The following is a 72,089-nucleotide window of genomic DNA, read 5'->3' on the forward strand; positions in this document are numbered from 1 at the left end:
AAATGATCAGACATATGATGAGATCTTTTCCCCGCCAGATGTTGTCTAAAATCTTAAAATTTTACTTCTGAATTGAGATTCAGAGATGCACCAAGGTCAAAGCCATTTTAAGAGTGTAATTGATGACACATGGATTTATTTTTCTCTTAAATAAAGTAATAAATTAGGGGGCAGTGAATGAATATAACAACTAATGGTTTCTGTGTTACATCATTATACAATCTCTAGCATAATCAAAAAATTTAAATGTGCATCTTAAATTTACACAAAATACTGCTTTAATGTCATTTCCAACAACCTGAAAAAAAATTCCAAAGTATGTATGATCCATTTAATTATTATTACTTGAACATCTCCTACGCTAGTCTCCATGAATGGTACAGAGATAAATAAGACACAATCCTTCCCTGATTCTTGAGAATGTCAAGAATTTTCCATTCTAGCAATTGACCAGAGACCTGCTGAACTTTTCCACTTATAGACAACAACCCACTTATAACTAATAATCTTTAACAGCATGGCTAAAATAACTACCTGGAATCAGACAAAGGTTGGTGTGAATCAAAGCTCAGCCACTCCCTAGGTACATGATGGTGGGAAGATTACTTCAATCTTTCTACTCATAAGTTTTGCAACCCGTAAAATGAAGCTAATTATATTTGCCATGCAGGGTCTTGTGAAGAGTGGACGTAGTACATTTAAAACACGAAAAGCAGGGACCAGCACTTAGATCTCCCATCCCTGCTTCTTCCTAGTTGCTTATCTACTAGCTTGAGTTTGTGAGCTGGTCTGACACAGAGCCTGGGGGACCTGTGAATAGAGCTGCCTTGGTCTAGCCTCAGATCACGGTTCTGGGAGCTAAAAGCAAGCAGATCACAAATTATATTTCTCAGTTAGCCTTCCATCTTGTTCCTCGGTATATAAAATCATTCCTTCCTCCTTCTCTCTCCTATGCACTTGCCTGGACGGACATCTGACTGTTTGACTCAGATGCAATTCCTGTTCTAAGATCTCTTTAATAAAAGATATGGGATTTGTTGTTCTATGAACCTGATTATACTATGCGGGATATAAACAAACTGTTTATCATTAATAAATGTGAAATCTATGGCCCCTCCCTTTTTCCTAAAAAAGTTTGTCATCAAGGTCTTGTTGGGAATATAACATTAAATAATCCTTATGAAAAAATCATTTGATTTACAGAATTTTTTCTCTAAGAACATAATTTACCAATCTACTTTCTTTTAAATGGAAGTATAATTGATTTACAATGTTGTGCCAATCTCTGCTGTACAGCACAGTCTACCAGTCTACTTTTAGTTAAGAATTGCCTGTGTTAGCTGCTAATGAATGCATTTCTGTTATTTACAATCAAATAATATTCGAATGTAGACCTAAAAAAAAAAAACTGTAAATTTTTTTCATGACAATCTGAAATCTGTAGGCAAAGTACTAAAGCTGGTTATTTACAAATAAAGAGAAATTCCTTGCCAAATTTACAGTTTTTCATGCAAGAAATTAATATACATACTCCAAAGTGGGTCTTCATATTGATTCTGGCATAAAATTTGCTGGCATAGAATTGGAACTTAAATGTGAATATACATCAGTAATAGATCATTAACTAAATGTCCATCAAAAGATGAATGGATAAAGAAGATGGGATATATATATACATGTGTGTACACACACACACACACACACACACACACACACACACAATGGAATATTACTCAGCCATAAAAAAGAATGAAATAATTCCATTTGCAGCAACATGGATGGCCCTAGAGATTATCATATTAAGTGAAGTAAGTCAGAAAGAGAAAGATAAATATCATATGATATCACTTATTTGTGGAATCTAAAAAAATGATAGAAATGAACAAATTTACAAAACAGAAATTAGAAAACAAACTTATCGTTACCAAAGAGGATTGGGGGGGCCGGGGGTGGAGAAATAAATTAGGATTCTGGGATTAACAGATACACACCACTATATATAAAATAGATAAACAACAAGGACCTACTGTATAGCACAGGAAACTATACTCGATATCTTATAATAACCTAAAATGGAAAAGAATCTGAAAAAGAACTGAATCACTTTGCTGTACACTTGAAACTAGCCTAACATTGTAAATTAACTGTACCTCAATAAAAATTAGAAAAAAATCGTTACACATGTAATAAATATTTCTCCATTTTGTCATTTACCTTTCACTTTGTGGTGGGATTTTTGTTTTGTGTTGTGTTTTGCCAATCAGGAAAACAATTAAATTTTATATGATCAAATATTAAAAAAAAGACTGTTAAAATCTAAGTTAAAAACAAAACCCGAGAACACTCTTTCTATAAGTGAACATTGCTTCGTCCTTTCCTTTTTTAGCAAGATAAGTGTTTTTGACAAGTTTTCTAGAAGCAGCATGTTGTTCACATTGGACAAAAAAAAGGAAGCTGCTCTGGTCTGGGGTGGTACTGTTAGATTTTTGTCAAATGTAAAACTCACTCAATCCTCCCCAAAATGAAGTACCAGTGTAGCTGGTTCTTTGGTCTTTCTTATGCAGGAAAAAAAAAAAAAAAAAGAAAGAGTGAACACTCACATAAAAACAAGTGCGTAAAAGCAAATAAATAGCTTGTCATGAATTTCATGATAAGGAATGACTAAATCCCAGAAGCTAGTTCTAAGATTTAAATATAGGGCCCACACAAATACTAGTGATCAAAGTTTTTCAAGTAGAATACTTATTCTGAATTACTGATGCCCGCTCAAATTTAGTTTAAAATGCTCCCATACCATCAGAAAAAGAAGTGTTTACACAAAGATGGAAATTCCTATTTTTTTTTTCCACACGGAACTGAAATTGTTCATAGGTCACAGCTAAAAGAGAGGGGAATGTCCAGACTGACTGTCCTTTTTTATTTTCTCAGCTGGGCATTGTGCATGTCAATGGAATGTATCTGTACAAACAGCATACTTTACATTCGGGAAGTGATATTTCAGAACAAGCTTTTATAAAACAATACTCCATTTTCTGTGGTTTGGGGGTAAAGCCAAGGCGAAATTTAGATTCCTTCTATTTCATAAATGAACTCCATAATAAACAAAACAAAGTCTATAAAGTAGGTTTATAATATGGTCATTGTGTGCGACTCAACACGACTGCAAAATATCACATTTGACAAAATTAATGCTGCTGAAAATACCTGCTGCCAGCAGCTCTTATAATTACAAGGAAAGGCAACTGGTAATGAATTCTTTTAACTCGGGATTTCAAATCTCGGGACTGAATGTTGCCCATTATCGGAGTTCAAAGGCAACTATCTCTAGAATTGTTCTTTTAATGCTTGTTGGATGGCTTTAGTTGTTCTTTTCTTGTAGGCACACAATTGTCGTCTTGATCTTTGTGATAAAAAGAGCTTCGCTGGATCTTTGTAGTGAACTCAGTTGGCTTGGTAACAGGCCTGTAGTCAGAATTCCAAAGTGGGGAAACAAAGGCTTAGAAATTAGAGGCTGAGAACTGTTTGTTCAGGACTGTGGGAATCTTACCCCAGCTTGGGGAACCAATGGACTCTCTTCATTAGATCCACATTCATCCATAAACTCCCCAATTCCTTGCCCTTTGTCTTTTCCCAAACTAGAGCTTTAACCACAATAAAAACAAATGTGGCAACTTATTTTGTAAATCAATTCATACCAACATTCCCAGCATGCTCTAATTCTTCCCCACCATGTCATAATTCCAAAAGAATGACATTAACTTATTCAACGTTACATTTATTTCCATAATAAGGATGTGTCAAGGGGCAAGACTTTACTTAAAGGCAAAAAAGAAATAAAATAAAAATAAAGGCTGTGTCTAGGCCTATTTGAATGGTGATGAATTGCCTTTCTCCCTGTCCAGATATGGTCCTTTTTCCCAAGTTAATTAAATGACCAAATATAGTCCAATATGAATTTTTAAACTGCTTAGTTTAAAAAATTCAGTCAAATTGAAGTATAATCTGGTAAAATAAATTTCACTGAAAAATACCATATAATAGAAAGAAAACAGCAATTTCACTTCTTTCTTTTTTTTTTTTTTACTGGGCGTAAAGGTATTCTTAAACCAACTGACACTATGTCATCTGATTACACAACTGTGACTTGGAAATGCCAAGATTTTCCTCTGTGTGTCTAAATAATGCAAGTTGAATTCAGCAGTGTTCATATAAATACATTAATTACACTGAAGCTTTATTAGCGGGGAGTCATGGGAAGTATGTGAAACACTGGATAAATGTTTTTAAAAGCAAGAACCATTCAAGGTACACAAAAGACAGGACAGTCATAACAACAGCAGGAACCACAACCACAACAAATGAGGGACACTGGTAGCTCAATAATTTTTAGGAGCCTAGGACTGAATTGTTTCTTTTCCTTTTATTTACCACCATTGTTCTGAGTAAAATACTTAAAAAATGGGAAAGATGAAGCCTGAGACACTGAAAGGACTGATGAATTCTAATAGTGTCCTGTGAGAAAAAATAGAAAGAAGCCTGAACAATAGTGGTTCAGATAAATGGAAACTCAGAGTATTTCGGCTTGGCTATTAGATCTGAAAATTAAGAACCAGGACAAACACAAATTCATCTTAGGAATGCTTTAAAAACTTTGTTCAAATTTGAGAGAATGCCTTACCAATGTGATGTCACATACTCATGGCTGTAGGTCACTTTGTTTCCACATGGTCTTAGGTGACTTCTACATTTCCTTGTGAAATGTGTAGGGCCTTAGCATTATGGAATGAAAGTTGAATGTGGTGTTGGCTCCAGGGCTGTTAGGGAACCATTGACCGAAAGTGACTGCCTTGGCCAGGCACGCTGATAACCGCTTGTATGCCCTGTCTCACAACAGGAGGTCCCGATAAAGAAAACTAACCGGGAGAATTCGGGAGGGGCCGAAAGGAGGAGGAAGGAGGAGACGATATATCCTGCCAACCTCTCAGAAGCCCTCACGATGGAATCCATCTTGGCTGAGAGATGCACACGCCACCAGGGAGGACCCTGAGTCCGACTCAGTATGGGCCAAGCAAGATGACTGGCCAGAGACAACCCGGAAACTAACCCCATTACCATGAAACGTGAGACTGCAAGCCGTGTGGCAGAGCAGTTCTCCTGGGTTCCCTTACCTTACTGCTTTCACCCCTTCCTAATAAAGTCTCTTGCTTTGTCAGCACGTGTGTCTCCTTGGACAATTCATTTCTGAGTGTTAGACAAGAGCCCACTCTTGGGCCCTGGAAGGGGTCCGCCTTCCTGCAACAGTGCTATGACTTATAGCCATTGATGAGTGACTGAGCAATTCATGGCTTCATACAAGGAGGAAAATAAATAATAAGAAAGAAATCATGCTACTTACCTTTTGTGAAGCTTGTAGTTTAGTTTTACTCTTTTTGCCCTGAGTGTGATGGAGTGCAGAAGCCAATCTAAACTTTATCATTGCAAAGTTGATGAATGATCACTGCCATATTTATCTTTTCCTTACCTTGGTCTGCCTTCCTTCCTTCTTTCCTTCCTTTCTTTCTTCTACTTTTTTTTTATTTTACTATTTTGTTGTATATATAATTGTTAAATGCCACTTGGATTACTTCCTGAAAATAGATAGAAATTAAATAAATATAAATACATATTAAGGAAAACACCTTGTGAAAAAAATTTTAAATACACTTTTTAAGCAGTGTCCGGTGCAAGGCAGACGTTTTGCGGTTGCTGGGTACTTTTTAGGCTGTAGTTGCCTCATCTGTTTGTTTTCTGTTTGACAAGATAATCTTTGTGCACCAATGTTCTGTGACTCAATGAAATGAGTAGCTCCCAATAAGCAAACAAACCTTCGTTTTCAGATTCTCTTTTTGAGCAGGTGAATAAAACACATTTTCAGGTGTAGGCTGTGCCTTAACTCATGGGTCCCCATACTGGCTGAGTGTCAAAATCCTTATAAGGTTGTAAAGTATAGATTTCTAGGTATCAGCTCAAATGTATTGAATCAGAACATTTTGCATTGTGCTTTGGAAATTTTTGGGTTTTTTTTAAAAATGTTAATAAAAATTCCCCAGAGAAATCTGATGAATGGCTGAAATGATCCAACTAGATTCCCCCAGAATAATAAAGAGAAAATTCTCTTTTAAACCAGAAGCACAGAGCCCACATTTTCTCTAATTGCATGCTGATCACAATTATTTTTAAAAAATGTATCACTCCTGGCATAAGCATAGTTCTCATCTGATATATAACTGTATATGCATACTTATTTTTATATTCATTTAGTTATTTTTCTTCATTTCTCATGATTTATGTACTAAAAAAAAACACTTATTCTCATGTTTATCTCCCACCAAAAAATCTAGGAACCTTTTTTTTCCCAGTCAGCTTAAAAGACCTGGGTCTAACTCTTCCATTAGCTAATGGTATTCTTTCAATGTTCCCCTTTCCTGCTTCACTCAGTCAAAGTAAATTTCTCTAGTTTGCAAACAAACACCCATTACAGGCTCAGTGACAGAAAGGAACAAACAGCAGGTTGTCTTTCTATACACTTCACAGGACAAGATAAAAATAATTTTCTGGGAATATTTTTGTGTTTTGACAATCTTGTGCCTTTGAATTAGGAAAGGTTTTTCAAGAGTGAAAAACGGACTGTGTGAGTTTTGCAAAGTTATTTCTTATTCTTGCTGGGTTGAGCAGAAATTCTCTGGTGGTCTCACTTGTAAAATATTCAGCAAGAAAGAGCACTCTTCCTGTTTCCACAACTCCTACTCTACTCCAAGCTATCATAATCCTTCAGTAGACTGCCAGAGCTTTCCTGATTGATCTCCAATAAATCCTGGCCCCATCTCACACAGCAGCCAATATCAAATCTATATTGCATCATTCCACTCCTAAGCTCAAAACCTTTGTAAGGGAAGAAAAATCTCTTCCTTTACCCATCTTAGGTTCTCCCGCTGGGGCTCTATAAATCAGACTGGCCAAAGACAGATTAATAAGAGGAAAAACAAACAAGTTTATTAACATGTGCATCACACATGCACACATGGGAGCGCTCAGTGCTGAGTAACTCAAAGGGGTGGTTAGAGCTTGGGCTTTTATACCATCTTAGGCTAAACAAGGAAAAGGGCAAATGGGAGCAGCTGCGAATCAGGGAAGGGAAGGGATGCAGAGACAAGGGAGGAACAGTCAAGAAACAATAGTGCAGCCTTGGGGCAGGTCCTTGTTCCACCTCAAAGAACACACAATATCTTTGAGCTCTTTTACAGAACTAAAACCCCTAACAAATGGAAGGTGTTAGCATTCTTCATTCCAGAGAAGGTCACAGTTTGATAACCATGAGAAGCTCATCAGGAGACGACCTGAGGCCAGATTAAAGGAGTGCAGGCCCTGCACACACCCTGATCCTTATCAGCAGCCCCACCTTTGAACCATTGCTATAAAACTCCTCACCGAAGCCTCCTGGGTTGGGACACACAGTTTTGAGAGGTATGAGCCCGATGTGTCCCCCTTTTCCTGGCAAAGCAATAAAGCTAATCTTTTCTACTTCACCCAAAACTCTGTCTCCGAGATGCCATTTGGCACTGGTGCAAAGAGGCTGAGTTTTCGGCATCAATAGTATGAAACATCATCTGACATATATACTAATAATTTGCTTGTTTACTTACTCATTTTCTTTCTTTCTCCATTAGAATATAAGACAGCAGTGTTTCTTTTTTGTTAACTGCATTATCTTCAGCACCCAAAACATAGAAATATAGGTACGATAGGTATGAAATAATATTTGTTGAATGAATGAGTAATTAATCCTAAGTACCGTGGGAAGTCTAACCAAGTGTATTCATTCATTCATTTGTTGAATCAAGAAGATTCAACAAACCTGTAAAGAACAATGTAAAACTTCAGAATATGCAAAATAAATTACTGGATTTCTTTTCTATGGAATGTTGGAGGTTCCAGGGATTACCTGGTCCTGTACACGTTATGCAACTTTCTACAACTTTGTAAAGTAGAAAATAACTTGTAAAAAACTGACAGTCATGCAAATAATTCTTATCTACAGACAAGTAAATCAATTCTGTTTTGTGGAGTTTCAACTTGGCTCTCCTATTTTAGAAGGAGCCACTTTTGCATACATTTGCAAATTCAATTCAATATTCCTAATTTATATGTGTCTGTTTTTTGGATTCTCCTTTGAACCAGTTGTAACATCTTGCCAGTTTCCTCCTTCAATTTATGAATTAAAACACATCTTTGACATGTGTTCATTTTATATTTATATGAGTCATAATTTTACCTCCTTTTGAAATTTGTCCCTTAACAATTTGGAAATATAACTTATATGATTTTTTTCTTTGTTTGCATATCTTTGATGTAATCATTTTAGAGCTGGCCACTTAATGTCCAGCTCTTTGTTTTGTTTGCTCATCTGTTATGACTAAGTGCACTATTATCTGGGACATAAAATGCATGCTGGTAAAGGAGACATGGAAGAAATAGATTGAAAGGCCAAGATGAGTAAAAATATGGGAGGATACTGGGTGCTAAATGGTAGAAAACTGAAGGAAGATATTGCCTTAGAAGAGAACATTCATTTGTTAATTAAGAACCAGTTACCTTTTTAAGAGTCATTTTAGTTTTCATAGGCAGAGCCCAGTAGGTCTGATGCTGAATCAGGACTCTCAAAGAAAATCTTTATATTTAGGAGCACTTAGATAATTCAGCTACTGGAACAAGTCAAAGAAATATAGAATCGCATCTCATGAAAGTCAAACACAGGCATACCTTGGAGATATTGTGGGTTTGGTTCCAGACCACCACAATAAAACTAATGTAATAAAGCAAGTCACGCAATTTTTCTGGTTTCCCAGTGCATATAATAGTTATGTTTATACTCTATTGTAGTCTATTAAGTGTGCAGTAGCATTGTCTTAAAAAAAAAAAAGTAAATACCTTAATTTAAAAACACTTTATTGCTATAAATGCTAACCATCATTTGAGACTTCAGTGAGTTGTAATCTTTATGTAATAGTAACATCAAAGATCACTGATTGCAAATCACCACAACAAATATAATAATAATGAAAAAGTTTGAAATACTGTGAGAATTACTACATGTCAGAGAGACATGAAGTGAGCAAATGCTGTTGGAAAAAGGGTGCTGGTGGACTTGCTTGACACATGGTTGTCAACAACCTTTAATTTGTAAAAAACACAATAGTTGTGAAGTGCAATAAAGCGAAGTGCAATAAAACAAGACATGCCTGTATAAAAGTAAAACAAAAATGGGCAAAGAAAATATTTTGTAGGGCAGACAATTTTGAACCTGAGTGATGAAAAGCAGATAGATACTGTTTTATGTATTATGCACTAGAGCTAATGGGAGGGGTTGTGGGAGAGCCTATTTGTAAGAATAATGTGGACATCATCCAAGAAGGCCCCCCACTTTTTTAAGGATTTCACTCTCTGAGATCTGACATCACAAATGCCTTAATGTGGCTGGAATTCATGAGAAGGCATGCAACTACTGGGAAAATATTAAGAACCCAGAATATTTAAGAATATTCAAGACAGAGGAGATTAGGCTAAAACTCCTTGACACTGACCAGAGCAGCCACTGGTGCTAAATAGAGTTACCCACCACCAACAACCATGAAGGACAGATATAGCCAATAGTACCAAGGAAAGAGCACAACCCCATGGACTGGTGGCCACTGCAGGGCATTAAACTGACAATAGATCCATAAAGGCCCTTTGCCTTTTTATTCATTTTGGCTGTAGGTATTTTTTGTTCCCCTTTGGTGAGAAGGAACTGGCTAACATGGGACTCTGGAGTGGGAACAGATTCTTTCCTTGTTGCTTTGAAAACGTGCTGCTGGTGCAGCTGTTATTTCTATGAAAACGTCCAGTTAATCAAAGAATCAAGGGGCCAAATAAAATAATTTAAGTATAAGTGGCAACCAGATTCTTATAGCCTGAAAAAAGGGAAAAGTGTTTTGCTAATGAAAAAATAGATGACAGTCTATTGCAGGATCATATGGTCCATTTTCTCAGTATATTTCTTGGCAGGGCCCTTTAGTCTGTAGAACTGTGAGGCTTAAGTTACAAATTCAAGGGTTATATAGACCCAAGCTTGGTGTGAAAAAATATTCTATTTGAATAACAAATCGGTTTCCACATTACCATTAGAAGTTTTACTTGCCTGGTAGAGGCCATACAAACCAAGGACTACCTTAAGTGCTTAGTCCAAGGGCCTGGAGTGGAGAAGATGGGGAGAAGCAGGGGTAGAAGTATGGGGTTTGAATGGATCTGGGTAAATTAGTTATAGCATAGAATTGCTCTTTATCCCATAAATGAGTATTCAGGAATAAACCTTACAGTAGTTAATTGTTTAAGGCCACATCAGTTTGGGTGTCTGAGATTTACTTACATAATATGCATATATGCACATAGCATAGTTTATTACGTAATCTTTCGGACAGAATCTCTTAAATCATGCCAGGGCTTAGGCTTGTGTGGCCTAGTAATTTCCAGTTTAGTCCTAGGTTATAACTCTACCTTCTCCTCTGTTAGATGGTTTACAAAAATGTTAATAGGTATAAGCATGACCAAGATCATGAACCAAGTATCATACTGGGAAAGAGATAAAAAGCAAATAAAAAGGCACCATGCTAAATGCTCTCAAGAGGGTCACCTTTCCAATCCAGCTACCCTTACCAGAAAATACCTACATCAAAGGTTAATTTGTTTATGACTATGGTCCACTGCTTATCTGCACAATTTATTAGTCACATAAAATATTTTGTAATTTTGTACTACAATGGATTTGACAGATTTGTCCACATATCTTACATAATGCTTTGATGGGCTCTATTTAAATTTAAGTCTGCATATATTATTTGCAAAGTTTCTAGGTTGGGTACACACACTGTACATATGCATTGTATGCATAGATAGTTAAACCTAACTTAAACCTAACCATCACATTTCTAGGAAATGTGTTGTTTTTCCTATATTTTCTTTGAGTAATCAGAAAAAATTGCATTGGTACTTATATTTAGGCACCAATCAAGCTCCATCTTTTACTTTCAGTGTAGATGAATCTTTCTTTTATATAAATGCATATATTTCTACACAGAAATCCCTCAGCTAATTCATGACACTTGACATTAATCACACACACAGATCAACAAAGACTTTGCTTTCATATAGAAACTAATTTAGAACATATTTCTAAATTACTGCTTGTTATTGCAGTCAATCTAATTAGATAGCTAATGACAATATCTGTTCATAATCAAAGTAGTCAAAAATACCAAGTTTAGTAATTAGACCATATAATTCCTTAACAACTCAATTTGATAATGGCAAAGTACAATGCTTTTAGTCAATTTTCTTCAAAAACTCCTCTATATTCAAAATTAGGAATTCCACAGTGTATTCTTATGACATTTAAAGCTCAAGATGGAGTGGTTAGGTTAGAAAGCACAGCTCCCTCCCGGATTCCATGTGAAATTGCTTGTAAGTCACATTGCATTCTAAAGCCATTTCCCCTCAAACCATTCTGAGGGTATAACATTTACTCTTTGTCACTAATGTTCTTTTCTGTAAGACACACAATTATGAATTGTAACACAATGAAACAATTAATCTTTGGGGGCAATTTTAATGATTTTATAATTATACAAAACTATAGAAAATCATGTTTTCCTCTTTATCAACCCAGATACTCAGGGACATTCCAATTCTAAGACAAAAGCAAAAGGGGGGAGATTCTCTATATTTCTAAGAATATCGTATTAACAGAAATCTATAAACCAAACATAGATAGTGTCACAAATGCAAACTGACACGTGGCATAACGGGTGGTGATGCAAAAATCCAGCCAGAAAAGCACTAAAATAGGCTAATTTCATTTCTCCCAGCTGCCTGCCTTTCAATGCTTTATCTCGGCTATTGGGTTTGAATAAATTTCATCTCCCACACCACAAGTAATGAGCAGGCAATGACTTATGAAGCACAGAGACTGAGTTAAGACAGAATTAGAATACAATTTTAATGAGACGGAGCTGAGAAAGTGAAAGTGCTCCTCATTTGACAGACTTGGCAAAATATCCAATATTATTTCAAATGTTCTTTCCTTTCTACAAAGAAACTGTCAAATATTAAAATAAAAATGAAAAAAACAATAGGGCTCCGAAGAATTCATTAGGGGTAGATTTTTAATGTGATGAGAAGCTAAAAAATAGAGAAGTCATTTAGGAAGTCAAGCAAATGTGACTTAAAATGTAAACGTGTTAAGTATAAATACTCCTGTGAAAACAAACAGCCCGCTTTGGTTTCTCTGGAAGAAAGAAAAGCACATTACCATTCCGACGACATGCATCTCTTTGAAATGAGGTCCAGAAATTGTTGGGGAAATGGAGAAGAGACAAATAGTTTCTTTGTTACCACTTACTCAGAAGTCTATAAAATAATGTTATTATATGGCCTTGAAATACACTGAAAATAAGCTGATATGGAAACAAGATAAACTCAGGCATGAAGTTCTTTTTCTGAGGCCCAATGGTCAATGTTCAGGACAGGAGAAAAAACCTAATGGAGGTGGTGGGGACAGTCCCCAGAGATGTGTAAAGGGAATGGTCCCTGGATAATAAGAAAGGTTTGCATCAAAATGAAACCATTTCTTTTCATATTAAAAAAATTACAGGGTACTTGTTCTGTGAAACACTTAGATGCCACAAAATAAAGAGAACAACTGAAAAAGTTAAGAACTCCAACCCACCAAAGACAATGCAAAGGAATTTTCAAGTGTGTTTTCCCACTCAGCTTATGTAAAGGATGCCCCATCTTCCTTACAAGGCCTGTACCTTCTCAGCTGGGCTGAGCTGGAGCCTGGGTCAAGCTGAGCCACACAGCAAGGCTACTCACATCCTGCATTTTAAATCTATTCCCCCAAACATCCCCTCAAAGGTAAAGGAGTCTTTTTTCTCCCCCTTCTCCTACCTATTCCACACTGTTTCTTTTTCTTAGTGATTACTTCCTGTCGGTTTTTCTAGTGCATAAAACATCTGTGATTTGTTGCAGGCGTTCAGTATTTATACGGAGAGCCTCACAGCAGGTGCCACTTGCAAAAAAGAAGGCCCCTGCCAACGTGAGCACACCATTGTTATCCCATGACCCCGGGGGTCACGCTGCTGGTACTGCACAATGTTTAGCAAAGGAAGGCTTCTTCCATCAACAACTGATAAAACAGTGTTTCGTCTGGTAGGCTAAACGTTTTATGAAATGATAAACTAGTATCTAGACATCTTTGAAAATGAATATGTGGGCTTTCAAAATTATGGGCAGATATCTGATTCTGATTTGCAACCTGTAGCATAAAAAGGAAGAAAGAAAGAAAGAAAGAGAGAGAGGGAGAGAAAGAAAGAAAGAAAGAAAAAATTTCTAATGCTGACGAACAGTCTCCCTTGGTGTCCCCAGGCTCCCATGCCCCAAATCTACTTCCTTGACTTTGAAGTCTGGGTCCTCTAAAGCTGTGAAATTTCCTGGATAACAAACAATGCTGAGGAAACTGTGTTGTGAGCAAATAAATTTGATAGCCATGGGACCTGTAAATGTCGTTTGTGTTTAACACTCAAAAACAATGACCAAAAAAGGGGTGTGCAACGTTTTCTCATAAAGGTCCCCATTCGTTAAACAGCGTGTTAGAAATTTAGTTAAAGGCATTTAATGGAGCTAATTATAGTTTGTGAATCTCATCAGCTTTCTCCTTGTTGTTGTTTTCCTGCATCCTCCGCTAAAATACCTTATGGAGTTTGCTTTAGCCTAGCTCTCTACAGCGATACTCCACATTCAACATGCCCTCCTTCAGTGTTTCTATTGCAATGGATTGTGAACATCAAATCCAAGAAATCCAAAGAAAGTCCAAGGCAATACCAGGAGTTTAAAAACTGCTTTCCCAAGTATAGACAACAAATCATGTGTTTGGCGTGTTACGGGTAATCCTTTTGGGTGACCTAATTAAATTAGTAGAAAAATTATGTCATATATAAAGGTATAATGTATGATGTTATATATAAAATAATACAGAATTGGAAGATGAATTTCCAATTCATGAAAGAAGATGAAGTTTTAATTGTCTAGCATGCTATGCATTTACAATATGTATGGGGAGAGGTAACACTGCCAGTTTATGCCCACTCAAGATTCTTAAAGAAATTTTGATTTTCACAAATAATAGAGTCTTATTTCACAATCCCCTTCTTACTTTCCCTTTCCCCCACTTCCACACACACACATCTAGTTCCTAATAAAGGACTATAGTTAGTCCTCAATAATAGGATATAAAATATTCTTGGGCTTCCCTGGTGGCGCAGTGGTTGAGAGTCCGCCTGCCGATGCAAGGGATACGGGTTCGTGCCCCGGTCCGGGAAGATCCCACATGCCGCAGAGTGGCTGGGCCCGTGAGCCATGGCTGCTGAGCCTGCGCGTCCGGAGCCTGTGCTCCGCAACGGGAGAGGCCACAACAGTGAGAGGCCCGCGTACCGCAAAAAAAAAGAAAAGAAAAAAGGATATAAAATATTCTTTATCTGTCACTTTGTCACTTGTATTTAATGATAAGGCAAAAATTAATATACTAGGTACTGCTTAACTCTCCTAAAACTTTAGGAATCTTGTACAGAAAAGGCAGAGGTGGACCTTAGGCAGAGCCTCGGGCTTGGGGAATGGAGCACACCCTTCTCATTCTCATTGCCCTGGGTTCTAGATACTATATCCCATCCATTCCTTCCCCACTAACTTCTTCCTCCATTTTGCTTTTTAACTTTTTTCCCACATGGAACCATGTGTATACCTCCACTGTGGCAGGTACTTAGCATACTTATTACCTGTCAGCATTTCCCACTAGTTTCTTGAAGGCAGGGGTGTGATCACGTTCACATCTTTGTGTCTAAGGATTACTGTATTGGTGTTCAGTCATCATAAGGATGGATACTGAAATAGTGGCTAACGCAGGACAGTGAGGGGTCCATGGTCACTCTAGAATGCGGCCTTCGATTCCCAGGAACCAGGGACCATAAACAGACATAGTGTATGGCATCATCCAGAGTATGAGAGCTGAGAGGACACACTAGGTATGCCTCTGTCCCTCAGTTTCACTCCTGACTTTCCAAAATGGTGTCACAGAGAAATGAGGATTGGACTGTATCAGATTCTCTGAATTGGTGCAACCTTTCTACTGATATCAGTACTATCTGAACAAAATAGGGCAAATTCCTTAACCTGTCAGATGCAATTTCTCTCATTAGAAATACAGGATAATAGTACCTACCTCACAGGATCAAATGAAATATCACTTGTAAAGCACTGTGCAAGCTCAACAAATCTTATTTCCCTCTCCTTTACTTTCATCCAAGGAATTTCTTTTCCCTCTTGTATATCTGACATTTAGAAACTTGGCCTTGTGTCAATGTCTAAGCAATGATCATGTCAAGGATCAGTAAGCATTATTTAGGAAGAGTGTTTTTCACAGCTTTCCCAGCCACACTTTTCATGGTGAAAGGTTTATCTGAGAGGTGATTTCAGTTATTCTGCAGGAATTAAGATTATTCAAGGAGACAAAGGCATTGATCATCTTCTCTTTGCTTCTTGCTTTCCTTGACCCCTGTGGTAGCTTTACCAACCTTCTCTATAACTGCGTCATGTAACTTAAAGCTGGCTTTTGGCAAGAAGATAATGAATCCCACCTAGCCCATTTTCCTTGATCCAAAGGAGAATATTTCTCCTGATTATGTTTAAAAAAATTTTAACTGTGGTAAAAAAACCATAAAATTTATCATCGTAACTATTTTAAGTGTATGGTTCAGTAGCATTAAGTATATTCACATTGTTGTATAACAGAAATCCAGAACTTTTTCATCTTGTAAGACTGAAACCTGCTAGTGGGAAGCAGCCGCATAGCACAGGGAGATCAGCTCTGTGCTTTGGGACCACCTAGAGGGGTGGGACGGGGGAGGGAGATGCAAGAGGGAGGAGATATGGGGATATATGTATATGTATAGCTGATTCACTTTGTTATAAAGCAGAAACTAACACACCATTGTAAAGCAATTATACTCCAATAAAGATGTTAAAAAAATATATATATATATACACAGGTAAAAGCTCATTGTGATAAATTCCCCGAGACTTGCAAAAAAAAAAAAAAAACAAAACTGAAACTCTATGTCCATTAAACAATAACTTCCCATTTTCCCCTCCCCTAGCACCTCTGATTACATTTTTAATTGTTGATTTTGGTCTGGTTTCAGATATGGTGATACAGAAACATGTATTTGGTAATAATTAGAATATCTTTAAAAAATAGTCATCTTTCATTTGAAAAACACCTATGTTCACAAAAGTGGTACATAAAATACTCATTCTCTGCTACACATAACATTAATAATAGAAGTAATTACCCAAGAAATATGGATCTCACCCGTAAGATGCTGGGTGAATGTTTGTAACCCTGGGCTCTGATTTGATTGAGAATGGAAGACAGTGGAATGTGAAAGGTTGGTTTTCCTAGAAGATGGTGATTTTGTTGGAGGCGACTAGATTACACGCTGTTTAGCCACGTAAAGTGATTCTTGAAATCGTATCTAGATAATTGAGGTCAAAGTAATTTTGGGGCATCTAATCTACCACTTCTCTGCCTCATTTGGCATATTTAGATTCAGCCTGTATTAATATTTGAAGAAGGCTTATTGTCTTTGAATAAGTTACAACTTAGAACACTAATTGTTAAACATGTACTACAGTGAAACCACAAAATTTGAAAAAAGAAGTTAGCAACAAAGAAGGAGAATTTTACTTCAAATTCTTAGTTATTATGTATGACCATATTCCGTTTCCATTTTCTGATTTATCTGCTAACTTTCCGCATTGATCTCAGCTAGAAATATAAATCCTAATATCACATTTGCCTAGCATTGCCAATACTTTTTCTTCCTAAAGTGCCACTAAATGTTTTCTTTCATCTTCATTCTCCATATATAAACAAAATAGTTTTTAAATATTAAAAACATTATCTTAAAGAGGTTCCATTATAATCTATCCCTGAAAATGATAAAAAACAAAGAAATACCATGCCACAAGTTGGGAAAGAATACAAATTCCATTATATAAGCATATTTCTTAAAAAAATCCCCCTACTTATATATTCTTACTGACACATTTTGCCATGATAGACATAGTTAAGATGTCCTTAATTTTATTACTACACCAGATTTTAAAACCACAATAAAAAACAGTATTTACTGTTGCATTTCTTAAAGTCAAATCATTCTGACAAGCTAAGGTCACTTCAGTTTAAACCCCAAAATGTTCCCATCCCTTAGGAGGCTGGGTTGTTATTAATATTTTTGTCAAGAAAGAGTAGTGAATGATGCAGTCTTTTTCAGTGAGAAAATGAAAGGTGTATTCCATTGTGGCTGGGAAAGAGATGATGTATCTTCCACAGACTCGGTGGAGGATTCACTGCCAGCTTCTTCACGGTGTGAACTCCTGATTGAAGCACCAGCTGTGATCCTAGGTTTCAAAGAGACCTTGGAAATGGCAAAGCAAGACCCTGTGTTCAGAACTGACAAAACCCAGTTGACAAGAGAAGCAGTAGCTACTCTTTCGGAATGCTCATCATGGGGAATGTCATTGACAAAAAGAAAAGAGTGGGGGAAGGAGGGGAAAAGGAGGCTTTTGTGTGATACGACTTGACAGAACTGAAATCAAATTATAATGCCACAGAAATAGGAATTTTCTTCCTTATCCATTGCACGTAAGACAAATAACTTGGTCATTATAGACAAAATAAGTAGTTGGAAGAATATTTCTTTCTGAAGTTAGCCTCCTCAATATTATTGGATATTCTCTGGCTCATAGTATTAACAGAACAACCTGTGAGTAAGTCTTGGCCTGATAGGTTTAAGGAGATTCCAGAGCGTCCTAAATTATACCCACATTGTCACCCCTGTAGCTCCAAGGTAGAGTTAAAAGGCCTCTGCAAATTACCCAGGAATGAAAGGCAGTCATTTCTCCCCTAGAAGGATGGCTTCTTTATTATTCTTAGCTTCTAAACACTTTTAAATATTTTTTTTCTCTCTTTTGCTAACCGCAGCCACAGAGAAAAATGTGTATAAGGAAGTTATTGTTTTGCAGCAAAACTGTTGATATGTCCTTTGGTGCCCCTTGGAGACTTCCACTCTAGGGCGTGGAGGCTGTCATCATGCACAGGTCTGAGCTGACCTCCCTGATGGTGCCTGAGTTGCATCCTCGGAAATCAGAGATGCCCCAATGGAAGACCATGAGACAGCAGTCTGCCCATGCCCAAGCTCGCTGGGCCCAGAGGCACAAGAACAGCATTATCAAGAGTGCGCCATGCAGTGCCAGGCCATTACGGAACAGCAGTTCTCCATCTCTGCCAGAGGACCTCGCGTAGGGCAGCATATTATCCTCAGCCATGAAGCTCCATCACAAAGAGATGGTCTCCAGAGGGCTCCAGGACAAGCCGGGGAAGGCTTTACAGAAACGCAGTCCCAGCTGCATTCGAAAATCTGTCTTGCTAAACTCAGTGTACTCCGGACCTTCCTTTTAACCTCAGAATTACCTCCCTAGATACTGGTCAGTCAGTTAGACAGTGTTTATTTAGTGACCCGAGGCTGAGAAGATGAACTTCCGAATACTTAATTGTTTAAATCAAGATAAGTAGCAAAACTTGTGATGTTATAATCAGGTTCTTGTTCACAAGACAATTTTGAATGAGGCAGGGTATTAAAAACAATCTGTTTACACTAGCTTACACTGTTTTTGAACATTGGTAAGTCTCTAGAACGAATCGATTAATTCATATTTTTTTGCTGTCGTACATGGTAGAACTTTTATTGGCTTTTTTCTTATGCCACAAACCTTACAAAAAGCTGGAAGGTGATCACGTGCATCCCCTGCCTCTGAGCCTCTGATGAATCTAGTCATGTGAGAAGGATAGGGCTCTGCCCTCTTCTGATTCGCTGGCAATAGACCTTCAGCTAACAGCATATCTTGCTCAGCCGAAGATGGAGTGCTAATCTAGAGGGACTTGAAATGGCTCTGGCATTTTCTAGATGACAGCTCCTATTTTCCACTGGCTTCTGGCACATGTGCTATCATCCATCTATGTCAGGAAGACACTTGCTTATCTGGTTGCTAGAAATGCTTTTGCTAAAAACACGTAACTGCAGTTCATCAGTCTTGTGAGCAAGTTGTTGATTTTGCTAAACTAAGTTTGAACTCTGCTGTGGTTCTGTGATATGACATCTATTTTTATTAGATATTGTCATGATTATTTATAGTGTCTTGGAAGTATACTAGAGTTTACAAAAAGGCAAGTTAATCAGCCAGTTGAGTGGTGCAAAACAAAAGTTTCAGGACTATGGTGTACACATATTAACTTCATTCTTCATTTTTTGGCACCTCTTAATTAAGAAATTACTTACTAAAGAAGAGATAGAAGTTGAATCAGGACCATAAAAAAACAAAATTCAATACAAATAATGTATGTTTTACAACAAATGCTGGCAAGTATTTTAAAAAATTTTATATAAAACCAGTCATCTAATTATAACTCATGAAGTACTATCAAATATCAAAGAATATCACAGAATATATCCTTAATTAATTTGTAGAAATAACATTTTTATTTCAACTGGAAAATACTTATTTTGCTGACGTTCTTTTGGTTTTTACCAGCCTGCTCATGTCCTCCTGGTTCAATCAAGACTTGACCACTCAAAACTTGGGCAAACTCTGTCTAACTGGTTCAAGCTAGCCCTAACCTTTCAGGAAGCTTCTGAAGAGTTCATATGCACCACAACCAGCTAAAACTCGTTCAGACCCCTTTGGCATATATTAACTCACAGCCAGTAGGGTTGTTCACAGTGCCCAAAGCAAGGACATGCCACATAATCTTTCAAAAGTGGTACCTGGATGTCAAAATCAAGTGCTATTGCCATCTGGCTTTCCTCATACTTGCCAGTCTGGGCCACACCCTCTCTTTCTCTTCTCTCCCTTCCCTTCACACAAACACAGACTCATGGCCCTCCTGCCAGCTGCTGGGAGTCTGCCATGAGTCCTGATTAATGGGCATGGATGGAGGAGCCAGGGAGAGTCAAGGGATGTTGACTCAGTCAAGCAGCTGCCTACTTTCTTTCAGCCTTTTAAAATTGAGAGGCTATCATAGTCACCAGAGAAATTTTTGGTAAGAGCTGTTTTAAGATTTGCTGCCCACCAGGAGCCTCGGCCTTGTAGAGGACAGATGAAGCCAAGGGCTGAAGCCAGTACCACAAGGCTTTCCTGAGAGGGTCTAATTGTGGGTGGGAGGTTATAAAGTGGCTCCTCAGTGTGCAAACAGCCCCGGAACTCTTTCCTTGTGTCCATTTCAAACTGATGAAATGGATTCTGAAGAAAGGATAGGGACCTGAATATTATAATATCAGGAAGATAGTTGAGTACCATTTGATGTGTAAATAAAATCAGAAAAGTGATTGCAATGACTAAAGAGACAAAATGACTAGGTATCTCTCATAAACAGAGGCACTATATTATACTTCTTGAAAGGAAAAGGAATACAAAAAAGTGAAAAAAGAGAAAATGGAAAATCTTGGATTTATTTTCCTTGTAGTAAAATGGAAGCATGTTGGAAACAGATTTGTCTTTGCCTGAAGGGGTGATGATATCAATTTTATGACAAGGAATTATATTTCTAAAAAATAAAAAGAAACAAAGTTTGATAAAAAGCTTCCAATTAATTAGGTTTGACAGTAAAATAAGTTATTTACTCTTTTAAAACTCTCACAGAGGTGTTTATTTTTTGAAAACCAAATTTTATGTTATTTTGCAACTTATGAGACACATACACAAAAATATTAAAAAGAAAATCAAGTGCCTCCTTTTCTCCCTGGATCTCTGTCTGACTCTTTTAAAAATGGATGAAATAACTTACATAAAGCAGAACAAAACCAAATAAAATGTATATGAACTTTAGCCCCACTGATGTGAATGAGACTTTTAAACAACGAGTGCTTTGGAATTTTATACTAATCCCATTTGACTATTTTTTTTCATGTCATTTCTTCAGCTATATCAATAAAATTAACTGCCGATGAAATTTTGACAGTTATGCCTGTGATTTTCAGAGTGATATAGGTCAATACTTTCAATTAAAAAAACCATCTTGCAATATACAACCTTATAAAGGAACAAAAGCAATGTTAAACCTCCACAACTGTAACATATCTGTTAAAGAAAGAACGTTACTATCTTCAGATGAAGACTAGTACCTAGAATATGTCCAAAGTGTTAGCAGTAGTATTACAACTGTATTCTGAGAACAGAATCAGAAGAAATGAGATTAATCTGAGGGGAAAAGATTTGGGGAAATGAACAATTTCCCAAACAGTGAGTTAAGAACACTGCTTACTAAGGCATGTTTCTTTTAAGCACCAACATGGGATCTTCTTTAGAGGCTAGCTTTTACACAGGCTTGGCACACAGCTGCACGTTTCCCTACAAGTATGGAAGTGAGCAGATCACGTGTCTCCCCAGGGTGCATGGATGGGAAGACCCAGAGCCGGAAGGGAGATTTCAGAGACTAAGGTTTAGACAACAGAGAAAGAAACCGATGTCACGCTAGCATCTTGCATAAATGTGGTGAGAGCTTCAGTGTGGTGCTGAGTCTGTGCTGGATCTCCTCACTCCTAGCCACATCCATAGCAAGAAAACCTATCATTATTTAAGAGAACTTTCTTCCTTCTTCCCTCCCTCCCTCCCACCCTCTCTCTCACTCCCTCCTTCATTCCTTCCCTCCTTCCTTCCTTCCTTCTTTAAAATAGTATGCCTTACAAAGTCTAATAGTTCATACATAGAATATGCAGTAATATTTGAAATATCTAGAGATATCAAGTAATGAAAAAGAAGTAAGAAAATGTTTTGATCGTCACCTTCATGTAAAATACAAGTTGAAACCATCCTACCTAGAAATGTATTAAGGCTCAGGGAAAATGAATAAATAAAAGCCAGATAAATATGTGATGGGTGTAGGGACAAATCCTATTTGTTTTCCTTATTTTGAGTTCTACTGTATCAAATAAGATGCAGTCGGTACAGCAAACTAGCAAAGTACCATGGAATGTCAGTGTCATTTCCTAGCAATGTGTCTAATTAGTGCTCCAAAGTCCAATTCTCCCGTCTGTAAACTGGAACCACACTGACCCTGCCAGGGCTGTTGTGACGATTCCACACCAGGCGCCTTGGCACAGTGGCTGCCCTGCAGGCAGTATCTCCCAGCTTCAGGGGCTTTGTGGCTGGACTTCAGTCCATCACAGCCACCGGTGGCATACAGGAAAACGAATCACAGGGCACTGATCACTTTAGGAAAATCCCATGTTCATCTTATTTTATCATTGCAGAAGTCAGTGGGACTCCAGAAAACCTCAATATTAAAAAGCTATATCAAATATACTCCTTGAGCTCATCTACCCTGAGATTTTATTTGCTTGAGTTCCCATTCCTTTCCCTTTAGATAGAAGATGTCCTTACTGGGATGTGATGTTTTCCGTTTCATCTTGTATTGTCTCTTCTTTCCTTATCTCGTAGGCACCAAATGCCTATCACGGAGTTAAGAATTTCCCACCCCTCTTCCCAGATAATATGTCAGGACTGTTGAAAGTAATGGAGAGGGATACACAGTCAGCTGGGATTGTTTTATGGGGCTGAGCATGTCAGATTTTAAAGTTTCTGGGTTTTTAAGAATAGATTCTTTACTGTAAGTTTCAGCCTTAGTTGCTTTTTTCCCTAGCCAATATCAGGTACTTAGTTACCTTTGGGTACAGGGTAGCTAGTATTTTAAATATTATTACTTTTTATTAGCAAGGGTTTTATTCCCATTTGATTGAAGTCTGTCTGGGGGAGCTGGTCCCCGAGTTCCTCCAAGGAAAATTCTGATTCCACTAACTCTGCTAGATGCTGCCAATACTCTGTTCCTTCCACACATACAAGATTCTGCCCCCAGCAGGTCTCTCCTGGCCACCACGGACTACCCATTCTTCTTTGTGAATTCTTTGCACATATTTACTTTGTATAGTATTTTTCTCTCATTTTTATATTCCCAAGATATATGTTCCTGGGTAAAGAAAGCTTTCTCAGTGCACATATTCAACCGTCATTCTCACACTGGCTGACGAGGAAGCATCCTTCCCAAGCAGTGTGGTTATATTCTAGTGTTTTGAATCAACATCAGGCCTGGTGTGAGTTGCATACTTCATTATTATGCCTGATTTGATGCCATCAAATGCCCAATTTACCAAATTCACTAATTTACAAAAAGCTGCTACTTCTTATGTCTACTTACTAAGTTTTACGCCATTCCCATGGAAAAGAATCGTTTTAATGGTTGTTGAAGATGTCTGTGAAATTATATTTGACTGTTGTGAAGTTCTAGTGTTGTTTAGTTTTATTTTGGCAGCAAACATTTTACTGTGGCCAGGAAAACCTTATTAATGTCTGGATTTTTCTGTACTTTTGGTCTATGGCTTTTGGAAATGCACATTGTTGCTGTGTTTTGAATTACAACTATGATGCATATCTTGATGTCAAGTATTTTATAAACGATTGAGTGGATTTCATTAAGACATACACAATAGAGTCCATTGTCCTTTGGACCTCTCAGAATTCACAGATATTTATATAAAGCTCAATTCAAAGAATATTTTGTGAAGTCTCAGCGTTTGAAATGTGAATCAGACACAGAAATGACATCCAATGTTGAGGGACTAACAAATCTCTTGCATAATCAACTGGATGAAATGGCTACAGTTAAACATAAGCTTAAACTTAATCTAAAACTAAATATAAACTAAAACCTCAAAACAAAGCCTTAAAGACTTGAAATTTTCCAAATAACTTTGCTGTAAACTTTAAGCAGATAACACAAAACAAGTATTTGGGAAATCTTTAATTTGGCTAGTTTTTCTTTTGGCTAACAGGCTTTCAGCAAACTTGTCTTGAGTGAGTTGATTTTGGGTGAACTGGTTTCTGAAAATAAGCTTTTGGTAAATGATTGAACTTGAAAAATTTGGTAAGTTGGTCATTTGGTCACTTGGCTTTCAGAAAATTGATTTTGAGGGAATTAGGTTCTTCCACAATTTCCCAGAAATAAATGGGAAGCAAGGACAAGATAGTAGATAGTAATACCAATTAGGAGTACAATAGGACATCAAGTGTGCTTTTTTTTTTTTTTTCCCCTTGAGTCCAGAAGTTGTGACTATGGACTGAATTTGAGGACAAAAGCATTAAGTACCTCATCTTATAAGTTTAAAGAACTACCAGCAATTGGGTTTATTAGAGAGTATAACCAACTCAGGACTGGCCCTACCATCTACCGTCAACATCCCCTCTCATACCCTCCACTTGCCCAAACTGATAGGATGCAGTCTTGATGCTTTTTGAAGAAGTGCAGTGCTCTTGGGAGAAGGTTTTCCTTCCCCAAATCCAAGGGAAGGGGGAGGAGACGCCAAAAGAATTGTTCGTAAATATTGGGGGTATACACAGAAGGGAAGGCTGATGTATATTCCCCCTTGGGATGTCTTGTCGGCCACTGAACTTATTGAAACAATCTTGTGCCACTTGGTCTAAAGAAAAGAGATTTGAAGAAAGACGGTGTGGTAGGGAACTGCCAGGAGGACAGATGTTAGGATGGGCCTGCAGGTTCTCAGTTCCTGAGTTAGGAGTAATGATGGGGCCTGCATATGTCAGCACCTGCAAGATTTGTCTGTGTTATAAAGATGAGACAGAGGCATCATCTTGATGGGATTGCTGACATGAAGGGAGCAAAGACATAAGAGAGATGTAGTAAGCACAACTGTGCCTGGGGCCTGCTGGACGGGCAGGTTGCATCTCACAGAGGACCATGACTGCCCAGTGTTGGCCTCACCATCCATTCTCATCGAGCCCATAGGAAACAGCAGTTGCAGCTACTCAAGAAGAAGCCTATACTCTTGCCCATCTTAGTAAGGAGAGATTTGTGACTTTCCCTTTTCCTTCTTCTATCCTCGGGACACTGGATGAGCCTGTGACTAAAAGGAAGGATGTGAGTGAAGACAGGATGCCTTCACATTCACCACCCTTTCTCTAAGCTGTTAGAAACACAGGTCCTGTATAACAATGAAGGCGGAGAATGATGGACTGCGTGGAGTCTGAGATTAGAGCTTTCAGAATGAATAGACAAAGACACTATTCTTTGTAACTAAAATTCAAGAAAGTTATAGAAACCTGGTCTAAAAAACAGACCTCTACTAAAGCACAGCTGAGGGCAGGTACTGGAAGAAATACCCTTTCAGGTTTAAACTTCAATGAATTGGACTCCCCAGTAATCAAATTATGAGAGTCCATGCAATGAATCAGCTCCAAACTGGTAGAACCAGAATTAAAGTGTTTTCAAAGGGGATGGAGAAGAGGAACTGGGTTCAAGAGAAATTTAAGGGAAAGGATTTGCAAGATTTGGCAGCAGAGCGGATATGAAAAGGAAGAGCATAGGATGACTTGTGGGTTTCTGGTTTGCGTGTCTTGGGTTGACGTTAACTTGAAGACTGAAAATACAGGTGGAGAAGAAAATAAGACATTTAGGGTGGGTGTTTGTAGTGACTGGAGAATCCTGAAGGAGATGGCAGAGAGAAAGTAAATGAATAATTTTTTTCCCTTTCTACACTTAAGAAATAAAAGATACAGTTAGTAAAAATAAAACTACCATACAACCCAGCAATCCCTCTACTGGGCATATACCCTAAGAGAACCATAATTCAAAAAGAGTCATGTACCACAATGTTCATTGCAGCACTATTTACAATAGCCAGGACATGGAAGCAACCTAGGTGTCCATTGACAGATGAATGGATAAAGAAGATGTGGCACATATATACAATGGAATATTACTCAGCCATAAAAAGAAACGAAATTGAGTTATTTGAGTTATTTGTAGTGAGGTGGATGGACCTAGAGTCTGTCATAGAGAGTGAAGTAAGTCAGAAAGAGAAAAACAAATACTGTATGCAAACACATATATATGGAATCTAAAAAAAAAAAAAAAGGTTCTGAAGAACTTAGGGGCAGGAGAGTAAAGATGCAGACATAGAGAATGGACTTGAGGACATGGGGAGGGGGAAGGGTAAGCTGGGATGAAGTGGGAGAGCGGCATTGACATATATACGCTACGAAACGTAAAATAGATAGCTAGTGGGAAGCAGCTGCATAGCACAGGGAGATCAGCTCGGTGCTTTGAGTCCACCTAGAGGGGTGGGATATGGAGGGTGGGAGGGAGAGCAAGAGGGAGGAGATACGGGGATGTATGTATATGTATAGCTGATTCACTTTGTTATACAGCAGAAACTAGCACACCATTGTAAAGCAGTTATACTCCAATAAAGATGTTAAAAAAAAAAAGATACAGTTAGGAATTCTAACTGTATATATTACGTATATAACGTATAGCTAGAAATATATTTATAATATATATACATATACTTACACCAGTATATGTATATCTAACATATATATGTATATACACATATATATGTATAAAACAACATGAATATTAAATCATAAGGCACAAAATGGATATGTAGGTGTTAACAAACAGAAATGACTGTCTAGAGTGGAATGTCCCTAATCAGGAGAGATTTTGTAAAAGCTATTTCAGTTTGGAACATATTTGTCCACTTTGTTGAAAGTCTCTCTTTCATTATCACTTTCTCCCTCAACTTAGAGACCAGAATTTTATATTGTTTTGTTTTAAAAAAGCCACAGTTTTTATTTAGAAGAATAATACCTACTCATCGTAGAAAGTGTGGAAAATATAGATGAGAATGAAGATGTTGCTTCCCATTACATACACATTTTATTGTGCCTGTTTGAGTAAAAACCTCACTTTGTATCCAGATTATAAGTTTGAAAACAGGTTGAAATGAGTGAGGGAAATTGCTGATTTTTGTAGAACATTCCAAGTATAGAAGATATGAATTTGTGAGTCTGCAATATGCATGTCCATGTGTTGGAGGTGGCAGTTATATCAAGTTAACAATGACAGTTTTTGTGCCGTTAATATGAAACTAGAAAGTGTGAGTGTGTCCCAGATACACGACAGCACATTATTTTTGTTCAGTGGAAACAGATTTATGAAGAAACTGAATCAGAAGTAATCCTGATGGAAATAGTTTCACTATGTTATATACCGTGTAAAGATGCAAATTACTTTTCTCTTTTTAGCTGTAACTTCAACTCCTCTGGGGAAACAGGAATGTAATATGTGCATATATTTTAAAGCAATAAATAACATAAAACAAAGAGAGTAAATTTTAAAGTCAAAAATCTGGTGTCCTAGATGCTTCCAGTACAAGCAATCTTACTCTAGCCAAGTTGTCTCCCTTTTCTTTCATTCAATGTCTGGAACAGAAAAACAAAGGTAAAATCAGAAGTCAAGAGTCAACTAAAGTGACAGTAGAATCTGAAGGTATGAAATTGATTGTGTCTTTTCCTTCTTTCTGATACCCTTGATAAAATTTCCAGGGGAGTTGCCATTTTCATCTTTCTCATTTAGGGATATGCAAATGTGAGATCTCCTATACTTTTTTGTCACTCATTATTAAGTGATTAATTTTTCAAGTTTTCAAGTCTTAAATCCCTATGCTTAGGATTTCAAATGTACTTCAAATCAATTCAATAAGGTATCATTCATGATTCAGTCAGAGAAGCAGAACCACTAAGATGAATGTATATATGCATATGGATTTCCTCTTTCCCTTCCTCCTTTTTCTTTTCTTTTTCCTTTCTCTCTCTCTTTCTCTTTCCCCTTCCTCCCTTCCTCCCTTCCTTCCTCTTTCTTTCTTTCTCGTTCTTTCTTCCTTCCTTCCTTTCTTTTCCTCTTTCTTTCTCTTTCTCTCTTTCTTTCTCATCTTTTTATCTACCTATGTATGTATCATCATCTACTTAATGTTTTTGGTTTTACTGTTGTTGTTTAGATATTTAATTCATTTGCAGTATGTTCTGGTGTTAGAAGTGGTTGGGGGGAGTAGATCCAGATTTAAAATACTATGTTTTTAAATATTAAGATTTCCATTCCCTCTTTCCCTATTATTGGAGTCAATAGTTTAGAGGGTATCCTGCACATTGTTTTCTAAATCAAAACTTTGGGGCTCTATAATAGGTGCAGTCCCATTCTTCATTTCTTTTTCTATGAAAAAGCTCATGTTATTTATCTTCTCTTACTGTCTTTTCCTTTTCATCTTTATTAGATTAGATTCCTGGTCACAGAGTCTGAGGTGGAAAATTACCTGCAGAAGGTTCATTGGGGAGAGCCTTTAGGGGCTCCACACACAATGAAGTGAGTCAGGAAGCACTGGGCACTGAGAAAGTGGTTGCAGTTGAGGTCTCAGGTGTTCCTGCAGGGAGCCTTGGAGCTGGAATGATCTTTCCGAATTATCCCCAACTGAGGCCAGGGGACTGGGACTTTGTAGCCTCACATCAGCCAGTCACTTTTGCTTGAGAGAGAAACCTTGAGTGAAGCAGCTCCCTGTGGCGACAGTATGCAGCAAGGCTCTCAGCTGTGGTCCATCAGCAGATAGTATTCCCAGCAACTTGGGGGTTTATGGTTGGCCCTAAAGTGGGACTCTGGGTGGGGTATCACAGTACCCACTGGGTACCAGAGAGAAGGCAGCTGTCCACGAATTTTATCGTCATTCTTACGCTCTGCCCTGATGTGGTTGCAAAACTTCTACTCCGGTTGGATTCTAAGATTACAATAGGTATTTAGGTAGCTACTTGGTTATTTTTGGCTGTGTTAAGGTTTCCTGTCAGTTTCAAAGCTGTTTCTTCACTTCTGTTTATCTATGTATGAAGAAAACTTTAAAGTTTGAATATTTTATTTCTTCTGTAGAATCGTTTTCATAGATTAGTAGGTCTCAAAGCAATGATTCTGGTATGGAGATCAGGAGGCAAATGCAAGGCCAATTTACTGAAATTTGTCAGATACTGATGTAAGATCATTTATGAGCATATTGAGTACCTTCTGGGGGAAGTCAGGTGCTTGATAAAGTGGTATAAGGTATAAAACAAGAACATTCTCCCTAAAGAACATGAAATTTAGAAAATTAGAAAGTATAATTGAACCTGTTCAGCTGCAAAACAAAATCATTTGGGTGGTGTGGTGGTTATTTCTTTGTGTAGGAGTGACTGGGCCAAGGAGTGCCTAGGCTAAACATGATTTCTGGGTGTGTCAGTGAGGGTGTTTCTGGATGAGATTGGCACTTGAATCAGCAGACTCAGTGATGTAGATTGCCCTCCCCCGTGTGGGTGGGCACCATCCAGTCCACTGAGGACCTGAATAGAACAATAAGGCTGAGGGAGAAGGAAACCTCCCTTGTTGCTTCTTGCCTGCCTGCTTGAGCTAGTACCTATTCTTCTCCTGCCTTTGGACTGGGATTTACACCCTCAGCTCCCCTTCTCAGGCCTTTGGACGCAGACTGGAATTATACCACTGGCTTTCCTGGGTCTCCAGCTTGCAGACTGCAGATCCTGGGACTTCTCAACACCCATCATCATGTGAGCTAATTCCTCATAATAAATCTCTTCATATATATTTATTAGTAAGTCCCCTACATACAAACAAGTTCCGTTCTGAGAGCCCAATTCCGTTCGTAAGTCCAATTTGTTCGTAAGTCCAATAAAGTCAGCCTAGGTACCCAACTGACACAATTGGCTATATAGTATTGTACTGTAATAGGTTTATAATACTTTTCACACAAATAATAACATCAAAAACAAGCAAAGACAACAAATAAAGAAAACATTTTTAATCTTGCAGTGTAGTACCTTGGAAAGTACAGTGGTGCAGTACAACAGCTGGCATACAGGGGCTGGCATCGAGTGAGCAGGCAAGAAGAGTTACTGACTGAAGGAGGGAGAGGAGGTGGGAGATCGTAGAGCTGAAGGATCGTCAGCAGTAGGAGATGGAGGGTAAGCTGCAGTTTCACTCACGCCTGATGCTGACAGAACACACGTTTGCATCTTTGAAAATTTGCAACTTGAAGGTTTGTATGTAGGGGATTTTCTCCCTTCCTCCCTCCCTCTCTCTCTCTTTCTCTCCATATATATATATATAAATCTCCTATTGGTTCTGTTTCTCTGGAGAACACTGGCTAATACATTTAGACAAAATGGAAATTTATTGGCTAATGTAACTGGAAAGTCTGTGGATGGCTGGAGCCAGGGATTCAAATGATGTCACCTGGATCTTGTCTCTCTCCATCTTTCTGCTTGGCTCTTATCTGAGTCAGCTCCAACCCCAGAGAAGCCCCCACGATGACTGGGGTTGCTGCCAGCAGCCCCAGTCTTATTTCCTCTTCATGAAAAGCCCAAGATATAGGGTTCCTTTTCACTAACAACTTCCAGAACACATCTGGGTCTGAATCTCATTGGCTAAAGGATAGAATACAATGATTAATTGGCTTAGGACCTATATTCACCACTGAAGCATGGAATGTACCTACAAGGCCCGAGAGTCAGAAAAGTGGGATTTTATCGAGGGAATTTGGGGTGTGATTGGCAAAAAAGAGGAAAAGGATGCCAGGTAACAAAAAGAACAAAGGACTTCTAAAATGAGCCAGGCTATATAATTCTATTTTCATTTAACGGATATTTTTTTGAATTCCTTCTATATCCTGGGACCTGTATTAGATGCTGGAACACAGAGGAGAACAAGATAAAGTCCCTACTTTCAAAGCGCTTGTATTCTAGTGGGGGAGGAAATGGAAAATAAACAGATAAATAAGCACCTGGCACCTGTTGTGCCAGTTATCAATTTATCATCTCTCCAAATCGTCCCTTCTTTGCCCTGCTCTGTAATACTAAAGCTGAACTCTGTGCGTATGTCTCCTTTCCAGCTGGCAGAATGTTAAGTTTCATTAATACAAGTCACAATTAATAAATTTCATTAATACAAGATGATATTTCCTTTCAGAGTTCCCATCCTCCATTATTATTATTCTGTGAGGAAGCCCAGCAGTTCCTACAGATGAGTTCCAACCGCACCCTTAGGCCACTTCCCATGGGTTCTGTTCTGCCCATAACCTCCTGCAATGGCAGACAGCAGAGGCCTGGCCACACCCTCTGGCAAAAGCAGACTTCTTCTGAAGACCAGTAATAGCCCATAGCCTTTGGTAAGTTTTCTTGGCCACAGTCAGACTGCATGCTCCTGTGGTAGCCATGCCCTTCCTGAGAAGGTCTGAATCTCAGCCCTGGGGAGGGGGCTCTCTTAGCTCTTAGCTCCCTTAGTGTTTCAGCCTAGAGGCAGTCACTACCTTTTTCCCTAGGCTACATCTAGGCTCCTTAGGGTCTTCTTCTACCCCTTTTATTAGTTAACTGCCTCCTACTAGTTTAAAAATTCTTTATATTAAAATTCCCGTCTTTAAACATTTGGTGTGGTTTCTGTCTCCTGACTGGGCAGTGACTAACACACAGGTCACACAGTGATAAGCGTTAGAAAGAAAAATGAGTTCTGAAGAAAGAGAGGAATTGTGCTGGATAGGGTCTTCAGGGAAGGATTTTTAGGCCTGAATAGAGCAGGGGTATGAAACTTGTAGAACAAAGTGTTCTAGATGGGACACCCAGCACATGCAAAGACCCTGAGGTAGAATCAGCTTGGTATGTTCAATGTAGAGCAGAATCCTGATGTGACTGCTGGTGAGTAAGTGAGGGGAAAAGTGGTAGGAAATGAAGCCAGAAGGGCAGTCAGGAGCTGGATCATGGAGGGCCTATAGCGTCACGGTGAAGAGTTTGGATTCAAGTCTGCAAGCAAAGTGAAGTCACCGGAGTGCTTTGAGCAGAGGAGTAACTTGACCTGACTTATGTTTTTAAGAATCCTCTCTGGCTTCTGCGCAAAAGAATCAACTGTAGTAGGTAATGAGGCTATTAAAATAATCCATGCAAAAGGATGGCGGTTTGGACTAGGTGAAGACGTAGAGGTGGTGGGGAGCGGTCACTTTCTGGATATATTTGAAGGTAGAGCTAATCGTCCTGGTGGACTGAGGAATGAAGTTGCCATTAACTGAGATGGGTAACATGAGAAGGAGCATGTTTGGGATTTCTCTGGTCGATTATTTAGTTTGGGAGAGTTTTAATACACATTAAATTTGAGAAGTCTGCTAGAATTCTAAATGGAGCTATTGAGTTGGAAATTTGGCATACAGCTGGGAATTCAAAGGAGAGTTAGAGACCAGAGATGTACACTTGGTTATCATTAGCATACAGACAGTAATTTTAAAGGATGAAATTCCTAATGCAGTGAGGATAAATTGGTAAGATAAGTTTGAGAATAGAGCCCTGGACCAAGGAATATTTAGAGGTTGGCAATATGAAGAAGAAACAGCAAAGAAATGGATGGAAGTGCCCGAAGAGCAAGGAGGAGAATCAAAAGAAATCGAGAAGTGTGCCAATTGTTGGATAGGTGTGTTTGATCAGGAGAGATTGTGCAAGTATACTTTCACAGTAAGGGTCCACTCAGGGGGAAAACTGAAGATGCAGGACACAGAGAGAATAAATGCTAGCTACACCAATATCCTTGCATAGACGAGAGGGGTAAATCCTGTGCACAACTGGTATGCATGACCCTTGATAGGAGCACAGACAGTTCATCTGCAGAAATGGCAGATTACAGACAACAGTAAGAATACATTTAGCAGTGGGAACAATGTGGATGCTCTTTTGATAACTTTTATTTCCTTAGAAAAATAAGAGCAAGCCTTTTAGTTGAGATTGAGGAGTGGGGAATAGTGGTTTGAGGTTTGTGGAGAGAATATAATGTGAAAAAATACTGTCTGGGAAAACTGGGAGAATGAATGACTAGAGAAATATGTAGAATGTAGGGCCATGAGTGTGTGCAAATAAAACAGCATATTTTTAGTAAGTAAAATCAAATCCAGGGGCTTCCCTGGTGGTGCAGTGGTTGAGAGTCCGCCTGCCGATGCAGGGGACATGGGTTTGTGCCCCGGTCCGGGAGGATCCCACATGCCGCGAAGCGGCTGGGCCCATGAGCCATGGCCACTGAGCCTGCGTGTCCGGAGCCTGTGCTCCGCAACGGGAGAGGCCACAGCAGTGAGAGGCCTGTGGACCGCAAAAAAAAAAAAAAAAAAAAAAAAATCAAATCCAGGGAAGCTAGAAATACTCTTTCCCCTATGCTGCCCATTTCTTCCCTAAAATATGCACATCACAAAACCCATCTCACAACAAAAGGCCCAAACCATAGCCATTCCTCCATTTAAAGTTCTGCCTATCATTTACCTATGGGAAGAGAGAACTGGGACAAAGGCAGATAGCTGACACAGGTACACTAGATGGACTAGAAAAAGAGATGGACCCAAAAGCCTGTAAAAAGTTTTTTTTCAGCATTTGATGTTTAGGTTCCTTGGGCAAACAGAATCATAAATATCTGAAACTCAGATGGCTTATGTTTCTAAGCCCAAAAGAATCTCTGTTTGAGACTGGCTTTTCAGACTTAGCAATTTGTAAACTTATCCTTAAGTCTGAAGGATAGGTAGTCTTAAGTTTTCCAAGTGAATGGAACCCAGTTTATACAAGCCACTTCTATTCCCATGTAGGTTAGTGTTTAAAGTAGCAGAAGAAACTAGTATTTGTTGAAATACTTTTTTTTTCTGTGTTGGAATAGACTTTTTTTTTTTAAACAAACATTAACTCATTGAATCCTTAAATCAGCTTAACCAGTTAGGTATTTGTGGCAGAAATCTTTTGTCTTCTCATCATACTTTTTCTACTGGGAGCTGCCCATCACCCATCATTTGTGATTTTGATGGAACTCTATCTGCTAGCATGAACATGTGGTCCAGCTGATTTCTCAGCATTACCCTTTCTCTGTGAATGGTCCAATAGAGTCTTCTCTAGGAGTTGATATGTGGGTACTGGGAGAGACAAGGTCTGTATTTATTCATTAATTAGCTCAATAACTACTGGGCATATACCCTGAGAAAACCATCATTCAAAAAGAGTCATGTACCACAATGTTCATTGCAGCTCTATTTACAACAGCCAGGAGATGGAAGCAACCTAGGTGTCCATTGACAGATGAATGGATAAAGAAGATGTGGCACATATATACAATGGAATATTACTCAGCCATAAAAAGAAACGAAATTGAGTTATTTGAGTTATTTGTAGTGACGTGGATGGACCTAGAGTCTGTCATACAGAGTGAAGTAAATCAGAAAGAGAAAAACAAATACCATATGCTAACACATATATATGGAATCTAAAAAAAAAAAAGGCTCTGATGAACTTAGGGGCAGGACAAGAATAAAGGTGCAGATGTAGAGAATAGACTTGAGGACATGGGGAGGGGGAAGGGTAAGCTGGGATGAAGTGAGAGAGTAGCATTTACATATATATACTACCAAATGTAAACTAGATAGCTAGTGGGAAGCAGCCACATAGCACAGGGAGATCAGCTCGGTGCTTTGTGACCACTTAGAAGGGGGGGATAGGGAGGGTGGGAGGGAGACCCAAGAGAGAGGGGATATGGGGATATATGTGTATGTATAGCTGATTCACTTTGTTATACAGCAGAAACTTAACACAACATTGTAAAGCAATTATACTCCAACGAAGATGTTAAAAAAAAAAAACCCCAACTATTAATTTCAGATACTGTTCTAGGTTTTGGGGATAAAAAATGGGCAAATCAGTCTCTCTTCCCAGGGAGCTTTCCTTCCTCTGAGAACAGTAAGGATCATATTATTCAGGAGGTATCACTTGCTATGTTTTTTTTTCCCTGCACAACCTGCCTGAGGGTGAAACTAACGTAGAGGAAAACTGAACCAAGAGACTGAAAAACATACAATAGTAATGTGTCAATCTTGCATACTTGGTTTCAGCCATACCTTACATTAAATATAGTCCTCAACCTTTAGGTTGCCTTTATTTTTTCTATTTATCCTTAAGCCAGTTTGAGTTGGATTTCTGTTTATACTATAAAAAATATTTAATAAGTGCCTGTGAGTAGCCTAAAACCCTATGAGGTGTGGCGGTTGTAGAGGAGAAGAAAAGACATAAGGTCTTGTCTTTATGGAGTCTTATAATGGGGAAGGCAGGTAGTAAATACATGATTAATAAAATTTCAGATAGTAATATGTGCTTTGAAAAAATTTAGAAAGGTTAATGGAATAGAAAATATATGTGTGCTTGTGGATGAGCGTGGAGACAATTTTATTCAAAATGTCAAAGAAAGTCTCTCTAAGGAACTGCCATTTGAGCTAAGATCTGGGTTGTCAGGGAGCCAGCCATGTGAAAATCTGGGGCATGAGCTTCCCAGTAGGGGAAAATATAAGTACATTGTCTCTGAAATCCAGATGTGCTTGTTATATTCAAGTATCATAAAGGAGGTCACAATGAACAAGGTGGGTGGGCGAGGCAAGATCAGTTCATGTAGGGCCTCTTAGAACTTGCTATGGATTCTGGATTTTATTATAACTGCACTGCAAAACCATTGGTGGTTTTGTAGTAGAAGCATGAACTTACTTATTTGTGTTATATTCCAAAACAATTACCTTGTTACATGAAGATCAGACTACAGTGGGACAACAGGAAAAGCAGTAGGGAAACTAAGTAAAAGTCTGTTAATCCAAGTGAGAGACATTGCCAGGTTGAACTAGGGTGGTTGCAGTGAAGACAGGGGAATTGGTGGGATCAGGATACATTCTTAGAGCAAGTAGGACCTCCTGATGCATTGATTAGGTATATGAATGGAGGGTGGGAGAGATGAAGAGTGGGAGTAGGAGGTCAAGAAAACAATAAGGCTGTTTCCCAGGATTTCAGCATAAGCAACTGGATGAATAGTTGTGAGACTAAAGGAGATGGAGATGATCTGGGGAAGAAAAGGTTGGTGGGACTGAGAATAGGATGAGTGGATAGATGTCACAATACTGGATGTGTTAAGTGTGACATTTTTCTTACCTATAAAAGAGCAGATGTTGAGTAGACTGTTGGATTTGCCAGTATGGAGTTTAGGAAAGCCATATGGTCTGCAGATATAAATATACATTCTATCTGAAGCCATAGCATATGGTGAGATCTCCTAGAGGGGTGGGGATAGATATAGAAGAGGGACAAGGACGGAGCCCTTGGATACTCCAACATTTGCAATTCGGGTAGAAAAAGAAGACTCGGCAGAGGAGATTAAAAAGTAATCTCTATTGAGCTCATAGAAAATCCAAATGTGATATTAACGAAGTTGGGAAGGAAGTATTTGATGAGGAAAGAATGTGTTCAGCCATGTCCACCGAGGCAGCTATTGAGAGTCCAATAAGATGAGGACTGAGAATTGAATATGGCTTTACTAAGTTGATCTTGAGAAGTTTCAGTGGAGTAGGGATAGAGACAGGAGCTTCCTTGTGATGGGCTGAAGAGAGGTGGGGAAATCAGGACCTAGAGGCAGAATATGAAAGATTCTTTCAGAAGAGCAATGAGTTAGCTGCCAGAAGAGCATATGGAGTTAAGGAAAGGTCACTTACAACCGAGAGTCCTGACCAATACTGTGTCATTATCCTCATTATACACATGAGGAGACTGGGGCCTAGAGAGTGTACATAACACTCTCAACGACACGCTGCTAACATATGGCATTTACTACAGTTTAAAGTCAGGGAGTTTTTACCAAAATCCATAACTTTTCATACTATATGTCAGGCTTTGCTGTTTACACACTACATATAGTATCTAGCATGAATAGGCAATATTATAGTAAACGATATTTTCAATATACCATGTTATATTATCATTATCCTGATTCCAGGAGTCTAGTACACTTTTACCATCGTGCCCTTGTATGTGCCATCCACATAAAGTAGAAAAATGACCACAAACGATGCTTATCATTGGAGTCTGAAGCACAAAGAAGTTAATGATTTAGCTGGTGATGAAAAGTTTTAAAACTTAGAATTATTTATATTATTATCTATTCAAGACACAAAGGTCAAAAGTAATCACTGTGCATCAGGTGTATAAAAGAAGTTAATTTATTTTCCAAGAGTGTTCAAAGCTGTGTGTTTACCCACTTTCTAGAATTTTAGAGTTCCTAATTGTCAACATTATTTGATGGTACAGGTGTACATCCAAGTAAGAATTCATAGGACAGTCCTCTCATGATTCGTTGTATAGTCACTTCTCATTTGCATTTATATTTTGAAGTTCTTCATTAATGCCTGAACTTTAAATTCAATGCCCAGTGTGCCTGTTTTCTGAGATACATTTTCTCCTTCTTATATGATTAATTTGAATATTTATGACTTTTTCTTTGTACCTTTCCTCCACATTATTTGGTTGTATGTAGGTGACCTTGAATTTGTCAGATACCCTTAACTCTTGTACAGAGTTTTGACTGAATTACCATGGTCTAACTGCTTTTTGGCCTAAGCATAGCAATGGGCACTAGGAAAGTGAAAACTAATTGCTACCCTGCTGCTGATTCCCTTTGTGATTCTGGATAAATCACTAGCCTTCCCAACTTCCTTTTACTCTCACAACTGAGCTGGTAATCAACAATCTTCTCTTCCCAGACTATTAGGTTCTGGGCTTTTTGTGATGTCATATGTTTCAATGGTTTGTGCTGTTTTTATTTCAGGAGTACTTACTACTCTTACAAGAGTGCTGTGAAAATTAATTAGTTAATGTTCACAAAGTACTTTGAAGATTAAAAGCCCAGGATAAATGCTTATTATTGTTTCATGCACTCCAAGGGCCTACCTGGGTAGGCTGGCGAATGTGTTTCCCAGAGATGAAAGAATTATGCAACTTAGAAAACTGTGGTGTAGGATTGTATGGTTGGCAAACAGGTTACTCAGGATTGCATATATGGGAATTACTCTCACCAGAATACAAACGTGCTGCCCAAACCTGGAAGAATGTCATTTGTTAGAACTAGTGCTGACTTCCAAAGCATCCTAGCCGAGATGATGATTATTTCACGATACTGAGTGAAATGATAAGACTGATGAGTTTGTCAGGTAGAGACGAAAGGAAGGAGAAAGGTAGCTCCAGGGCTCTGAGGACTTAATGCTAGTGCAGAGCTCTGGGAACCCCACTTGATGATGAGATGGAACACTGGCTGGAATCATGCTCAGTGAAGCTCAACACGCTCAGCTGGCTTCCAGCTGAGGTCAGAGGCATTAAGTAGAATCTGCAGGTCTGCAAATGCATATCTCATCTTGAACACTGATGGAAGAGTTTAGGTTGGTACAGCTTTTCTGGAGGCGAAGGTGATAATAATTATCCAAAGCGTTCAAAGGGTACATACCCTTAAGTCATCAATTTCCCTCCTAGGAATTCACTTGTAGGAATATTTATCTGTTTACTTAGGTGTCACTGATAATTGCAAAAATTTAAACAATGTAAATGCCCAATAATAAGGGATTGACAAAGTAATGGTTCAAACATAAAGTGAAATGTTATAAAGCCATTAACAATGAGATTCTAGAGTTACTTGTTAACAAGAAAAGATATCTAAAACATATTAAGAAAAAGCCAGCTAACTGACATATACCCACTATTATACATAAAATAAATAACAAATAAAGACCTACTGTATAGCACAGGGAACTCTTCTCAATACTTTGTATATGGGAAAAGAATCTGAAAGAGTGGATATATGTATAACTGATTCACTTTGCTGTACATCTGAAACTAACACAACATTGTAAATCAACTATACTCCAATAAAAATTAAAAAAAGAAAAAGCCAGATATAACTACAAAGTATATTGTGATGGAGAGACTTTGAAGTATTTTTATTTTCTTATCTCCTAATCCCTATTTCCTAATTTCTCTATTCTAAGTATGTATTACTTTTATATTTTAAAAAAGCCCCTTTCTTACAGAAAAAGAAAATATACCTTCCTATCGGCATTCATGGGGAAGGAAATATACAAAATAACAGGACCATAAGATTGGTACAAAACCTTTGGAAAAGATCCAAAACAAATATAAGAGGGAGAAATGAATCACAGCCTAGATTAATTTATCTCATACTTTATCAGGCTTCTTCTTGGACTCAATTTTTTCTGAAACGTTCGGCGGTTTGGTTTGTCTCTATTGGCCTCCATGACCAGCTCTTCCTAGGCTCATGGTCACAACCCAATAGGGCCTTTCCTCAGGTCCGTACCCAGCACTCCTTGGCTCCCACCCAAACTGAGTCTTGAGATGCTGGGGATCTACTCTGCACCCATTGGAAGCACAAACTAACATTACGGGGGAGTTAGTGTCCGGTGGGCAGGATCTTTGACCAGCGGAAGACAGGAGCCAGCACTCCCTCCTTCTGCCCTGAGATGCAGTAGTTCATATGCTGCTCTGAAGACGAATGTAAGGATGAGCCATCAGCAGCACTCCATACACAGAAGTGGCCAGCTCTATAAAGTACTCTTTTATTTGGATCTTCCCTCGTGCTCTGGCCCATTTACCATTTTCCTCACTTTTGTTTCCCTGTATTGCATTCCCTAATAAAGTGGCAGAACCCAAGCTTTGCCTTGGGCTCTGTTTTCCTGGAAACATCCAGCTAAGACACATTGTGTGAAACACACAGACAAAGAATCACTAGATTTCAAAGATACTATGGCCATTTATTCAATCAAACTTAAAATAATATTATCATTTAACCCTTAGAACAACATTTATGATTGAAAAAACTGTGGACTAGAGAGGTTGAGAAGCCTGCCCAAAGTCACAGAGCTGGGAACTTGAACTTAGGAGTGTCTAACGCCAAGTGTGATGTTCCTCACACCACATGGTATACATGATCTAGAAACACAGGCTACAGAATAATCTTCAGAGATGTTTCCTGCCTTAAGGATTACAGTCAAGCTAGGCAGCCACAACCAGAACGCATGAAACATCAAGGGTGAAGGATGCGTGTTTAGTAAAATGTTAAATTACGTGACATACACTAAAATGGCTACCAAATGCAGAAGTAGAAGAGAAATTCCGGAGGCCATCAGACGTCCCTGACAGGGAGGATGCCGCACCAAAGTTGAATCTTAGAGTGAGTCTGATTTGAGAAGGCAGAAGGAATAAGGGAATACAGCCAAAGCAGCTCCTGTTTGAGATGATAGTGGAGGGGTTAGGGTGACATGTGGGTGAACAGAGAGAGGGAGTCCAGAGTAAAAGGAAAATGACTGGTGGTGGGGTTTAGACCCAGTTCCTGAGGAGCCAGGTTATTGCTTCTTGAAAGCCAGGAGAAGAGTGCGTTTGTTATGTAGGGAAAAGGAGCCATTCACTCTTTCTGAGCAGGAGAAAGGTAAGATCATGTGGTGGATGGAATGATTTTGCAGGAGGAAGAATGTAAAGACAAGAAGATTTGGCTCTTGTGTTAGAGTCATGAAACGTTCTAATATTTTGCTTGGTAGATGTAAGAATTCTGTGTTTATAAATTAAATACACACACACACAAATCTGATGCAATTGCGGAATGGCATATCATGAAAATATGGGCTAGGATGCTCTACAGTCCTCTGTCGCAAGCATGTAAGCTCCCATGACAGAAATTTAGTTTCAGCTAAGACCATAAAAACAGAGAGCATTTATTTAATACTTACTATGTGCTGGGCACTGTGCCAAGTTCTCGACATGTCATTAACCCTTACAACCCTTTTATGATCTCCCATTTCCACTTGGGGAAACTTGCTATTGCGAGAGGTTCGGTAACTTGTCCAAGGTCAGGGGCTAGTAAACGATAAGAGTCGGAATTCCAACCTTGATTTGTTTAACTCCTTGGTTGAAGTCCTCTCTCTCCTGACTCTTTTGGGAGTCAGCTGCCCAAAGCCCTTCCCCTGGGAAGGTTTGGGTTACCTGAGACACAAAAGGGACACCTGTTCTTCACGAGCATCCATGTCAGCTAATTCAAATTTAAGAACTTCTCAGGTTATGGGGATCTTAGAAACCTCTGTATCAATCTAGTTGGTTGATAAATTCCCCAGTTAAGTTGATTTGGCATTGAGGAAATTTAATTCAGAGCAATTTCCCACCACTCATACACTACAGCAAAATTAAATAATGAAATTTGCCAACGTACTTATGCTGACATACGTGTTCACAATGGGTAAAAATAAAAGTCCCTGTGGGAAGAAAGTTCTAGGAAATAGAAAATGGGAAGTGGTGACACCCTTTAAGAAAATGGATCACTTTTTTTCCCATGGAGAGAACTTGTTGGGCTAACAAAAAGGAGTATAAGCAAAGCAAATAAACCTTGGAGAGATTTTTTTAAATTCACAGTAGGGACTAGCAAGGGCTCCTGTGAGCCTGTTTTTTTTTGTTTTTTTTTTTTCGGTACACGGGCCTCTCACTGTTGTGGCCTCTCCCGTTGCGGAGCACAGGCTCCAGATGCGCAGGCTCAGCAGCCATGGCTTACGGGCCCAGCCGTTCCGCGGCATGTGGGATCTTCCCGGACTGGGGCACGAACCCGTGTCCCCTGCATCGGCAGGCGGACTCTCACCCACTGCACCACCAGGGAAGCCCCAGTGAGCCTGTTTAAGTCCATTTTGCGCACAGGGAAGCTGGGTGGTGGCCTTCCTGGTGCAATTTGAGGGGGTTCTGGGGGAGACCTCACAATCAAATAGGATAGAGATGTACTTCACATTTACAGGTGCTTGCAATTTCAGCAATTAGGTATTCCTTTCTGTCTTCAAATAAAACTTTGGTGCTTTACAAGTGACATTAAAATGCAAATAACCCTAGGAGGCATAACACCTTGGACTCTTTTCAGATAATATGTTGAAGAAGATTCAACTTTAATTCAGCTCATTTCAGTTCACTTGACTTCACTTTGATTCATATGAGCCCCTACTAAGTGCAAAGCTCTTTTCTGGATTTTCATTGTGGAAGGAAAAGATGAATCAGGTAAGTTTTTGTCTTCTGCAATCTTCTCAGAGGGACAGAGGGAAAATATTTTGGCTTTGTGCGCTACATGGTCTTTGACACAATACTCAATTTTGCCATTTGTAGCCAGAAAGCAACACGTACACCAATGTGACCGCTGTTCTAGATGCTTATAATAGGTCAGGAAATTCACTTAAGCTTATCCTCTGATGAAATAACACCCCAAGAGGCATTTGTAGGACACAGGCATTGACTGGAAAGATCACTGGAATCACCTGGAAAACTTATAAAAATATGAATGTCTGGGTCCTCTGCTGAGGTCCAGGGATTCAGATAGAATTGGTCTGGGGGTATAATCTGGGTACTGGGATTTTTCAAAGATCAACCAAGTTTTAAGAAGCTCCGTTGTAGATATGAAAACACCTGGGAAACGTTTCTAGATGCAGAAGGCTCCAGCAGCAGTACTGGTCTGGGAGAATGGAGATTTCCACAGGTGGGCTGTGTGCCTCAGTTCTCTGGGAAAAGGACATTAACGTGAAAACTTTCCTACCATACTGAAGAACTTGAAAGGAATTTAAGAAACTTTACTATACTTATAGAAAGATCAGTAATTGATGATAAGTTGTTTTACAAAATCAGAACAGCCTGTATCTACCTGAACCTGGAAATTATTATAGCAAAGACTGGGCTGCTATAGGCCCAGATACATAATATCTGTATTCAGATGCTACCTATGTTAATTTCCAAGGACTGCTGTAACAAAGTACTGCAAACTGTGGCTTAAAACAACAGAAATTTATTCTCTCACAGTTTTGGAGACTGCAAGTCTGAAGTCGAGGTGTTGACAGAGCCATGCTTTCTCTGTAAGCTCTAGGAGAGAATCTTTTACCAGGCTTTCTCCTAGTTTCTGGTAGTTTCCAGCAATCCTTGGTGTTTTTTGGCTTGTAGACGTATTGGGTTGGCCAAAAAGAGATGTTACAGAAAAACCTGAACGAACTTTTTGGCCAACCCAATACCACCCTATCTCTGCCATCATCACATAGTTCTCCTCCCTGTGTCTCTTCCCTTCTTAGAAGGACCCCAGTCATATTGTATTAGGGATCACTCTGTAATGGAGCAGGACCCTAAAAGGGCTTCCTGGGACAGAGCCCCTGCCCACGTCCTCTGCCTGCCTCCTGTCTGTAGAAAAACTTTAGCCTCCTAGGTCTTCCTCGAGTTCCAAAGAATAAATTTAATCAGAGACGTGAGAAAATGCAAAAACAAAGGAAAACAGCCAAGCAAGACAAAACGATAATAGTTTAGCCATTAAACAAAGTCAAGGACCTTTAGTTCCCCCTCAAGGGCTACAGATAATATTCTGAGCCGTGTCCTTTGAGCTGTTTTACAGATACTGAAACCCCCGCCAGGTGGAAGAAGTTAACTGCATGCTGCCCACAAGCACGTAGACCCCAGAACAGTGGAATCAGAAGGTTGATGATGTTGACTCCCAATTACCTCACCACCAACCAATCAGAAGAATGTCCATGAGCTGATCACGCACCCCATGACCCCCTCCCTCACCCTGTCTTTAAAAACCCTTCCCTGAAAGCCTTCGGGGAGTTTGGGTCTTTTGAGCTTGAGCTGCCTGGACTCCTTGCTCAGTGCCCTGCGGTAAACCTTGTACTTTTCTTCACCACAACGCAGTGTCAGTAGATTGGCTTCACTCTGCACGGGTGAGAAGACCCTAGTTTGGTTCAGTAACAACTGTGTTCCACTATGACCTCATTTTATCTTACATCTTAATTACATCCACAAACATCCAATTTCCAAATAATGTCACATTCACTGGTACCAGCTGTTGGGGGACACTCTCATATGAACACTTATGTTATCCTTGTGTTCGAAGGGCAGAGGTACTATGGAATAGTGGAAGGAACACTGGTCTTGAATCTTAGGGAAGAGTTTGTAGCTTCATTGGTAAAATGGGACTAAGAATCAGGAAAATAATAATTAGGAGCGTAAAGAAATTTTTCAAACAGAAAAGCCCTATAAAATTTAAAATATGAAATGTAAAGGGAAACTATGTAAATAAATTAAAATGTGATGTGTATATTCTCAGGTTAACAGGCAGTTTGGATTTAATAAAGAGGCAAGTTCCAGACCACATTGGTGGCCTCTGCAGTAGCAATGAAGTCCTTGTTCTATAGGCCAAGGTTCTTGCTGCTGTTACCATCTATTAAATCACAGATGGCCAGAGCCTTGGGCGCCCCCTAATCACTGTGAGAGGGGAGTTGCTGTTTGGAAAATTGTTGTCCCTTGAATTTCTAGGAAGGCATGAAGATAGCGTGTTCTCACCTTGCCAGTTTGTTGCAAAGTGGGGTGCCTCCTCTGGGTAAATCTCCTGCCTCCTATTTTCTCAACCTAAATGATGCCACAGACACACTGCTTCAAGCCTTCAACATGCTGAGTACCAAGCGAGAAAGGGAGTGGCATAGTCGAAAGTTGGGAGAACTGGCGCCTGGGTTGGATGAGACATTGTGTCTCACTGTCCTCATCTGTACACTGGGGATGAGAGTACCAATACTTCAGACTCACTCTGAGTGTTCACAAACACAAGATGTAAAGTTCTTAGCACAAAGTCAGTGGTCTATCACATTAATACAGCATCAGGACAAAAGCTTGGCATTTTAATTCTCTGCAATTCAAATCCAGCATCAGGACACAGACTGTGTCAGGGGAGTGAAAGGGGCCAAAGACACCCTGTAGGATTCAAAAATCGCTCCTTAAAGAGATTAGCAGTGCCCAAGATGGACAGAAAAATAATGTTGCCAAGACAGAGGGACTCTCCCACTGGAGCCCCGTCCCCATGAGTGCAGGAGTGAGGGTCGGTCATGGCCCCAGTGGGCAGCCTGAGCTAGATGGCCAGAATCCAATTCCCACTCTGCCCATAGGGCAAACACTCACCCAAAAGGCTGCTTATGAAGGGCAACAGATGCACGCCCAGCCTAAGGTCCACTTCCGGGGATGTACGAAGGGTGGGTGGAAGGTAGTGCAGCAGGCTCCACGCCTAAGCCCACAGACCCAGAGCTTAACGTGCATTTGGAAAGAGGTTCCCTTTGGCACACGAAGCTCACTTTGGTGAGGAGCACCATGAAGCTGGGACAGGCTGGGAGAATTTAAAATTAACCCAAGGGTCGTGGAGAGCATCCAAAGGGCAAAGAACAAAGTCTCTGTTTATTCATTCCACCCCGGTTCCCTCCCTCTCCCAACCTCTTCAGAAACCTTTGCTCTCTTTGGCCCTTTCTCAGGTTGCAAGTCCACACCACCTCCTCCTCCCACTTAGACACGGTCCCCAGATTCAGGCAGTGATGCTGAAGGGGCACGGGGCAGAGATCTACACGGGAAAATGAGACCAGATGATTATGTCCAAGGATTACGTTCACATCTCGTGTGTGTGTGTGTGCGCGTGCGCGCGCGCGCGCGCGTGTCTCGGGGGTGGTGTGGAGAGTGTTGTGAGGCCTATTATTAGAATGAATCAGGATTAGGGACTCTCACCCAGTAACAAAAGATGGGGTATCTGGACTATGAATGACTATCAGCCTGGCTTTCCTGCTCAGCCTACCCCCACCCCACCCTTCCTAATGGGTAAAACCAGCAGTATATTAATTGTGGGGTAAGTAGAATGCTGTGGGTGGAAGGGTGAGATTAAAGGGTGGAAAGTCGAATTAGCAGGTGTCTATTTCAAAATGCAGGTGAGCTGTCAGCCCTGAAGCAATAGGGAACAGAAAGCCAAGCTACTGCCAACCAATGATGCATGTGAGTTATTTCCTTCTTTTGTCCTAAAAGTTGGACGCAAACCCAGCCTAATGTATAGCAGGAGGTCATATGGCAAAGGGGACTACTTTGATTTCTTTTGTTATGGAATCCCATAGACAATTTTGTATTTGGTCGGTAAGTCTGACAAATGACAAGTTGTCAGTGAGAAGTAAAGCAAATATACTCTTAGTTGATTCAGATCTTAAAATGATTAGGGGTGAGTGTTTGCCTTGAGAGCAAACAGTGACTTGGGAAGTATTAGAAGATTACTTCTACTTAACTGGCTGGGTGACTTTCTTGTTAAAAGTATTACACAACACTTGTAGAAATAAAAAGGCATATTTTGATTCTTCAAATTCTCATGTACCATGAAAACACAAAATTTTATTACAAGTCAACTATGGGAAGGGTTCTTGGCAAGGCACTAGAGGAAAGAAAGGCAGCACAAATACAAGAACAACGTAACAGGCCAAGAGTGATGAGCGGCAGAGCAAGGGGTGTGGATGAAATTTTTCTTCATTCAGAAGATGGTGAGAATGCTTTCAGTTGGAGATTAGGAAAGCCTTTTTAAGAAAATGATATTTGAGTCAGACTTCAGTGATGAGAAATAGAGGTCGAGGGGAGCATAGGAATTACACATGAACAGAGAAATACAAAGCAGCATGGGCTGTATTTTGTAAATGTTGCACAGTTTTTTTGGACAAAATATAGCCAAAGGCAGATTGCTGTGTTGGTGTTTCTCAATCCTGGTCGTGCATTAGAACCCCCAGGGAGCTTTTAAACACCCAGTGACCAGGTCATATTCTAGACCAACTGAATCAGAAACTCAAGACGCAGGACCCAAGCATCAGTATTTATTTACTTATTTTTTAACATGCCCCAGGTGATTCCAGTGTGCTGGCATGGTGAAGAATCTGCCTGTAGCTGACAATTAACTACAAACAAGGCCCCAGATTCTATTCTCACTTAGTACGGCCTGGAGAGAAACTTTTCACTGGAGAAAAGGTACATTAAAAAAAAAAGTTGGGGGCTTCCCTGGTGGCACAGTGTTTGAGAGTCCGCCTGCCGATGCAGGGGACACGGGTTCGTGCCCTGGTCCGGGAGGATCCCACACGCCGCGGAGCGGCTGGGCCCGTGAGCCATGACTGCTGAGCCTGCGCGTCCGGAGCCTGTGCTCCGCAACGAAGTTGGCTCTTTAATATATTTTGACTAATTTATCTTGAGAAGCATTATTAAATGGTTTCCTTGTTCACCTCAGAAGAGATTATGGGAATAGCAATAGAGAAACCTAGGACTAGAAAAAGAGACTGTGGCCAAATCACAGAAGATCTTAGTGCCAGGCCAAGGAGCATGACTTTTTCTTTAATTGAAGTATTTAACTGAAGCATTACAATATTGTGTAAGTTACAGTGGACAATACAGTGTACAGTGTACAATATAGGGATTCACAATTTTTAAAGGTTATACTCTAATTATAGTTACAAAATATTGGCTATGTTCCCTGTGTTGTACAATATATCCTTGTAGTTTATTTTATAGCTCGTAGTTTGTACCTCTTAATCCCCTACCCCTACATTGTTCCTCACTCCTTCCCTCTCCCCACCAGTACCTTCTAGTTTGTTTTCCACATCTGTGAGCCAAGAAGGATGACTTTTATTCAGTGGTCACACTGAAAGTTTTAAATGAGGAATGAATGAACAGTCATAGATGTGGTGAGGGATATTCATATGTTAGGTGTTTGCAGGGTTGAAGCAATGGAGGGAGAAGGCCAATTAGGAGATTACAGAAGTAATTCAAGCAGGAGCTTGTGGTAAAACTCATGTGTACTCATGCGGTAAAACTTCCCCTTCCCTTCCTCCGGCCAAGGGAGAAACCTGAGGGCTAAAATTGTGTCCTGTACCTTCTAAAGAAGCCAGGAGTGAGTTGGGGCACATGCCATTTTAGCTTACATTTGGAGGAATGATGTAACAGGGGTAGGGAGGGAGATGTAGCACTGAGAGGCTGTGGATTCCTCAGAGACTAGCTGGATGGGATTTCTGAGGAGTTTCAGTTTGCGGGATGCTTGGTTGTATTCGATTTCAGATTTATTTGGGGGAAAAAGAGTCATAGCTTGGAGTCACCCACCCACCTCAGCCCCAACCATGGGACTGCCCTTTAATCCCTTTTCCCAGAACAAAGGGAAAGAAATAGTTCCATGGTATAGCATGGTAGGAGAGTCATCAAAGGGGTTCCAGAAAGCAGATGTGGTCAGGGTATTAAAGGTTACAAAGAGGTCAAAGTAAGTGAGGAGCCTGAGTGACAGCAGATTTTGGTGTAAACTTTCAAAATGGGTTAGCATAGCAAGCCTGAGGCCGCTATCCTTAGAAAGACCTGCTTGCAAGATTGGCCTAGGCTGGCAGCTGGGTTCCTACATTTTAAGAACGCTCTCCCCATTCCCTAACTGATAAGAGTGGCTCCCTGTGCCTAAAGGCTATGTGCAGTGCAGGTGATGCTAAACCCTGGCTTCTCTCCTGGTAGTCTGAATGCTGCTGTGTATGAGGTAGAGGGTGCCCACCTGACCAGCCTCCAGGAAAAACCTTGGGCACTAAGTCTCTGATGGACTTCCCTGGCAGATGACATTTCACACATGCTACTGGTTTTGCTTTGTGTCCTTTTGCTGTAATAATCATAGCTGTGACTATATCCCAGGTCCCATGAAACCTCCTGGTAAACCATCAAACCTGGGAGTGGTTTTTTTTCTTTTTTTAGCATCTTTATTGGAGTATAATTGCTTTCCAATGCTGTGTTAGTTTCTGCTTTATAACAAAGTGAATCAGTTATACATATACATATGTCCCCATATCTCTTCCCTCTTGCGTCTCCCTCCCACCCTCCCAATCCCACTCCTCTAGGTGGTCACAAAGCACCAAGCTGATCTCCCTGTGCTTATGCGGCTGCTTCCCACTAGCTATCTATTTTACGTTTGGTAGTGTATATATGTCCATGCCACTCTCTCACTTTGTCCCAGCTTACCCTTCCCCCTCCCCGTGTCCTCAAGTCCATTCTCTAGTAGGTCTGCGTCTTTATTCCCATCTTGCCCCTAGGTTCTTCGTGACCATTTTTTTTTTTTAGATTCCATATATATGTGTTAGCATACGGTATTTGTTTTTCTCTTTCTGACTTACTTCACTCTGTATGACAGACTCTAGGTCCATCCACCTCACTACAAATAACTCAATTTCGTTTCTTTTTATGGCTGAGTAATATTCCATTGCATATATGTGCCACATCTTCTTTATCCACTCATCTGTTGATGGACACTTAGGTTGCTTCCATGTCCTGGCTATTGTAAACAGACCTGCAATGAACATTGTGGTACATGCCTCTTTTTGAATTATGGTTTTCTCAGGGTATATGCCCAGTAGTGGGATTGCTGGGTCATATGGTAGTTCTATTTTTAGATTTTTAAGGAACCTCCATACTGTTCTCCATAGTGGCTTTATCAATTTACATTCCCACCAACAGTGCAAGAGGGTTCCCTTTTCTCCACACCCACTCCAGCATTTATTTTTTGTAGATTTTTTTTTTTTTTTTTTTTTTTTTTTTGCGGTACACGGGCCTTTCACTGTTGTGGCCTCTCCCGCTGTGGAGCACAGGCTCCGGACGTGCAGGCCCAGCGGCCATGGCTCACGGGCCCAGCCGCTCCGCGGCATGTGGGATCCTCCTGGACCAGGGCACGAACCCGTGTCCCCTGCATCGGCAGGCGGACTCTCAACCACTGCGCCACCAGGGAAGCCCCTGTAGATTTTTTGATGATGGCCATTCTGACTGGTGTGAGGTGATACCTCATTGTAGTTTTGATTTGCATTTCTCTAATGATTAATGATGTTGAGCATTTTTTCATGTGTTTGTTGGCCATCTGTATATCTTCTTTGGAGAAATGTCTATTTAGGTCTTCTGCCCATTTTTGTATTGGGTTGTTTGTTTTTTTGATATTGAGCTGCATGGGATGATTGTAAATTTTGGAGATTAATCCTTTGTCAGTTGCTTCATTTGCAAATATTTTCTCCCATTCTGAGGGTTGTCTTTTCGTCTTGTTTATGGTTTCCTTTGTTATGCAAAAGCTTTGAAGTTTCATTATGTCCCATTTGTTTAGTTTTGTTTTTATTTCCATTTTTCTAGGAGGTGGGTCCAAAAGGATCTTGCTCTGATTTATGTCTTAGAATGTTCTGCCTATGTTTTCCTCTAAGAGTTTGATAGTGTCTGGCCTTACATTTAGTTCTTTAATCCATTTTGAGTTTATTTTTGTGTATGGTGTTAGGGAGCGTTCTAATTTCATTCTTTTACATGCAGCTGCCCAGTTTTCCCAGCACCACTTATTGAGGAGGCTGTCTTTTCTCCACTGTATATTCTTGCCTCCTTTATCAAAGATAAGATGACCATATGTGCGTGGGTTTATCTCTGGGCTTTTATCCTGTTCCACTGATCTATATTTCTGTTTTTGTGCCAGTACCATACTGTCTGATTACTGTAGCTTTGTAGTATAGTCTGAAGTCAGGGAGCCTGAGTCCTCCAGCTCCGTTTTTCGTTCTCAAGATTGCTTTGGCTATTCGGGGTCTTTTGTGTTTCCATACAAATTGTGAAATTTTTTGTTCTAGTTCTGTGAAAAATATCAGTGGTAGTTTGATAGGGATTGCATTGAATCTGTAGATTGCTTTGGGTAGTAGAGTCATTTTCACAATGTTGATTCTTCTAATCAAAGAATATGTTATATCTCTCCATCTATTTGTATCATCTTTAATTTCTTTCATCAGTGTCTTATAATTTTCTGCATACAGGTCTTTTGTCTCCTTAGGTAGGTTTATTCCTAGATATTTTATTCTTTTTGTTGGAATGGTAAAGGGGAGTGTTTTCTTAATTTCACTTTCAGATTTTTCATCATTAGTGTATAGGAATGCAAGAGATTTCTGTGCATTAATTTTGTATTCTGCTACTTTACCAGTTTCATTGATTAGCTCTAGTAGTTTTCTGGTAGCATCTTTAGGATTCTCTAGGTATAGTATCATGTCATCTGCAAACAGTGACAGCTGTACTTCTTTTCTGATTTGGATACCTTTTATTTCCTTTTCTTCTCTGATTGCTGTGGCTAAAACTTCCAAAACTACGTTGAATAATAGTGGTGAGAGTGGGCAACGTTGTCTTGTTTCTGATCTTAGTGGAAACGGTTTCAGTTTTTCACCATTGAGGATGATGTTGGCTGTGGGTTTGTCATATATGGCCTTTATTATGTTGAGGAAAGTTCCCTCTATGCCTACTTTCTGGAGGGTTTTTGTCATAAATGCGTGTTGCATTTTGTCAAAAGCTTTCTCTGCATCTGTTGAGATGATCATATGGTTTTTCTCCTTCAATTTGTTAATATGGTGCCTCACATTGATTGATTTGCATATATTGAAGCATCCTTGCATTCCTGGGATAAACCCCACTTGATTGTGGTGTGTGATCCTTTTAACGTGCTGTTGGATTCTGTTTGCTAGTATTTTGTTGAGGATTTTTGCATTGATGTTCATCAGTGATATTGGCCTGTAGTTTTCTTTCTTTTTTTTTTTTTTTTTTGCGGTACGCGGGCCTCTCACTGTTGTGGCCTCTCCCGTTGCGGAGCACAGGCTCCGGACACGCAGCCTCAGCGGCCATGGCTCACAGGCCCAGCCGCGGGGCATGTGGGATCTTCCCAGACCGGGGCACGAATCCATGTCTCCTGCATCGGCAGGCGGACTCTCAACTACTGCGCCACCAGGGAAGCCCTGTAGTTTTCTTTCTTTGTGACATCTTTGTCTGGTTTTGGTATCAGGGTGATGGTGACCTCGTAGAATGAGTTTGGGAGTGTTCCTCCCTCTGCTATATTTTGGAAGAGCTTAAGAAGGATAGGTGTTAGCTCTTCTCTAAATGTTAGATAGAATTTGCCTGTGAAGCCATCTGGTCCTGGGCTTTTGTTTGAAGATTTTTAATCACAGTTTCAATTTCAGTGCTTGTAATTGGTCTGTTCATATTTTCTATTTCTTCCTGGTTCAGTCTCAGAAGGTTGTCTGGAAATGGTTTTGTTGACCCCTGACATAATAAGGAAAATTTAAGACCAGCTTAGTCAGAGAAATCAAGAGGTCTTGAACTAGCAAATCTTTAATTGCCACAGTGGGTCTGTGTGCCTTTGAACATCATAAGGGAAAAAGTTTTGAATTGAAATTGTTTATCCAAGCTTTCTGATTATGATGGAAACTGATGTTTTTTACTTCCTTTAGAGGAATGAAAGGTGAACACAGTGAAAAGAACAACTCAGAAAAATAAAATTTAGACCTCAACATAATAAAGGTTGTTGATTACACTGTTGGGGGGAATGTAAATTGGTTCAGCCACTATGAAGAACAGAATGGAGGTTCCTTAAAAAAGTAAAAATAGAGCTACCATAGTATCCTGCAATCCCACTCCTGGGCATTTATCTGGAAAAGACCAAAACTCTAATTCAAAAAGATACATGTACCCCAATGTTCATAGCAGCACTACTCACAATAGCCAAGACATGGAAGCAACTTAAGTGTCCATTGACAGATGAATGGATAAAGAAGATGTGGTACATGTATACAATGGAATATTACGCAGCCATAAAAAGAATGAAATAGTGCCACTTGCAGCAACATGGTGCAAAATATCATGCTAAGTGAAGTAAGTTAGACAAATATCGTAAAGTATCACTTATATGTGGAATCTAAAAAATGATACAAAGGAACTTATTTACAAAGCGGAAATAGGCTCACACACATAGAAAACAAACTTACGGTTACCAAAGGGGAAAGGGGGGGAGGGATAAATTAAGGATTTGGTATTAACAGATATAAACTACTATGTATAAAATAGATAAACAACAAGGACCTACTGTATAGCACAGGAAACTATATTCAATATCTTGTAGTAACCTATAATGGAAAAGAATCTGAAAAAGTATATATACATATATAACTCAATCACTTTGCTGTACACCTGAAACATTGTAGATCAATTATACTTCCATAAAAAAATAAAATTTGAAAGAAGAAATTATGGAGCCTTTATACCTGTATCATAAAGTTTTAAAACTTCATTTTTGTCTCCTGCTGCCTCAACATCCTCCGCCACAGTAGTGAGCATCCTGCCCAGGTGACCAGGTGCACTAGTGTGACAAGGCTGGCCCCTGCTGCAGTTCTCCTCTCTGAACTCCTAGGAAGTTTCAAATGCTCCAGTGCAATCCCCTCAAGCCGTTTCTAGTGTATTCCACCCTGACCTTCAAAAAAGGTGTTTGCCCACAGGTCTTTCTCTTTCTCTCAGCTTCCCTCCTGCTTGGTTGAGCCTGTTCTCCAGGTACTTGTCTCATATGGTCCCCTCTTGTTGTGCAGTGACACTCTCTCTCAGACTGGTGAGTATAGTAAACTTTGTTTTCCTGTGTCTCTCTTAGGTCCCCTCTTGTGGCCACACCTAACTGACCACCACACAAAAGAACACAGAATAGGGCTTCCCTGGTGGCGCAGTGGTTGAGAGTCCGCCTGCCGTTGCAGGGGATATGGGTTCGTGCCCTGGTCTGGGAAGATCCCACATGCCGCAGAGCGGCTGGGCCCGTGAGCCATGGCCGCTGAGCCTGTGCGTCTGGAGCCTGTGCTCCGCAACAGGAGAGGCCACAACAGTGAGAGGCCTGCGTACTGCAAAAAAAAAAAAAAAAAAAAAAAATACCACTCAGTGACATTCATTTTTCTAGGTCTAATTTCAACATCATAAAAGAAGGACATGATAAATGCTGAATGAAGTAGAAAGGCTAATGAAGAGGATGGGCATGCTTTACCTGTATCAGCTTAGGCTGCCATAATAAAATACCATAGATTGGGTGACTTAAACAACAGGAATTTATTTTTTCACAGTTTTGGAGGCTGGAAGTCCAAGATCAGAGTGCCAGCAAGGTTAAGTTCTAGTTCTCTTCCTGGCTTGCAGACAGCTGCCTTCTTGCTGTGTCTTCACATGGTGGAGAAAACACCATCTCTCTCTTCCTCTTCTTATAAGGGTACCAGTTCTACTGGATCAAGGCTCCACCTTATGACCTCATTTAACATTAATCACCTCTCTAAAGGTCTGATATCATGTGGAGATTAGGACTTCAACATATGGACTTTGTAGTGGGTACAATTTAGTCTATAGCCTTGTCCTTCTTGACGAACCTTCTCTGGACCTCCAGCCACCATCTTTTTTTGTAACGAACTGTCTCAAATGATAAGTAATAACTGTGCAGCATTTCTACACCAGGCATCATGCCTTGAACCCTCTGCAATTCTGTTTGTCTGTCTCAAAAGTCCACTGACATTTCTGTCTTTCTTTTCCTGGTTTTCACACTCTTTCTCTTTTGCATCCATGCTGCTTTTGCCTTCCGGTTTCTCAAAATTCCTTCCTTTTATTGCTTTCCAAAATCTGTATTTACCATGTTTGTAATAATATCCTTGACCCACTTCTTTCTCTTTCAACTGCTTTGTAAAAACTTTTAGTTTGGAAAATCTCAAAAATACAAAATCAGAGAGAAGAGTACAATAAACCCTTGTGAAACCATCTCATATTATGGCCAACTTTTTTCATTGATATCCTCCATCCCAGAATTTTTTTTTTTAACATCTTTATTGGGGTATAATTGCTTTACAATGGTGTGTTAGTTTCTGCTTTATAACAAAGTGAATCAGTTATACATATACATATGTTCCCATATCTCTTCCCTCTTGCGTCTCCCTCCCTCCCACCCTCCCTATCCCACCCCTCCAGGCGGTCACAAAGCACCGAGCCGATATCCCTGTGCCATGCGGCTGCTTCCCACTAGCTATCCAGGATTGTTTTGAAGCAAATCTCAGACTACATATCATTTTCTACATAAATATTCCAGAATATATTTCTTAAATATAAAGATTTATAAAATCACATCCATAATATTTATTATCACACCTAAAAAGATTAACAGTAATTCTTTAATGTCAACAAATATCCAGAAAGTGTTCAAAATTCCTTGATTGTCTCTTGAATATTTTTTTTCACAGTTAGCTCACTCAAACTAGGACCCAAACACACTGCAAGCTTGAAATGCCTCTCAAGTGTCTTTTAATCTACAGATACTCCTTTCCCGTTTTTTTTTTAATCCCCCTTGGAATTTCTTTGTTGAAGGCAGCAGGTTATTCATTTTCTAGAGTTTCTCAGGTTGGAATTTTGCTTGTATTCCATGGTGTCATCCCTGTAAATTGGTGGCAAGATCTAGAGAGGCTGGATCAGATTCAAGTTCCATTTTTTTTTTTTCCAAGAATGGTTCACTTTCAGGATGTGATGCCCATTGCTGTTTGTTTTCCTTGGTCTTCAAAATAGTTTCCTGGTAAGCCTCAATCTCTGCTGCTTAGTTCTTCTGCCCGTGTTCTTTTGGAGCATTAATATGTTCCCAAGTCTTAACTATCACTTGTAAAAAGTGACGTAGAATATTAGCCTAAAATGATATAGAATGTTGGCACTGAAAGCAAAATTACACATCAGTCAATGTAGGGTTCCTGGACTGATGTTTTCTAATCTAATTCTGGAAGATATTTTGTGAATAAAGAGCCCTTAGTTAAATAATTTTGGGAAAACTTTGAATGAATGAACAGTTTTCTTTACAATGTAAATATAAAGGAGGAGATGGTAATCAACATTTCCTAAACCTATCTGACTATGGAACTACCCTTCTTATAATGATATTTATCAAAGCTCCTCATAAACAGTGTTCCATGGAGCACACTTTGGGAATGCTGGAAAACTGGGTCTTAGTGAAGGCAAGTCTAGGGCTCTTTCCTCTAGACCCTGTTTACAATCTAGTAAGCAAATACTTTGTCTTACTTAACTGCTTTGTACTGAATAGGTCTTAATTTACTTAGAAAAAGAAAGTCTCCTGCCCTCACCTGAGTTTGAGCCCATTTTTTTTGAGCAGCATATTTACTGCTTTGTTCCTTGGAATACATTGTCACCAAAACATAGCAGTTGAAATCAACTTCATCTCTCTGCTAGATGTCCTTAGCATCTCATTTTCCCTTCTTGCGCTGATAGAATGTCCACTTTTTAGCAACAGACTCCCAGAATAAAGACTCTATTTCCCAGCATGGTAGCCATTGTCTCTCAGTGTATAGTATTATTGAGGGCAGGCATTCAAATTGGTTGTTAGAAAGCTGAAGGAACGTCTTAATTAGCAAAATGAAAGATATTAACTCTTGAGTAATTCCCAGAAACAGAAATGGGCTCATGTTTGATTGCAGTTTGAATCCTTTTAACCTGTGGTACTCTTGTTTCCTTCATTCCTTGAGTTAACATTGATCAAATACACTTTGGGCTGCACTTGGGGCTGTGTTTACAACAAAGATCGGCCATGGTTCCAGGTCTGGGAGGGCCTCAGTGTGGTGGGTGACATAAGTCACACAAACAGATCATTATAACCCAGGGTGAGCTGTACAGTGATGCTTTATGAAGGATGCTAGGGGAGCATATTGACTGTTCCATTATCATTAACCTTGTCACTTACAAGCCATTTTAAGTTCATTGTCCCGGGCCTGGGACAATGTTTCCTATCTTTCTTCCCTCCACACAGCATGGAATAGCGCTTGGGAATACAGTCAGTGTTGACAAAATTCTTACTGAAAAATCTACCTACATCTGTGTTTCAGAAACCACACATTCTAGCCTTGTGATTTGGTGAACATTCAGCGTTCTCATCTTGTTTTCCTTCCTTTGTTAGGGAGAAATCTCACAGACATAAACCAGGTGAATTTTACAGTGTGGTTAAATGGCATCAAGTTTGAGAGGAACAAAAACACCATTGTGGCCACCTGCCAAAATGCCCTTCATGACCATCAAAGCCAGACACTGTCATGCGAGGTCTCTTGCACATCTGGAATCAATTTCTTTTGTGATGTGTGTGTTTTCTATGCAAAGCAAGTTCTAGATTTAGGAAAGTTGGAATGAGAAATTTTTAATCTCATCAGGAAAAATTACTCACAGTTAAGAGGTCCTTTGCTTCAGCTTGAGTCAAATGAAAAGTTCACAAATGGTCAGTGAAGCTGCTTATTGACTCTTATGACTTCTGCAGTCAAGTCATGGAATGGTGCTCTTCAGCTCCCAATAGACATCACCCTCTAAAGTTAGATCAGAGCAAAACCCTCTAACTGGCCAATAGAGCCCAAATGATTTTCATTTCACACATGGAAAGCAATTTATTATGTCAAATGACAGAAGCTTATCTTTGGATCCAACACCGATAAAAACGTTCATATTAAAGTGGTAGCCAGTAAAAACAACTCTAATTTTTTTTTTTTTTTGCAGTACGCGGGTCTCTCACTGTTGTGGCCTCTCCCGTTGCGGAGCACAGGCTCCAGACGCGCAGGCTCAGCGGCCATGGCTCACGGGCCCAGCCGCTCTGCGGCATGTGGGATCTTCCCAGACCGGGACATGAACCCACGTCCTCTGCATCGGCAGGTGGACTCTCAACCACTGCGCTACCAGGGAAGCCCAACAACTCTAATTTTATGTTGCATAAATTAAAGCTCCTTCTTTTAACAAAAACTAAAGGATTAAAATTTCTTCCTTATTAATATTTCTAAAAAACTATAAGTCTTCTGCAGGCTCCAATATATAGAGATATATTTACATACACATTTACACCTACAGAACTCACCTATCCCCAGATCGGGCTTATGTGTATACAACCAACTGCTTACATACTGTGCCCAAAAGGCTTACATTTAGGAATAAAAGTGGGTCCTAGTGGATTGTACTGAGCAGGGAAATTCTAGGTGGGTGTTTTGGGTCTTTGCTGTTGATATAGGAGCCTAGCTGTATTTTAAAGCTGACTTAAATAAAAGGAATAAAACTTATTTGACCTTTTCAGTGCAGGGAGAACAGGATCTTTAATGATAGCTTTACTCTTTGGACTAGTATTCTGTGGAAGGAATAGTTAATAATAAATGGAAATGGAGGTTAGAATATTATAAGTTTACTCCGTGGGACAAGTCATTTCTTTCTGGGACTGATAAAATTTCACTGATTCATTTTCTTTTTGTTTTGCCTTGCAGATTTGGCACTAGTTACTATATTTCTTTTTCTTAGCCACAGACAAATGGGCTTGAACCACATTATCACTATTTTTTTGTTTCTCTTCTCTTTTTTTGTCAACAGCTCACATTTTCATGAAATCAACAATATTAACAGTAACCATTTTGGGGGTGATAAAGTACCTTACTTTGACATGTACTATCTTACTGCAACCTAGCTTCACAATCAGCTTTCAGGGAAAGGAGAGGAAGTAGCAATATCCCTGCTTGACATATGAGAAAACCAAGGCTTAGAGACTCAGTGACTTGCCTAAGGCCGCACCACCCGGACCAAGAATTGCTCAGTCTTTATCCTCAGTCTCAGGTTTCAGATGCTCTTTCCACCATCCCTCATTGCTTTTACTGGGCACCCAGCATGTGGACATGTGGTGTACACAGTTGGTTATGTGTGGAGTATTCAAGTGAACCTGCTTCAAGACAACAGGATAATCAGTCAGGACTGACCCAAATAGACATCCCTCTCTACCCGCATGAGCAGCAGGTTAGAACGTGGGCAGGGAGCCCAGAATGTGTCTCCTAGCAGGCAGACAGACAGGAATCTCTCTGGAGACTGGCCAGGAGCCCAGAAGGTCTCCCAGAGGGTCAAGAGGACTGCTAGGAGGAATCTGTAATGCTTCCATTTTAGGTTTAAAGGACATTATAGTCACAGCAGGCATATCTCGTGCCCTACATGAGGCTGACACAAATGCACATATATCGGCTCCTGTGTAGATAGATGGTCTCTTGCTGTGAAGGGTGAATCCACAGGCACTTTTCTAGTTTTAACTTTCAGTCAAACCAATCAACATAAACCAGTCCACAGCGTATGTGGGATGACAGATACTTCCAGATCTTTGCTGACTGCCCTAGCCGGGTAATTAATTTGGGCATAAGTCATGGTTGGGCTGCTCTGCCACTGCATGTTCAGATTTTTCCCACGGCTGACTGTGGCAGAGGCTGCTAATTGCCTACCCAACATCCATTCTCCCCTCCTTCAGTCATAGAACTCTGGTTTTATAGAGGACAGCCAGGGTACAATTAAAAGACTATCTTCCACAGTTCGCCTTGCAGCTAAGATTGGCTGTATGAGTATGTTTTGATCAGTGAAAGGTTTGCAGAAGTAGTCTGTGGGACTTTTGGGATGTTTCCTTAAAGGGAAGTGGCTTGACCTGCCTTCTTGCTGCCTGGAATGTGAGTGTGATGGCTGGAGCTCTAGAAGCCATCTTGTAAGCCTGATGACCAGGGCAACATCCCAGGAATTGAGGAGTGGAGGACAGTAAGGAGCTGGAGCCATTGAAATCTCTGTGGAGCTGCCATGACAGTCCTGGACTGTTGATCTCCAGACTAATTTTACGTGTGAGAGACATAAGGTTTTATCTTGTGTAAGCCACGATTATTTGGATGTTTTGTTACATTGTAGGGGGACTTTATGCCAAGTGACACATCGATGGGCACATGATACAGAAGAGATCTAAAAAGTGGTAAAAATGGAGGTGAAAAAGATTTTAAAAATATAAAAGAAGGAGAAAGAGTTTGAGGTGGTCTAATAACAAAACAAAAAACATAAGCAAATCATGTAGTTGGATAACATTCAACTCTGCTGTTTGTCTATTCTTTCTACTCTTTTTTAATTTGCCCTACTAATTAAGCAACAGTGTCCTGATGGTAGAAATTATACAGAGAGAATAAAGTATCAGATTACTGGCTTCTACGGTTTATGTAGACTTTTAAGAGTCTACAGAAAGTCCCATAATATATATTTTAAAGTTACTTAATTTTTTATTACGGAGAATTTACAACTTAAAAGTAGGCAGAGCAGTATAGTGAACCCCATGTACTCATCCCCCCATCTCGACAACCATCAGTCCATGGTTAATCCTGTCCCATCCATACTTACATTCGCTTCTCCATTCTCATTACTTTTTAAGTAAACTTTAAATTTTGGAATAATTGTAGGTTTTCAGAAAAGTTACAAAGAGAGCACAGAGAATTTCCATATGTATTTTCCTAGTTTCCTCTGTTGTTAATATCTAAAATTACCTGTTACATTTGTCAGCTATTTAATTGGGTGTTTTGGGGATCCTGAGAAGTGATGTCAAAGTCCCAAGACTGAGTGTGGGGTGTGTGTGTGTGTGTGTGTGTGTGTGTGTGTGTGTGTGTGTGTGTAAATTTGGCGGAATCTGGGAGCTGCAGACTTTGTGCTTGTTCTCACAGTGTAGCTTGAGGAACCCTTAATCTCTTATAAGCCTCAAGGTTGGTCTGGCACTGGAGCAGCTGGTATTGGCGTGACAGCGTAGCCATGAGCAACGCAGGGAGGCCCAAGGACAGCTCCATCTAATCCTGTGCAGAGTGGTGAAAAGGAGGTGGTGTGAATTCCTGGGTCCCAGGGTGGGGCCCAGAAGGGCTGAGAGGACTGGACTGTGGGGCTGGTGGAGCCTTCATGGTTGGACAAGAATGTAGAGAACATCTCACATCCAGATGGGCAACCTACAACCAAGCAGAAGCCGGTGGGACGGAAGGTGGCCTGAGAACCAGACACTGGAAATTAGAATACCCTGGCCCAGGGGAGAAAGAGAGGAGTCAAGCAGAGCCTAGCCCTGAATTTGATCAGCTACCACCCAGAAGAGGTTAAGTTATTTTCTTTTTCTCTGTACAACTGAAAGAAATTTAGCCCAGGAACTTACATATTCACATACGAGCAGAAAGATTTCATCCTCCCAATACAAGGTTACATTCTAGTAAACTGATTTCCGTTAAATAGACGTGAATTAGGTAAGATTACTGTCCATCCAGGACTGTAAATTTAAATCTCTATATAAATATATAAGTGGCTCAGTGTTTGAAAGGAAGGGAGTCAGACTGACTGTTGGAGCTTGTAGCTCTGCCCTCCAGGAAGTAGGAGGAGAATGGGCTGGCTCGATGGCTGCAGTGGGTGGAGGTGGGCGTGCAACAGGAAGGGCTTCCATTTAGGGTTATGACTGCTCCTCCTCTCAAAAGTTTTCATTAAACCAACTACAATGTCTTGAGGCTTTGACTTTGACTGTGCAGTGGTACCAGCCTGAGAAAGAGGATCCTGGTCCTTTCTCCGATCTTGATTAGATGAATAAGCTCTTAACTGGCATCTTCAGACTTCACCTCCAAATCAGGCCTCACCAAATTCTGATAGGGTATGTGAGTCAGGATGTCAGATCACCCTACAACATGCATTGGGAGCAACTGGATTTATTCTTAACTGTTTGCTATAGTCTGAGTGTCTGTGTCCCCTCAAAATTCATATGTTGAAACCTAATCCCCAATGTGATAGCATTCGGAGATGGGGTCTTTGGTAGGTGATTGGATTGTAAGGGTGGAGCCTCTGTGAATGGGATTAGTGACCTTATAAAAGAGGCCCCAGAGAGCTCCCGTGTCCCTTCTGCCATGTGAGGACAGTGCAAGAAAGTGGCCCTCAGCAGACCCTAAATCTGCCAGTGTCTTGATTTTGGACTTCTCAGCCTCCAGAACTGTGAGAAATAAATGTTTGTTGCTTAAGCTACCCCATCTATGAAATTTTTGTTACAGCAGCTCAAATGGACTAAGACACTGTTACTTGCAACATTCATGTGTGTGGATTATCTTTTATTTCTCTAGGTTCTATTTCCCTGTCTGTTGAATGAAGGGAATTTGGACTAAATATTGGACAGGCTGTACCATGAATGCACAAGTCTCAGTTACTTGCCTTACCCACAGCTGGCATATTAAGTAAAGTAGCCCAGCGGGTTCTTTATTACACAGATTGCTATAGCTTAGGCCATATTATATGTAAGTAAAAGCAAAACCTTTCCCTCAGGTAAGTATATAACTACTGCTTTACCTGCTTAGCATTCACTCCTCCCTGCTGAGGAAGTTCTTTTCCCCTCAGGCTAACTGTGGAGATCTCATTGGACTTGCCACTCTTTTTTTTTTTTTTTTTTGCGGTACGTGGGCCTCTCACTGTTGTGGCCTCTCCTGTTGCGGAGCACAGGCTCCAGACGCGCAGGCTCAGCGGCCATGGCTCACGGGCCCAGCCGCTCCGCGGCATGTGGGATCTTCCCTGACCAGGGCAAGAACCCGTGTCCCCTGCATCGGCAGGCGGACTCTCAACCACTGCGCCACCAGGGAAGCCCCTGGACTTGCCACTCTTGTTCCTTGACTACCTGGCCATGGGAATGGTCACATGGCCCAGGCCAACCAATAAGAATCTTTCCTTGAGACTTTTAAATTTTATTTTTTATTCATAACTAGGGGAAGTACTTTCTTCTTTGCTGGCAGAGCTAGAGAGATTTAAGATATTGATAATTACAGTTTCAACCTCAAGGAAAAACCTGGTATGCTGAGAATCACAGAGAAGAGAAACCTAAAGAATCCTGGTTCATCTGAGCTCTAGTCCCTGTTAACTCCCTGCCTTAGACCACCACCTTCCCTGTGATTGGGATATGCCTGACAACAAAGCCCTCTTATGGCATCGACTAGATATAACTTACTTTTGTGTATAACCAAAGAGCACCAATTAAACTAGTTAATGGAGTTCAAACTAAAGTCAGTCTCACACATAGGCTGAAAATCGTGGAGGAACGTGAAGTGGCTTAGCATAAATTCCTGGCTAATAGAAGTATTCCTTATTGAATCGCAGATTACTGGCCCTAGTTTCATTTGGGAAAAAGAAATTCTAGATAAATGAAAAAGGTGGGTCAACTGAGTTCAGGTTCTTTCCACAAACATTTCGAGCAACTGTTCTATTTTTCCATGAAGCCCATTGTGTATCCAAATCCTAGAAGCTCTGTGGCTTAGAAAGACTGTAATAGATGATATTCTTTATGTGTTCTTTTAATAATTCCGAAGTCCAAAGTTAATCCACACATGTTGTTTCTCGACAACTATAAACAACCCAACTAATACAACTAAGATCAGTGATTTCTAAGGGTAGCATCTGAGTCTCCATAAACCTTTTTAAAAGACAAAATTTTGGTATTGAGGGGTCTGAAAACCCCACAGGTAAGTAGAAAATGCAACCCACTTGAAATTCATTTTACTGTATTTTCTTTCAGCTTCCATGATTTTAGGAGAGTTGTTTAGGTGGACATTTGGTATTGATGGGTGGTCAGTGGACTCTGTTAAGGTCAGTGGACTCTGTTAATATACAACTATGCTAAAATCCTGAAACAGATGCTCAGCTTATTAACAGCTATCCGCATCTCCAGTTTTACCAGGTTAAAATATTTACTATCCGTCTGGCTTTTTCCTTCCAGAAATAGATGTCAGACTTTGAACTTAAAATAGTTTTTGGTCATTATGGGACTTAAATCTGAAATTTCTTTCTATTTTCCTCTCTATTTCTCTCACGCTCTCTCCTATCCTTCTGGTTATAATTTCAGCAGCCCTACATTCCCAACATCAAATGGAGGTTAAGTACTGTGTTATTTAAACAAGATGAGTGTATTTGATAATGAGTGAGTAAGGAAAGTGGAGGAGGAATAAAGCAGAGAGGAACGGCAACTCCCACAGCAGGGCATGAGGTGAAACGTCCCAGCAACTCCACATTCATTGGTTTATTCAGTAAAAATACTCCTCTCATAACATTCTAATTCGTCTCCCTAAATTTTTATGTTTCCCACTTTGGAAAACAACTCTGTCTAGTATATAATTTCACCCTTTTATTATGACATTTGAGAAAGTAGCCAAAACTGCTTAGGTTTAATTACCCCCATCAAGTTATTTTAGATGTCAGTTTCTACAAGTCATTCACAAATATGCAGATGGCAGAAACATGTTATTCCAGAATGACCAGGCTTGGGTAGAGCTAAAAACGTTGACTCCCTTCTTCAAGATTTGTGGTGGTGTGAGTATGTATCCTGTATGTTTGCTTGTGTGATCTCACTGTATATTTATAGAAGAACCATCATTTGATTTGCTTTCTGTTTCTTTAAATAATCTGAAAAAATGTGACCTGATTGTTTTTATTCAGGGATCGTAAAATAATGGATGTTCTAATTGTCTTGAATTTACTATTTGTTATTATTACTTTCTTCAAGGTATTATCTTGAACTTGAGTTTGAGATGTTAATGGATTCTTATTCCATGTCCTCCTCTGAATGTGGCAGGTGGAGAAATGGAATTTGCACTCCTTGAAAATCTTTATTTTCAGTGTTCTTAGTTTCGGTAATGGTATACCCCTGGACTGTGTATGTGTTCAGAATGTACCACATTTGGACATCTCTAGTCACTAGCATAAACCTTTATTTACTGTTTAAATACAGACAGGTATTTTTCTTTTTTAAAGAAAAATGTGGGCAAAGAATAAATCAAGCATATGTATTTGAGTGGCTTGAGAATAAAACAGTGAAAAACTCATTAAAGTGAAAAAGTTAGTGTTCTTATGATACTATTAAATCTCATTGCAGTAAATCAAATTATTGATATATACTAAATAGGATGTGATTATATACTAAATAGGATGTGAAGGTTCTGAGATTTTACCTACTTGCAAGCTAATAAGTTATCCTGCCAGTGTCATGGATTTTGGCAGAAAACAAGAGACTCTTGGGTCAGAGACTAAGAAGTATTATTCACAGCATTAGCAGTAGCCAAAGTATAGTATTTGTCTCAGTTCCCTTTGCCCCAGTTCCCATAGGGAATACAATGAAGGACAGGTGATGTCTGTACTTAGAGTGGGTTGTTACAACAGGGGAACCCTGAGCTTAGGGAACCAAAATCTTTTATAATGGGCAGTGAGCCTGCCTGAACTTTGCCCTGGAGAGAGACACTATCTTTATTTTACTGGACAACAAACAAACATGCCTTGTTTTCTTAGGAGGGAAACAGTACATCTTCCAAGGTCTTCTACTATACAAACAACCTTGAAAATATAGTCTGGAAAAAAGGCAGTCAGTGGCTCTACTCCCAAGATGTGTTGAAACAGGGGAGAACCAAGGATAATTGTCTTACAATGGATGCAGTGTACAAAACTGCAGGTTTCTTTATATCTCTATAATTGAACTGAACCTAGCTTTGGAATCTCCATCTTTTATGGTGGAAAACAAACTTGTCAAGGTAAACTCAGTCACTTCTAGTTTAAAATATATTTCCATATATTATAAATTTCAGTTAATTTAGAATTCTCATACTGTTTTTTTGCATTCCTCTCAGGAGTAACAGTATAATAGCAAACATATAAAACTGTACTTATACTCATCACATAATATTCTAAGCTCTTCATATAAGTTAATTCATGTAACATATACAGTGTTATGGTCTCTACTTAACATGTGTGAAAACTAAGGCACAGGGAAGCCATGTTGCCCAATGTCACATAGCTAGTTAGTGACAGAGCTGGGATTCTGACCATGGGGTCTCTTCTAATCTGTGCTATATTACCTCTCTGCTTTAACTTCTCTGGGCTCTCTATGCTCCTGGGGACTTATGTATCATCCATGCCTCTGATCCATATTTAATCCAGTCTCTTCTGGCTTCCACTGGTGTCTTACCCCATGGTAGGTAAGAACCTTCTCGGGTATCTACTGATATCTACACTTTTATCACATTCCCCAAGATTTTTCTTTTACTCTCTACTGATTGAATGCTTATTTAATTTCAGGTGGAAAATGGTAGGTTGTTAAGTGTCCAGCGACAGATGAATGGATAAAGAAGATGTGGCACATACATACAATGGAATATTACTCAGCCATAAAAAGAAACGAAATTGAGTTATTTGTAGTGAGGTGGATGGACCTAGAGTCTGTCATACAGAGTGAAATAAGTCAGAAAGAGAAAACAAATACCATATACTAACACATATATATGGAATCTAAAAAAAAATGGTTCCGATGGACCTAGGGGCAGGACAGGAATAAAGACGCCGACGGAGAGAATGGACTTGAGGACATGGGGAGGGGGAAGGGTAAGCTGGGACGAAGTGAGAGAGCGGCACTGACATATACACACTACCAAATGTGAAATAGATAGCTAGGGGGAAGCAGCTGCATTGCACAGGGAGATCAGCTCAGTGCTTTGTGACCACCTAGAGGGGTGGGATAGGGAGAGTGGGAGGGAGGCACAAGAGGGAGGGGATATGGGGATATATGTATACCTATAGCAGATTCACTTTGTTATGCAGCAGAAACTAACACACCATTCTAAAGCAATTATACTCCCAATAAAGATGTAAAAAAAAAAAAAAAAAAGAAAATGGTAGGTTCTTATGGCATCACACATTTTCCCTGTTGTGTGATTTAAGGTATAAACACTATGACTGACTTTTTAAGGGTTTGTTTCTTGATATTAAAACCCAAACTTTTAGAATTGAGAAAAATCTGCCCTCTCTCAATCACTTGACTCTTGCAATTTAACATTACAGCTTTTTAGACTTTCCCCCACGTATATTTACAAAATCTCTGCAGCCACTCAATTCACTCCTTTGTTCTGGGGCTCATGTCCTCCTTTTGGGGCAATGACTGTCATACACTCACTGGGTGCAGGGCTACTGGCCAGAAGTAAGAGTCAGGAAAGAAAAGTATCCCGATTGCATCTCCAAATTTGTCACCTAATTTACATAAAATGTTCCAGACTCCTAAGAATTTTGACATGTATTTTAGAAAACAATAAGTGTTGGTGACACCAATAATTAAAAACTAGTCTTCAAACAACAAGGTCCCGCTGTATAGCACAGGGAACTATATTCAATATCCTGTGATAAACCATAATGTAAAATAATATAAAAAAGAATGTATATATATGTATAACTGAATCACTTTGCTGTACAGCAGAAATTAACACAACACTGTAAATCAACTATACTTCAATTAAACCCCCCCCCAAAACAAACAACAATAACAAAAAACTAGTGTTCAATTCCTATGTTCATTGAAGCTTGCTAAATTTAGGAAAATCACTTATGTCAGTTACTCCGTTTTGTTTTGTTTTATTTTTCTCTGAAAGTAGGGCCAGGACTAGGGTAAGGTGAATGAGGCCGGTCAGTCACTTGCCTTGGGTACAAAATTTAGGGGATACCAAAAACCTGAGTAATCATGATAAATGATATTTTAATGCAATATTTAAAAAGTCAACATTAATGCCAAAAATTCATGATGAACAAACTACCAAAATTTTAAATAAAACATAATTAGTATTATTGATTTTTCCTTTTGCCCCAGGCTCCACAACGGTGGGGTACAGCATCGTTACTGATCCCAGGACTCTTTTTTCCCCGACTGTCAGTCCTTTAGAAGAGTTCTTAATGTGTGTAGTGGCAGGGACAACAGTGAGAAAGCCTGCAAACAGATACTTGAGAGCATAAAATCCTTTTCCTTCTAGTTATTTTTGTGGCTTGACTAGTTTCTATTCTTTGTAACTCTGCTTGAGGAGCAAAATGTTGATGGAGTTTTTGCTTGAAATGTGTGTCTGCTTTCTTCATTCTCTGTCTTATAAAATTTAAGCAATTAAAGATGTTTTCTTAGGAGCTTTTCTACCTTCTCATTGTTACCTAATAAGTATAACTTTTTCCCTCCCTCTCCCTGGTAATTAAAAAAAAAAAAAAGCCCTGCCCCTTGAAAAGACAGTGATACTCTCATGGTTTTCTTACCAACCTGGCAAAAAACCCAACCAACCTAACTATTAACAGCATTTTAATACTGGGAGCCAGTGAGGCAGATATATTGGCAACGGTAATGTTGACATTATGTTATTTCCTCAAAACTAAACCAACCTCAGTGTAGACTAGAAAAGTGGTTTGAAACTTGAAAATGCTTCATCATTTCTTTGCTAAACATGGACCATCTATGAGTATTAAAGTTCTGGGCCAGAGTAAGACCACTGAGGCCAGAAAAAGACAAGGAACAGACAATCAGTAGGAAATGACATTTGCCCTCCTGTGACTTTGACCCCAAGGACCAAGCTTGAGGTCATCTGGAGGTAGGATGGGGGAAGGGGGCAGCAAGAGAACACGTCAGCTGGGAGCCAGGCTCCTGATGTGACCTTACAAATCTAAAGGGTCCCTGATGCTCAGGCTGACAGGCAGCTGGGTGAAAAGAGGCTCCTCCCACCTCACAGTTGTCATAACAGCCTTTTATTCCAGCATCATCAGGGACTGCTTCTAAGAGCGTTTTGATAGATGGCATTTTCTGCAGTGCTAGTAGTGGGAGGAGGGGGAGAAGAATCTATTTGCTGCACAGGCAGCTTGTGATGTGAGCAAGACTCCCTCACCCGCTTCAAACCCAGCCCTGTACGACAGAACACACACGCTCGCTTGTTGCCACTCGCCTTGTGGCCTCTGGGATTCCTTTCTCTTTAGCTGTGTTTCTCAATCCTTTGCATCTCTCTGAGGCAGAAGTAGCAGAACCAGCAGGAAATGGCAAAGGCATACAAGTCTGGGCTGTTTCTGGAACACACTGAGCTTGTGTCTACACTCTGGAGGTAGAAATTCTGCCTGAAGAAAAATATTCCACTACAGCGCTCTTTCTCTGCTTGCCAAAGCACACAGAAACGGATCAGCTTAAAATGTAGGCACCCAAAAGCCTGACATGTAGATGACCCTGACTAAAATGACTGTTTACAGAGTAAGGATAGAGAGGGGTCCTCGGGATGCAAAGAATAGTGCTTTCTTCCACCTCCCCCATTAAGGCATACACAACACGTAACAATGCTCAGGAGCGTTACAAAAAAATTTCTGCTTCTTCTTGGGGTGACTCCTCCCCCTTTTCTCCCATCCCCATCAAAGCATTTCAAAATTTAAAGTAACAGAGACTGAGATTTTTATGAATGTACACTTAATTTGGTCAATATTTAAAAAAATAAATTAGTTGTGAAGTTCAGTATGTTTTACTACTCGCAGAAACAGATTCCTTTTAGCACACCTCAGGTCTCATCCACACCCTTTCACATGTTGAGAGACTTTGCCTTGGGAGTCTGACCCAGTATCGTCTCCTCTAATGTATTCATTCTTATGCCCAGGTGATAACAGGGTATGTTACGTGTATTTGTTGGCACCATTTTGAGCAAGGTATAGGCAATTTTTAAAACACACTTTTATCCTTTCTACATGGTCTTGCAGAAATAGAAATATCTGCCTGATGAAGAGGGTGGGATGACTCTGCGTTTTCCTCTAGTTGCTGAGCATGGATGAAGTTTTTTATTGGGCTACTTGGCATACTCTTACCTGACAGATGGAACCGAGTGCATTTTATTCAAGGTACTGGTAGATTTTCTCTTTCTAAGACATGTAGCACAAAGAACAATTTCAAATTCTCCCAATGAAAATCTGTATGACCCTTTGCAAATGTATCACAAAGGAGTTCCAAGAAAATTACAGGAAATTCATCGAGCATTACTAGCCTAATCATGTGATCATCATCTGCTCAGTATTTTCCTTTTTTTCAGTAGGAGATTGATATTTGTAGTATGATGCTTGCTCGAGCAATAGGTTGGAAAGGAAATCATTTCCTTTCCTATATTTTAAGAATGTTCCCTTTTGGCAGTACATAAGCTCTTAAAAATGATCTTGCTTTCAGATAGCTACAAATATATCATTTAGTGCTTTCTGTATGAATGCGGGGCTGATAGATTTAGATACAAGGGAGGGACTGCAGGTTTTTCATTACCATAAATCCCGCGTCCCATCACCAGCATGATGGAAGCATTTTGATAGATAACATAAACTCATTAATCACCACTCTCTTAAACGAAGTACAGAGAAAGAATTTTAAATGTTCTACATTCCCACATTTGTAAATGCCTCCTCTTTTAGAAATGCCATGCTTTATTAGTTCATGCTGTTTAAGATAGCTGGCGTTAACTCCATGAAAAGAGACTGTGTATTTAGGGAAGAAAGGACTGGCAAGGGGGAGGGGAAAAGGGAAAGGAGGCAAGAAGATTAAATTCCGTCTTAAATCCAAACACGGGCTAGATTGCATGCTAGCATTAATGTCTCTGTCCTCTTCCCAGAGAATGTTGGCAGCCTTCCAGTTTATTAAAACAACAACCCAATGCTGATCTTCTCTCTGTATACACAACTCAAGGACGGATCATTTACTCAGAGCTGTTCACTGAGGTATAAAAGCAAAAATGCATTTTAGGTGAGGTGGTTTATGACCGTTGCATAAAGCACTGTGCTGCTGTGTTTCACACAAGTAATCCTCATCATCATTAAGTGTAGAGAGAAAGCCACTTTGTTATTCTAAAAGCAGTAAGCCCAAGTAGCGTCCAGGCATTTCATCATGCTGCTTAAGCTTGGGAAGCGGTACTAAGTACAGGTATGTGTTTCTCTTACGAAATATTTCTACCTGACAAACAGATGCATCCTGGAATGCGTATTCTCTCACCATTTCTTTTTTTCTCTGAAGCAATGCATCACAGAATTTATTTCACGGATGGGTTTTCCTCCTTCACTTTAACACTTGGAGAGTATCTGTGAATAGACAACTTTCTTGGCATGCATTTAACGATTAAAATGAAGTTTATCTGTTCACACGTTCATTGCCAACATACGAGTGTTTATGAAAGAAAAGTGATGCATGCCCAGGTGTGTATATTAGTGTAAGAACACTGTCGTGGATGTTTCTTTTGTCACATAAAATTACGTAATTCACCCAGCAATTTTCAGGCTTGCAAGTTCCCAAAGGGCAGTGACAAATGTCAGACAGACAGACTTCCTACTAGAAGACCCGTCTCAGGCAGCAGAGGTGGCCTCAGGGACAACAGCCTGTTAAGTGGGCTTTGTTTCCAGGTAGCATTTTGTAAATCCAAATCTTTGATAATGACACGGGTATACTGAATGGTGACCCACTGAATGGTTGTTGAACTTTTAAGATATGATTCAGCACACCACGGGGAGAACAGAGGACAATAACATTAAACACCTGATGTATTTCAAAGCCCATCAGATAGATACACAGATTCCTTTTTCTTTTCAACAAAAGATCGGCAAGGTCTCAAGTCTAAAAAAAATAATAAAAAGAAAGAAAGAAAAAAGACAAAAAATAAAGCCCATTAAGATAAATGGGATGATTTGGTTTTGTCTTGCTTGACTATCATAGGAAAGCCATCTGAATGGGTCACATTACAAACTAGACTCCAGATCAAAGGATAACTACTGCCGCGGTGGGTCAAACTGATCTGAACTGTGTCAACCAGATCAGCATGAAATTCTAAACTCTGGGCCAAGAAAACATGTCTCTCTCAAACTGAGACCTGACCACACCAATTAACCGAAGCATTTGCCTCTGCCTCAGAGGAAATCTGAGAGGGTTTCATTGGTCGGATCACTGTATGGACACGCACGAGAGACTGGGATCCTATAACATAGCTTAGATGGTTGGGCTCAGGACTAAAATACAACTGTCCACCAAAAAGTCACGCAAGAGCTGCTACTGGGTGAACAAAGAGGTGAGTGAAACGTAGTTTGCATACATGTGATGCTAGTCCAAGAACACTTCATTCACTTGAGGGAAATCAGAGCCTGGGTGACTCTGAATGTGCTGACGATGACAGAGAAGGAAAGTGTGATTTTGTGTATCAACTTGGCTTAGCCACACTGCCCAGATATTTGATCAAACATTAATCTGGGTGTTTCTTTGAAGGTTTCTTTTGGGTGCACTTAAAATTTAAATCAATAGAGCTGAGTAAAGCAGAAAGCCCTCCAAAGTGTGGGCCTCATTCAATCAGTTGAAGGTCTTAATAGAACAAAGACTGGCCTCCCTGAGTAAGAAGGAATTCTGACAGCAGACAGCCTTTGAATTCAAACTGTAACTCTTCCTTAGGTCTCCGGCCTGTGGGCTTACTCCATCAGATTTTGCCCTTGCCAAGCTTCCACCATCATATGAGCCAATTCCTTAAAATAAATCTCTATTTCCCTCTATACACATCCTGTTGATTCTGTTTCTCTGGAGAGCCTTGATTAATACTGAGAGGTACATAAATAATGAGAGCTCACAACACTTTGGCATTTGAGAAATAAATTAGCTGGACTCAGCGGTCTCAAAGGTCTGCTCCAGGACTACGATTCTGGGAGGGCCGACTGACCGGGGTAGTGTGTATAGTGGTTAAGGGCTCCAGCTCTGAAAGGAGACAGATCAGGGTTGGAATTTTGGCTCTGCCACTTAGTAGCTCTATCACTTTGCACAAGTTCCTTAGGATTTTTTGGCCTCAGTTTCCATATCTGTAACA

The sequence above is a fragment of the Tursiops truncatus genome, chromosome 3, assembly GCF_011762595.2.
Source record: "Tursiops truncatus isolate mTurTru1 chromosome 3, mTurTru1.mat.Y, whole genome shotgun sequence".
NCBI classification, from domain to species: Eukaryota; Metazoa; Chordata; class Mammalia; order Artiodactyla; family Delphinidae; genus Tursiops; species Tursiops truncatus.